Genomic DNA, 68053 nt, shown 5'->3' on the forward strand with positions numbered 1-68053 from the left:
CAAAATGAAGCCAAGGGAGCCAGTACAGCTCCCAGGTGGGTCCCAGTGACAGCTGTGCCCTGGGCTGGCACACAGCTCCCAGACAGGATGGCCAGTGTTGTGAGGACATCCCTGGGGACACAAGATGCAGCCCTGTGCTCACCATGGGTTGCTCCCAGTTAATGCCAGAAGGGCAGTGACAGACAAAAAAGCAACTGCTCGACTGCATTCACATTGGAGCAGAGGCACCCGAGGGACACAGTCACACCAGCAGCTGGATCACCACAGCACCCTCAGCACCACACGCTCCAGGAGAGCCAGGAGGCCACAGCTAGAAATAAAAGCTCTCTGCAGTGATATTTTTTTTGGTTTGGTTTGATTTGACCACGCTTGGGGAGAAGAGGAAGGCAGTACATAACCGCCCTGTGTATAAGCAGTTGCTTGATTAGCATAGTTAACGTATGTGGAATTTATTCAATGTCTGAATTCTTGCACTTTTTCCAGGGGAAAGGCAACAGGGGACTCTGCGTAATGCTGTCCATGCAGAACTGTCTCTCTCAGCTGTCCCAAGTATTTCCCTGGAAGCCCTCCCTGTGCTGCAGCAAGAAGAGAGACCCGTGAAAGCCAAGCACTAGGCTGGATAGATTTAGTGTTGCTACATTAGGACTCATTTATCTTAGCTCAAAGGTGAGCTGACCCCATCCTCAAGGACAGGAGCTTAACAAGCAAAGTAGGAAGATCTGAACCAGATCTTGACCTGGTCTCAATCATGCAGCTGCACTGAAGCAAACAAGGTTGATTTATGCCAGCAAGAAGCCAGTCTCTCAGGCTCGAATTCATGCCCAGCTCCTACTGCCACCAGCATCACTGGAGCTGCCTGTCCACACCAGGCATCGAGCATCATCCCACCAATGCCAGCTCTCTACCGGCAGCCCATTGCAGAGCCATGGCATGACACCAACAATCAGATTCCATGGGACACTCACACCAAGACATTGTACCACTGACCTCGACAGCCTGCCTCAGCAGCAGTTTTAAGAATCTCAGAGTAAAATAGAGACCCTCAGAAGGGGACGTGCTGTAGCAGACACTCCTCTGGGTTTTGTACAGCTGCCCATCACTGCAGGGTGCTATGCATCACCTAAAACCAGCCTGGTTTGAGGAGAAACCCTCAGCACCATGTGGTACATATGGGACTATCCCAATGGGCACTTACAGGCAAGTCCTCCCAGATTTACTGAAAAAATATCACTTCCCAAATGAGCCAATCTTGCATCAAACTCATGTCTCGGCCACGAAGCCAGACTCAGAAAGGTTCCTGATGAGGGACCGGAGCAGGTTACAGGGGAGCAGTCAAATTGTGCAAACCCACGGATCACGAGTGGATTTTATGCACAGGCCCCCTCATGCTGCCTTCCCAGCTGACATTGCACACACAGCCGTGGCAGCACCTTTGGATCAGTGTCCCCAGATCCTCAGCTAACACAAGGGCCCTGCACCTTGCAGCATCCCCCAACTCTGCTGTGTGACAGGAGCGATGGAGTTGTTGCAGTGACATCTCCAGCGATGCTGCGAGCTCTGGCCATGCTGATCCCGGTTTATCTCAGGACAGGGTTTCTGAGCAGGGTGGGACACAGCACAGCACAAAAGGGTGCTTTCATCAGCTCTGCTAATTTTTACCCTGGGGGGAATGTGATACCCTGACAGCCTCTCACCAGGGGACAACTTCCAATTGAGTTGGTCACTGCCCTAAAGGGGATAAGCACAGTCAGAGACACCCTGGAGACCAAAGTGGGATCCCCGACTCCATGCAGAATAAGCCATTGGACAGCTCTGCCTCCTGCCGATTCCCCACTTTGCACCACTGTCTGTACACACCAGGGCTTTTTGCCTTCCCAGGCTCGCCCCAAATATCCTCTCTTGCTCCGTGGACAGAGAAGGAGATGACACTGGCCTCATTTCCCAAGCTGCCCTTGATCTCAGCACCTTCCCCTTTCCACCACCAAGGAACCTTTCACAGCCCCAAGGAGCTGCAACATCTTCCACCCTCCTGGAAAACACCCAACTCGCTTGCAGGGCTGAAGGCACAAGTCCCCACTCCTGGACGTGCCCCCATGGATTTGGCATCAGCAGCGTGAGGGGACAAGCACTCCAAAACCCACCAATACTGAGCAAAGCCACTCCACCTTGGCCTGCTCCCTGGGTAGGAGCTGGTTGCCAAACTCGGACTTGGATCTAGCGATAGACTTTTGTGCTTTGGCTCATGGATCCTGAAAACAAGAGCTTTAATCATTACTTGCTTTTATGTGCCGAGAGCCAAAATTGTCTTGTTAAATACAGTAAGTGATCAGTGCTCGCCGTAAAGAGCATTTCAATGACTGCTTGTGTGGGTAATTATCTCAGGCTTGCCTCTCTTCCCCTCTTGAGAAAAATTACAGAATGTGGAAATTATTGCGAAGCCTCTCCGGACTTGGAGCGTTTTCTGCCGGTTACAGGCGCTTGCTCTGGGCAGCGCTTCAGCCTGTGCCAACATTTTGCTGCCTCGTTGTGCACCGTCCTGCTCACCAACGGGCACCCGTCCCTGCGCTGACTGTACTAGGATCCCATCCTCTCCAAGCAGGTCTAAATAACCCCAATACCTGTCCTAAAGGCAATAGGAGTCTCTGCTGTGCCAGCCTTGGGGTCAGTCCTCCTGCTGCCTGAGCACGACACATCAGCACACATCAGCCAAAGCCCGGAAAATGCTGATTTTATGGTGTTTTTTTCCCCACTTCTGCATCCCTGAGTGGCAGCTGTGGATCCGTGCTTGGGAACCCCGGCTGTGCCATGGCCCCAGCCAGGAACTGTTTTTTCTCCCTGTGCTTCCCTTCCAGCCCTCTCTAATATTACACTATTGAAGTCGCCTTTTAGCTTTTATTATGATTTTTTCCAAAGATAAAAGAGCGCTGTGGAAGTAGAGGGAGCCCCAGCACTAACCATGTCATTGGAGTTGACAGAGTGGGGAGCCTCAAGCTGGGAACACTGTGGCAAGGCCGGGGTGTGCAGAGGAAGAGGAGGATGGTGCTCAGCCATGCCGTCACTCAGCCCCAACTTTGAAGAAGTGACCAGGAGAGCAGACTGCAGCGACGCTGCCGGCTCCAGCAGTCAGGGGGTGTTTTTCTGGAAAAGGGGGATTTTTGCCTTTGAACAAAATGCCCTCGACCCAGTCACAGCCGGGTTTGCATCACTTCCTCCTCTGCAAATGCAGCTGCTGGCTGAAACTTTGGCAGGAGGAGAAAAACCCCGGACAGGGGACAACTGTCAGTTTGCGCTCATTTCTAGAGAAAGGTTTAGGATTACAGAGAAACACACAAAACTGCCTTTTAAACACAGGCAGCTCTGCATGCAGCATGCTCCGCAGCAGGGTTTGGCACCCACCGATTTCTGCTGAGCCTGGAAACACTGGGAAAGCCCAGCTCATGGGGGAGCAGAGGGAACAACCTCCATCTGCAAACAGCGGGCAGCTTGGGCCACGGCGAGGAAGGATGCACCCTCAACCCCCACTGCCAGAAGCTTAAACCTAATTGTGAGAGGAAAGGCACCCTATCAGCCACCCTTGCCCGCCGGAGCAGACCACCCGGCTGAAACCAGCTCCCTGCTTTATTTACAGAGCATCGCAACGTCCCTGTGAGACTGTGATTCATGGGGCACTTTCCTCCCTTTCATTACACTAATAAATCTCCCGGCAGAGCAGGGATGGCACATCACAGCATGTACCCATACCATCCTTGTAGACAGCGGGCATCTCAGCTCCCACCTCCAAGAGGATTTTGTACAGGCAATTTTCGTGGTGGTGCGTGGGATGGAGGAGGGAAAGGCTCCGGGAGGATTTGGGTGAGCAGATGAAGCTTAAAAAAGGCAGAACAAGTCCCTGAACAGTTTCAGTATAAACACCTCTGCAGTGGGCTTTCACTCTGAAGCTCATTTCTGCAAGTTTATTGCAGTCGGAGAAATGAGACAGAGCCGTTGGCTCCAGCAGACGCCTGGGTGTCCCCATCACCCCTGCCCTGTGGTACCCCGGCATCCTGTGGCTGCGGGCAGGAGGGGCCGGACAGCATGGGGGGAACGGCATGAGAATTGCAGCAGAAAGAGCCCCCCACAATACCTTCTTCCCACTGCAACTAGACCAAGATCAGAGCAGAAGCCTTTCAGAGAGGATCGTATCACCATATGTAAAACCTGCCACAAGGCAGACCTGAAGACAGACCTGGGGGCAGCACAGTCCTGCCCAGCACCAAGGTATGAAGAGCAGGAGAGACGTGCAGTGCGAATCTGAGCACCGTCAGCAGAGAAAGCAGACACGTCCCGTGGCAAGCACAGCTCTGCAGCACAGAACCAAAAGCAGCCAGGCACAAACAAGTACCCGAGGGGGAGCAAGTGTTTTCGGAGGATGCTCCCACCCTTAGCTGGCTGTGAAGCAGCTCTGCAGCACCAGCTCAGTGGCACACACACAAAGGTCACTCCAGACCAACCTGTCTCCAACTCAGATGGTTTTATGTGATAGATTTTTTTTTTTTTTTCCTAGAGGCAATACAAAAAGCATCAGCGCAGACACAGGTACAGCACAGAGCAGAAGGGTTTGCCCACTTCGATTGATACAGTATTTGCGTACCTTCACTGTGCCCACCTTGCTGGACAGGAGCTCCTGCACTTCAGGTGTAGCTTTGATGTCTTGTACATGTCCCCAAACCTCCCCACAGCCCCAAGGCTGGTTCCTGCCACCAATATCCACCCCAAAGCCAGACCTGGCACTCCCAATCCAGCATTTGCGTGCTGGATTGAGGGATCACGCTGTCCCCCTTCAGCACCCAGCAATGCCACCAGCATGCTTCCTCCACCAACTGCTCCATGTGCTGCAGAAGCTATGTTAAAGACACTTGGGTGCTGCTACAGGGTCAGAGAAACAGGCTGCTTCCCTGCCTTGCCCCTCTGTGACTGCGGAGGAGCCCCCACCTTCTCCACCCAGACATGGCCCCATTTTTCAGAAGGCATGGGGGACTGGGGACAGCAGGGTGGGGACCCGTCACTCACACACAGGGCCGACAGGAAGGGAGTCATTCCCAAGGAACATTGCTTCTAAACCACTCCAATACGGCAAGGCAATGTTAACCAGCTGGGAAAACGCTTTAAAGACCCTTAATTAAAGGCTGGCTGTTGCACAAGCCCCTTTCCCATCCCCACCAGAAGCGTTTCCCAGTTTCCCGGCCTCTCCCCTGCTGCCCTCCATCCCTCACACTTTCTTTCCCGCTGGCATCTGCCGGCAGTGTGCTGCAGCTGCCGTAGGGTGCCTCTCCAGATCAGCCCCTGCCGTCAGATGGAAGTTTCCACTCATAGCAAAAGGAAAAAAAGTGAAAAATTCTCTCCCTGGTGACTTTTGGGCATGGTTGGAGGCTGCAACTGCCTGAGTGGATGCCAGCGCTGGGGAAAAGCTGTGCCAGCCTGGTCCTGCCCAGGTACTGGGAGCATCAGCTTCATCATCTGGCTGTGGTCTGCACCACCCCTCACTAGCCGTGGTAAATCTGGAGAAATGGGCTCAACCAGACCCTCCAGCACCATCACTCATCTCTATCACGAGCCCTGGTGTAATGAGCTGCAGCATCACTCGGTGCCCTGGCCATGCCCCATCTCCTCCTGTCCACTTCGTGTGTCCGTAGCCCCCAGGGAAGGAGCAGTGATGGCAGTGCCCCATCCCACATGTCTCCCTCTACCCCACACCCATAGGAAGCAATGGGGGGTACACGATTAAGGCCTGAGGCTCGCCTCCCACCAGGGGAAAGCTTGCCAGAAAGACACCAGTTTATTCTTTCTATTGATATGAATTGATTAATTATGCAAGGCAACTTGTTGCTGTTTCTAATCAAAGAAAAAACAGAGCTCTCGCATCAGCGGACGGAAGTGCTCAGCCTGTGCGAGGGTGCACAGCCCGACGGGGCAGCTCTGTGGGACCACGCTGCCTCCAGAGAGGATCCAGCCACCTCACATAATCTCAGCTCTCGGAGCGGGAAAAGGATGCTGTTGAGTTAAACCTGCACAGGGGGAGGCTAAGACTGGCACCCCTCCTTCTTTGGAAACCACATCCATTTAAATGCGCAGGCAAGATTTAAAATCCGAACAGAGGACCAGCTTGTGTTTTCAAAATGGCTCAAAGAATACTTTTTTTTGTACCAAGAAATGCAAATAAACTTAGCGGAGCTGGTTTCCTCCTAGCAGCCACACCACTTACATATCCTTCATATCTGCTCTTGGAAGCCACAGGGTTTAGAGGCAGCAGGGCCGACCCAGGGTGGTGGCAGGGTGGGGACCAGGGCTGGGGGATTCAGCCCTCACCTGCGGCAGGACCCCCAGTTGCAGTGGGGACATGCCATGTCCTGGTTCGGACAGGCACTAATTCCAGCAGGTTGCTCACAGATAAATAATTTGGTTAATTATCTCAGTAAGTAACTACTATTTTCCTAAAAGCATCTCGCTGTCTGCTCACAGGTTTCCAGAGGGGCTGAGCACACAGGCTGTGCTCAATTCACCCCGACTCCAGTTAAACCAGTGATAACCTCACCCAACACCAGAGCACAGATAAACCAAGACAGCCCAGCTCGCTCCAGGATTAGACACCAGCACTGTGTACTCTGCTTTCTTCCTTACATTCGTGTACCCTGGAGCTGCCTACACCTGATGGTGCTTGTTTGCACCCACATGTGGGATCCAGTCCACGCTCTACATGACTTGGAAGCCACCACCGGGCACCTGGTTGCAATTACAGTGGCCTCTCCCTCGGCATGGGCATTGGGGAATATGGCATGAGTTTATGCTGTGTGTTGAGATCATGTCAAGATTGAAACTAGAGCAGAAACCAGCAGAGTTGGCAGCCCCAGATGCTGCTCAAGGGCCATGTGTGGTGCTGGGTGGCTTCGCGGGAAGGCAGGACACTGTGAGGGGGGACACACACATCCCTCCTCCAAGCTCTCCTTTGTGCCGGCCAGAAAGGGAGGCCACCACAGTGCACCCTGCGGCAAGAAGCATCAAGGCCCCAAACATCCTCAAGCATGGGACAAGGCAGAGGTTTGCAGGCAATGCTCTCTGCACTGTGGCTCGTTTCACTGGGAAGCACAACTGTGTCCTGCAGGGACAGCCCAGCCCTGCTTGCTGCCCTGAAGCCCCCATTGTGCGCTAAAGAAGCTTTAGGGGCAAGCACTCAAATGCCCAGGGAGATGCAGGGTGGCACCATGGAACAGACAAAGCTCCTCTTGGAGACCCCAAGCTCAAACACTGGAAATCTCAGGATGCACCAGCACCCACAGACGCTCCCTGGGCGCTGCTGCGCACCACCAGGCTGCCCTGTCCCCAAACTCCACACTGCCCCTACAGCCCCCACAAGAGGCACAAAGGATGCCCAACCTCCCTGACAGCCCCCCCCTTACCAGCCAGCTCTTGCTCCCAGAGCCAGGACAGCCCTCTGCACCCTCCGCAGCTGGGGCAGCTCCTACAGGGAGGCTGCAGCCCCCCACCCTCCCAGCATTTATAGCCCACAGGTGCCCCACAGTCCTGGCAGCATAAGCCCCACCTGGGAGCTGTGGCGTGGGACTGGTGGGGATGGATGGGGCCTTTTCAGGGAAAAGCGTGGCTTTCCCTGTTACAGGTTATAAAACGTTCCAAGTGCATGTCAGGATGAAAAGTGTAATTATGTATTAGCCCTGCTGCTCTGCTGCACCTCCAGAACTACACAAAGGCAGAGAAATTTTAATTTCTTTCTTTTGGAGCTGCCTTTTTTTTTTCTCCTATTTTTGTTCTTTTCCTTCTGTCCTCCTAAATTTGGTATAAAAGAAAAAGAAGTAAATAAACATTTTGGAAAGCTCTTCCTGGCTTACGCAGCAGTTGGGATGGAGGGGGAGGCCCAGGGCACAGGAACTGCAATGCTTTGGATTGCTGGATTTTCAAAACAAAAATGAGGTTAGAAATGGAAACTTTGTTTAACTGAGACCAGGATGAAAACTGCATTTCACACTTGGCAGCAAAGCTGCATCTCCATCACCCTCCTGCTCTGGCACTTCCCCCATTTAACCTGGTGCCCCAAAGGCATTTCCACAGCTCTGGCAGCGCGGGGGATGTTGCCATCATCCTCTGAGCAAGCAGACATGGCCACGCCACTGCCCAAACGCACTTGGGACCTCACTTACAAACACTTCCCCAAGGAAGTACCAGCAGCGGGCTGGGGAGTGGATAGACGTTGGGTGCTTGCCTGAATTTTCAAGGACATTGTCTCAGCACCTGCCCTGCTGGGGCAAAATATCACCTTCCAGGTTTCTGGATTTTTAGCAATCTGAGATTCCCACAAAGGGAGAAAGTCATAAAAGCAGCCATGTGGGACTATGTCCCCTCCCCACCCCACCCCAGCGGTGCGCAATAGCAGACACACAGAAGACATCAGCACAGCTCAGCATCATCTTTTTATAATTTTATTTCCAGAGGTCTTGTGCAGAAAGATACAGCACGACGCCTGGCCCTGAGCCTCTGTGGGAGTTTTCTGGGGGCATTTCTGAACGATTCCTGTCCGCACAGCACCTCCTGCGCAGGGACCACAGCGCACCGGGGTGAGCAGTCAGAGCCCCACTGCCCGGTGGTCCCCAGCAGTGCTGCTTCCTGGGCAGCATCGTGGGGCCCCCACCAGGTGAGACCCCCCCTCCCCACCCCTGCCTGAGCCCAGCAGCAGCAGCCCCAAAGTCAGGGTCCACAGGCTGATACCGACGATTACAAAAGACACTGCAAAGGAGGTTAGAGCTTAGATTTTCCTAAGCGCCCACTGCCTATTACCGGGGAAAGAGCTCCAAAATAAGCTCCACCAAAGCACCTACAATAAAGAGGCAAAGTTTCTTCAGTAGTCCTCTGCTCTTGGTGATGCGGCACAAGACCCTCTGCCAAGGTGCGAGCTGACACCTTCAGAAAATCAACCGATTTTTCTTAAATCTCCTTTTTTAATTAGGAGATGAGGCAGTGATGACAAAAGCGGTTTCCCCTCTGGATAGACAGGAGAAACACATGTTGTACTAGCACCGTGATGGGATCCGCATCCAGCCAGTGGAGGGAACCCACCCAGCCCTGGGGAACGAAACATCACGGTGGAGAACTGCTTGGTGAGCACACTGAATTTCAAGCAATCACTGCTCGAGCAACGCCCACCCTTCCCACACCCCAGCCTTTCCCTTGCACACAGACTTGCTTCTCCAGCAGAAACCCCCATGACGCTGGTGGACCCAAACCCCAGGACAGCACGAGTGGGATGTGGGCACTGTGTCCCTTGTGCCGCAGGTGACTGGGGAGCACTGGCCCAGCTGCCATCCTGAACCAACCAGCTTTGGTTGGACGCGCATCACTCCGCTGGGGCTCTGGAAAGCAACAGAAACGACCCAAAATGCTGCTGTGGTGGACATAAGCCTGAGCTTGTGCTGGGAGACTTCATCCCGGGCACCTTCCGCCTTCCTACCCAAAGCCGCTTTTATTGTCTTGATCTAATGAAGTGCAGGCTTCACCTGGACAGACCCATAAGTGGCTCCTCTCGGAGGCAATGAATACAAATACTTGACCTCATGAGCTGCGGGGCAGCAATTAGTTTAAGCAGGGGGTTTGTGTAACACTTCAAAAGTCTTAATCCGTGCGGTCAGCCCTGGCACGGTATTTGCCAGAACCTATTGAGTAGTCTTAATGAGTCTGCAAAGCAAGCTTTCAATACATTTTGGGTCGCTTCAGATGCTTTAAATGGCATAGTCTATATGGTATTGTGCGGCTTTAGAAAGGCCCGGGCTTTAAAAAAGTATGGCTCCTTTTCACAGGGCAGACAGAAACCATCTTTAGAGCCGGGACCCTAAACGTTTTGCATATCAATATGGCTGGGGCTGAATGCAGTCACTCAGCTGAGAAATAGGATCACTATCAGCGTTTCCAGGCTTTCACAGGCACTTGGGAAACTTTAAAGCCCTTCGTGGAGAATAATTTGGTCGAATGTCGTGGCTGGAAACAAAACCTAAACAAGCAGAGCGCAGTCCATCATGCGGAGCTGCCAGCCAGGCTGACAACAGGCTCCAGCCGCTCCGACATCCCACCCCAGCGGGTCGGTGGCCGGGGCACTTGCAGTCCCAGGGGGACCCCGCACTGGGCATGGGGTGCTGAGTCCCTCCCAGCAACGGCCGCATCGCTCAGAGAGCTCTGGGATTTTAACCAGCAGAAAACGAGGCCAGATTTCATCTCTTCTTACTATTCTTTTAGGATATCCCAGTTTCTTAATACCAGCCATAAAGCCCCCAGGCTCCGGCACCACAGCGGTGGCATCTGCATCCATCCCTGGCACCACTCACACATCGACACCACGATGCCCGCTCCCCGCGCAGAAACAAGCAACTGTTTGCATTGAACCCTGACAGCACGTTAAACCTGTCCCCGCACATGTCACTTGTCCCCTCAGTGACCAGGCGCACCCTGGGGCTGAATGGGGCAAACACGCTGAACCTCAGCTACAGCCCGGAGCATCGGTACAGAAAATATGCGTCACCTTCAAGGGGCTCAAAGGAGGTACCAGTGGCTGGGACACGGGAGCAGGGAGAGCTGTGTGGGGCAAGGCACTGGTGTAAAATCACCCCAGACAGGGGAAGAAAGGGACCAGCGCCTGTTGTGCATCCCAGGAGAAGCGGTACCTGCTACCTCCATCACCTCCCTACGGCAGCAGCGAGGAGGGGAGGCGATGGCACGCCTGGCAGGGCACGCCTGGTGGGACGGTCAGCTTTGGGATGCAGCAGGATGGAAGAAACCACAGCCAAAGCATATTTGCAAACAATGCAGGGCCTGAGGGCCCTTGAAAACACATAATTAGCTCATTAAAGAGACAAATACAAGTCACTAATAAGATATTAGAGGTTAATTAAATGTTTTCCCCATCTTTAATTAAGGGAAAACTAGTTAATTCAGATTAAACTAATTTCTGCAGCCTCCCATGATGGCCCTCTATGGCTGCAGATTTGAAAAATCTATTGAGATTATTGAACTGAAAGGTCAGGGTTTGGGGCTTTTGTTTGCTCAGTTTGGGTGAGTTCAGGGGAAGCGGGGATTTTCATCCTAAGGGCTAGAAATGCCCTGCTTCATCATCTGGGTTACTCAAAGAACATAAAAAGGTATGCGGTACGCAACTCCCTCTCCCTAACCCTGGACCTGGCATTTATTCAAAACTACTGCCGTTAATTGTTTTTCTTAACTAGGAAATTCCTGCAGAGTATTTTCTATCTGCAAAACTTACCCCACGCTTGGGGTCTGCTGCTCGGCCGGCCTCATCCGCCGCCCGACGGCAGCCGCTGCCTGTGCTCAGCACCGGAATTTACTTTAGCAAACACCCACTGGCTGCACATCCCAGTGGCCAACTGGTTTCCAAAGCTTTTATTGTGAATGGCAGAGCTGCCGTCCCCATGCGCGCGCACACACACACACACGCGCACACATTCACACGCTCCCACTCGCCACCGGGAATGGTCACAGTTAATATGGATTAGCAAAATTTATATGGAAGAATATTTAATCTGGTCGGGGAGGGGAGAGGGGTCATCTGTGGTTTTATTTCTTAAATATTTCTCTCTACTCCAGAACGTCCATTTCTCGCTGGAAAAGGTCTGATATAAATTAGAACAAAGGGAGGAGGTTGCTGGTGGGGTGGCCATGGGCATCTCTGGACCAAGGCAGCCATGGGCATCCCTGGACCACAGTCCTGGCACCACATGCTACTGGGCAGACCAGGTCCCCGCACGGCAGCGTGCCCTGTGGATGGCTCAGTCCCAGCCGAAGTCCTGCCCCGTCATCTGATAAAATTTCATGTTGAAGGGTCTGTAAAACTCCCGCAGGCGCTGGACCACCTGCACGTCGATTTTGGGGTGCGGCCGCCCCTTGGATTTCCCCAGGCAGCGGGGCTTGCTGCCACCCTCCGGCTTCTTCAGGCAGGGAAAGCCCTTGGTCTCATTAAAATAGAAATGTTTGTCCGTCACCACCCTCTTGAGACCCAGAAAGTCCTGGACACGGCCCATTTCCCCAGCCGGGTCACTGACGAGCCTCTCCCCGCTGACGAAGAGGAATTTGGAGAGGGGGAAGTACTGCAGCCAGTTGTCCAGGTGCTTGGCATAGATCCCGATCCTCACCGCGCTCCAGCTCGTGTCAATCAGTCCCGTGCTGACATTTTTGAAGGCCAGGGCCTGGAAGCTGGGGATGGTGGGGTTTTTGGAGAGTGTCTGCGTGTAGTCCGAGATGGCACGGGTGACAGGGTTGCGCACCACCACGATCAGCTTTGTGTCCCGAGACATGTTGTAGATGCGCCGAGGAGCCTCCTTGGTGACGAAGTAGCTGGGGGTCTTCTCCATCGTGATCTGCCCCTCCAGCGTCCGTGGCATCAGGCTCCTGGGGAGAGAAAGGGACACAGTCAGGCTCAAGGCACAGCTGCTCCAACCTGATGCCGCAATGGGCACGAGGGGGAGCAAAGCCCAAAATCCAGCCAGAAATGCCCAGAGGCTGCCTTGTCATACCTCACCGGTCACCTCCTCATCTTCAAAAGCCCTCCTAGGAGCCCCCCTGCCCGGGTCTCTCCTTTTTGCTCACCTCATCTCAGCCTCCCTTTCATCCCCCCACCAGAGTCTGTCCCCCAAGAAGGGCTCCCTGTCACTGCCCCACCAGCAGCACTGTCCAGAGAGCACTTGCAGGTTATCAAACTCACATGGCTGCCTTCCCAGCCCTGGAAATCCCTCCTACCCCCGCCTCATCCTCCCTCCAGGGAATTTCAGTGGTGGCATCTCGACATGCTTGTTTTGGGACAGGTTTTCATCCCAGCCTCTAGACCCAATACATGTCCTGGATGTGTCCACTCGCCACACAGGGCTGGGAAGAGGAAAGAGGTCAATCTCATCATGGGGGTGTGCACCCACCGGGGCTGAGCCCAAGCGGTGGCTGGGGATGGAGATGTCCACCAAGGCTCCCACCTCCCCTGCCTCCAGACAGCAAGCAGTTAAAGCCAGAAAAAGGCAGTTTCCTTTTTTTTTTAAAAAAAAAAAAGCAGAAAACCTTTCAGGGCCTAGCCATTGTGCTGTGTAAAATTCACTGCCCTGATTGTTCCCTTGTGCACTTTAATGAGGCATTAATTGCCGGAGAAATTACCCAGGCATGTCACCCTATGAGGAGAGCCAAGGGCTGCAGAATGGGTCCTCCCTGCCACCAGCACAGGCACCTGCCCCAGAGCCCCTCATGTCCCCCAGAGCCCTTCAAGTCCCCTTCTTCTTGGGGGTGGACATGTCCCCTCAGGCCATCCTGGTGAAGAGGAGACTTGGTTTCCCCAACGATGGAATCCCCTGAGCTGAGACTGTGGGGCTGGCTGGGAGGCAGCTCACAGGTCCCTGCGGGCACAGCACCAGTGTGGCTCCCCGCCATGCAATGCTGCTAGCCACGGTTTCCCTTGCTGGCAGGCAGTGCAGATGTGCCAGGAGACCATCAGCTCTTACTGCTGCATCCCAGCCACATCCCACCAGCTCACTCCCACAGCACCCCACACAGGAGCCCTCACCGATGGACCCCATGTGGATGCAGAGGACGGAGCTCACTCTTCATGGGACTCATCTGGCATTGAAACAGCTTCATTTCCTCCGTGCTGTCACAAGCCATGGTCCCCATTCCCTCCATCATGCTCAGGGTGACATGCATGCTCCCCCTCCCCAGCCACGTAAACCAGAGGAGTCTCTTGCTAAAAGCCCTGGGCTGGAAGCTAATCCTGCTCGGAGCACAGCAGTGTTCTGCTCCGGTGCCAGGGCCTCAGCCCTGCTGCCCACCCCACCTCCTTGCACTGGGTCTGTCCCAAGCAGGAGGCTGCCTTCCCGCAGGGAGGGGATGCGAGGCTTCCAGAGGTTTGCTTAATACTTTGGGAAATGACCAAACCACTTCCATAGCTCTTCTGAAATAAAAGCTACATGCCCGTGTGCACACAGAAATACATGTACAGAACAAGCGTTTCCTTTGCTCCCATCTAGGGCTTTTCTTAGCAGCTGGCAGAGCACTTAACCCAGCAGGCAAGCGCTGGTTTACAAGGGGAAACTGAGGCACCAACCAATGACACGTGTAGCAGCTGCTGTGTAGATGCCTACATCCAGCCAGCCAACAAACATTCACCATCCCAACACAAAACCACTTGTATCAATCAGCAAACACATGGGAATTTAACCCGAGCTGCTCAACACCCAGAGACATCCCAGAGTGAGCTCCAGGGATCAGGAAGCCTCTTGGAAAAAGTACCAATACCCGAGTATTGACTGTGACAAGGGATAAAACAAAGCAGAAACTGAGGCGTTTCCTTTAACTGAAAGGAGAGAAGTTGGGACTGGACAGACTCTTTCCTACAAGGACTTTCCATTTTGCCTGAACTTGGAAGAATTCTGTTTTTAAAAGTCGGTGTTCCCCCTGGGGTCTCCCCTGCACCCCTCGGGCTGCTCCACTCTGTGTCCCCTGGGGCTCGCTGGGAGGGACAGGAGCTTCCCCTGCCTGTTCCCGTACATCTCTCCTCCCTCACCCACGCAGGAGAAGGTTTTTTAACGTTGCTTGTCTGAAGCCAAGCTGACCCACACAAGGGCAGGGGGAGCTCCAAAACCCTGCTTTGGGGATCCCTGCGGGAAGGCTGGCAGAGCAGGAGGATGAGGATGGACCTTCCCACCAGGCTGCAGCTGTGTCCCACAGCAGGGCCAGCTTTTGGCAGCAGCACTTTGGGGGAGGACAGGGTGTTTCAGGGATCCCCATCCTGCTGCCTGGGGGAGCGGGGTCCCCACGGCAAGAGGGGACGGGCCACGCAACAGCCGGGACTGCTGTGGGGAAGCCAGGGCTCTGCCCAGCAGCATCTGTTCCTTATGTAATGGGAAAAGGCTTGAGGTTTTTGGGTTTTTTTCCCCTGGACGTAGGAAAGAACACTTTATTAAAAGCATTTGCAAGCAATGTTGGGCCCCGCACAACTCCCTCCCCCGAACAAGAGGCAAAAGCCACTTGTGGCTTCCCCCTCTCCCCCCCCCTTTTTTTTTTTCTGGACAGTGCCAGCATTTTTAAAGCCATTTCTTGTCCCTGGCGTCCCCACCTGGCAGCCTGATGCCCTTCAGGGGGAACTTGCATCCTGGAGGCAGCAATGGGTGCTTTCCCCAAACTTTTCAACATCTTTCCCCCTGCCTCAAATAACCACGGTCACCAGAGGGGCTGACTGCTGGGGTTCCTGCTGGGAATCCTTCCCAAACCAGGATCAGGCCCTTGCACCCCACACCCCATTCCCTCTTGCCTGGGGCCAAGCAAAAACCATATGCACATCTTGTAATGCTGCTCTTAGCGCACCTCCAACCTGCTGCACCACCACCCCCAGCCCCAAGCCGAGCCAGCAAAGCATGTTTAATTCTAATTACGTCCAGAAACCTGCCGTAGTGTTTGCCAGGCTGCTTCACGCAGCTTCTCTGGGTGACTTGTTGAGGCATTTCTGCAGCGCTTCCCTGGATGCCACCAGGATTCCTGCACAGCAAAACGGCTCCTTCCTCGTGCTGCTCACCCACCCCAAACCCTCCCTCAGCAAACATGGGCTCAAGACCTGTAACAGTTCCTCTCCTCAGTGGGCAATAAAATGTTTATTATCAAACAGCGGACACTCGGGATGACGTGATCCGGGAGCCTGGAGAGCCCACGTTAAACAGAAACACTGCTTTTCTCAGCCTGTGTTCCCCAAATTGGCACCGAGTTAACTCAAGCTCAAGAATTCATGGTTGTGCTCAGCTTTCGGAAAACCTGATGGTTTGGGTTTGCTGCAGTCACCATCACGATGTTCCCGAGGACATAAACCAGAGAGGCAACCCGTGTGCTACCTCCGGGAGCAATGACGCAGTGACCACAAAGAACGGCAGGAGTCTGGATACCCCCAGCAAAGATTTTGCTAAAACATTTTAATAAAAGCCATTTTACGCCCCTCTTCCTTTTCGTGGATGGACATCAAGGACCAGGCTGAGCCCCATTGTGCCAAGGCTATCCCTAAGGGGTCTGTGGGGCAGAGGGACACCCAGGACCCCGCTCACCACAGGCAGCCCAGGAGACCCTCACCCAGCAGTGCCAGCACCTTCCCTGCCACTCATCCTGCTGACCAAGGGCTTCTCAGCACACAGGAACAGCACCAACTTTAATTAAAGCCTACCACACCACCCTAGGCTTAATTAAAATTTAATTAAAATATCATTTTTAATAAAAGCCCACGTCAGGGCAGGGATTACAGGTACTGCTGGAGCAGCAGCAAGCAGCTCCTGTGTGATGGGGCACAAAGACCTTCCCCTGCCAGCATGGCCATGTATTTGGTCCCCTACTGGGGACAGCAATGGGGCAGTGACATCCCATGCACAACCCCCCAGGGGTGGTCCATCAGAACCATAAGATCTACCGAGGCAGACCCTCAGACAGGCTCCAACACATCAACAGCTTTGTTTCTGATGAGGTCGAAAGGAGCAAGACTCTCTGTGGGCTGGACACTGCTGGTTTGGCTTTAAACCCTTGATCCTGCACTCGGTTAATGCGGAGTCACCGACCGCTGGGGTCAGGGTGGCGATGGAGGACCTGGGTCCCAACGCCATCCCAGGACCACCTCAGGAAGGGCAGCCTCCAAGCAAATGGTGCAACACCTCCTCTTCCTCAGCAGCTCAGTCACTCCCAGCTACTTGCAAGATAATTATGCTATTTCACATTTTCATTAACTCCCTAATACTTTCCCCTATATTACCCCAGTTAATTATTGATAACCCCTGTCTCCCTCCAGATCTGGCTTAAACTGGTGAAGAGCAGACCAGGCTTCTGTTATGCTCTGCTTTAGTGCAAGCATTAGAAACTTTAATTAAATTTACAGTTAATTCTTATTGACCTTAAGAAAACGCCTCGGGAATGCTAAGCTTTGCCTCCAAGTAGGCAACACTGCAACGAGGGAGCACCTCCGCTGCCTTGGAGAGAATTTGTATTTCAAGAGGAGACCTTGTGCCCAGGAGGGGAAATAAAACTCTTTTAACTTTCCATTAAGCTGATAAATTAGACAGTAAAACAACTGGCATTTGAGAGGCATCAGAAATGGGATTTCCTATGTAGAAGTATTTGCCATGTGAAGCTATTAAAGCTTAAAAAAAACACAAAAATCATGGAGAGAGATGGAAACCACCACCATCTACTTCAGAGCCTCCTGGGAGCCGTTTTGCTCATCGTTTCACCAAGTTTTCCTTTCCCCCCACCCCGGTCACCCATCCCCATCCTCCTCTCACCCTCCGAGCCATGGTACCCATTCGCTGGGGGGGCTGTGGGATGGCTGCTGTACCACCCCGTACTCCACACTGTGCAGCCAGCCACGACCCGGGGCTGCCGATACCAGTCACCGAGGGGCTGAGCCAACAAACTCACGTCTGTAACATCCCCTAATTGCTCTCGGCCGAGCTGTATTTCCAAGGGCTGCTAGACCTCTCCGGGATGTTCCCTCTATTAGAGTCAATGGGAAATTGCAGATTAGGGCTGTGCTCCCAGGGGCCCTCGTTTAGATTAATTACCTCCTCTGTTGAGGTAGCAAGGTGCAATAACTTACAGCCCTGATAAAAATGCAGAAGGCTGTATTAAATACAGATTAACAGCCATAGCAGGCAGGTAATCAAAGCAGACTTCAAAAAACTGGGCTGACATAACTTTCCAGGGTTAATTGGTTCATGATTCCCTGACTCCGGGATGATTTTGTTGCAGATGAAGGAGAACTCCTCCCAGTACCCAGCTGAGAGCATGAAGTAATGGATGCGCCCGTCGGAGGACAACCTCGCTGATAAATAAGTCTCCAGCCCGAGAGCATCCTTGTGTTAGCACCCACGCTGGCTGCTCACTCGGCGGGGCAGGCTCTACCCACAATTCATTCCCCCCCCCCAAAAAATGCCAGGCAGTATCTTTAGCACGGACATGAGTCCAACCTGTGCCAGGAACGTCAAGGGGGGCCCTGAAACCACAGATAAAATGCAGACGTGGGTGATGGGTACAGTCTGGATCAGGGCTTGCAGGTTCTATGTTATCACCAAAGAGAAAAAGGGGGGAAAAAGCCCCTCTCTATTATTAAAAAAAAAAAACCAAACCCAAAACAAACAAAAAACAGCACTGACAAAAAAAGCCCTCGACAAAAGCAAGTGAAAGGCGAGGGGATTTCTGCTGGAGGGGATATGGTTGAGAGCTTTCTGCAGGGCCAAAGAAAGTGACTCTTTCAAAGCAATAAGATGGGCGATGGGATGACGCGGGGGACAAAACCGGCCGGGACAACCCAGCTTAGCGCCGGTGACGGCTCCGCTCACCCGTCCCAGCCCAGCCTTGTCTGGGCAGGGGGCACCCAGTGGGGTCCGGCTGCGGTTCCAGGGTACCTCCTCTCTCAAAGGCAGGGTGACAGGCTGCCCGGGACCGGGCTCAATGGGGGACAGAACCTTTTTTGTGTAAATGTAAAACAGTTTGGAACCAGGAGAGGGGGACAAGGCTTGGGACAGATTTATCCTCTCCCAGCAGACACCCGGTACCACCCGGATCTGCATATGAATCGCCCCAACAGGCTTATCTCACCCGGCAGGACAAGGCTGCCTTTGTGGCTGCACAGCAGCTATGAAGTTGTTAAACTGGAACCAGTTATGCCGACTTTTAAGATACCAGCCTTTTCCTTCAAGGCAGCTAAAACAGCAGCACCTTTGCTGGGAATCAAGGCGCAAGAAAGCAGCGAGAGGGACAGATCCAGCCTCGTGTTCCTGCTCCCAGCTCTGCCAAGGAGACCCTGGCTGCCGGGGGGCATGCTGGACCCCCAATATTCCCAAAGTGGGGTGGGGGGCATGCGTGGGCAGCCATGCTCACTCCCCACTCCAACCCCCTCCATCACCTCCTCTTCCTGGAGGAAGCACCAGGGCATCTGTTGAACCTCAGTGCAAGGCATGGAAGGCTGAACTCGCCATCAAGCCGCCCGGGAGCAAATTAGGCCATGTTCCTTTTTATTCCTAATTACTGTGATCTTCCCCCTCTCCTTCCCCGCTGCCCCTTTGGAGGAGGCAGCAGGTCCTGCCAGTGCCTCCCCAGCAGACAGAGCCCCCCAGGCGCTTTCCATCCCAGGCCTGCCCCCATTATTTTTGATTCTTTCACCGATTCAAAAACGTGCAAATGAGGCCATGGCTTCCCAATCAGGCCTGGCCAGGAGCTAATTGGCTTTAAGCAGGGAAACCTGAATATGCTAATGATGGCAGTAACGAGCCTGTGATGCGCCTGGAAGGGGAGCCAAGCCCTCGGCTCAACGATCCGCTGACTCTGAGACACGTCAATTAACAACAAGGAAGATAATTTATTAATGCTCCTTTGCACCCCTCTGCCCTTTGCTCCTAATTACAGTTTGATACATGAAACATCGCGGAGGTTTGCCCAGGCTTGCTCCCAGCTGGAGCATCCCTGCACAGCCCCGAGTGTATCCTCCTGCCCCCGAGCAGCATCTCGCCCGGCCAACAGCCCAGGACTACGACTGGAGGGTCTCCAGCCAACCCAAAGGACCTCAAAGCTCTCCCACCACCAGACCATAGTTGATGGGATCCCTGGGCTGGGATTCAGATGGGCCAGGCTGCAGAAGAAGCTCAGGGGAGATGGGAGATGCGATGGGCTGGGTGGTGCCACCAGCCAGGGCTGCTCCCCATGTGCTCCGAGCCCCCACAGACCCTTCCTGAGGGGCCCCCTCGCCGGCTGCAGAACCTGGCTGCTTTGTCCTGGGAAGGGCAAGGGCTGCAAAGCAGAAGGGAGGCAGAAATGGGGTCTGTTGGGGGGCTCCAGGAAGGGCCAGGAGCCAGGGATTTTTGAGTTTGGCTTCCCGACCTATTTAGCATCAAGATCCGGGGGATGTGGAACACTGAAAGGGGAGAAGCCCATTAGCATTTCTAATGGAGTGGCTGCTTTCACAAGTCACCCGACACCCAGTTATTAACCACGATAAGAAGCGGGGGCCGTTAAGGAAACCACGGCTGCTTTGTCCATCTATCCAAACCTCTGTGCACCCCAAGTCCCAAGCCTGGCAGGAAGGTGAGAAAAAGGCCATTCCCCCACCAACACCGGGGGGCAGTTGCAGCCCCCTGCTCCCACTCCTGCTCCCACGCAGACCCAGACCCGCTCCCCTCCGCCACCCAGCATTTGCATCCCCATCGTGCTCATGTTTATGGCTGGGGGTTGCAATTATGGGCAGTCAAGGCCCTGAAGGTTTTTTCTTTGCATGGTTATTCCAGCAGGGTCATTAAGGCCAAAGGGCTCCCGGTGAATGCACATAACGGCATATGATTATGAAAAGCAGACACCAGAATTAATAAGGGCGCAGCTCCTTCCCTGCTCAGGAGCAGCAGTGCTGGAGGAAGAGGCTGTTTGGCCTCTGTTACCGTCCAGGGGATTCGGAGACAGTCCCTCCTCACCCTTCTCTTCTGTAGAGCTATGATCACCCCAAAAATGCAGAGCAGCTGAAGTCCCCACTGATGTTTGCCAAGGACCCAGCAGAGCCAGCACCACTCAGGTCTCCCCCGTGCTCTTGCCCAAGGCAGCGCCCCTTGGCCAAGGCACAAAGCCACGGCCTCCCTGGGACTCCTGTTTGCTGTTGGAGTCATTGTCCACGGCTGCAGCAGTGACCATTGGGCACCCCACAGTCCATGGGGACATCTGCTACCTCCAGAGTTCACCAGGAGACAGAACAACAGCAGGACGGTGCCGCCTGCAGCCCTCAACTGCAGGAGGGGGACCTGAAGCAAAACCAAACTCCTGTTCCCAGGAGCAATATTTCACTTGCGACAAGCAAAGGTGTATTTTGAACAACCATCACTGAAAAAGCAGCTGAACCCACTGCTTGGGTTAAAACAGGTAAACAGAAAAGCTACATGAATCCCCAAAAACCCTATGGAAAGCATGGGCTGACGCATTCCCGGCTTTGGCGGGATGCTGGATTTGGGCTGTGTAAGGCGAGGGCAGGGCTGCAGTGGGCTCGCACGGCCCTCTCCATCCCTCTGGAATGAAGTGCGTCTGCACAGCAGCAATTAGAAATCCTCTTCTCGCTGCTCACTCCCTGGTGTCCCTTTGATTCCCGAGTCCCAGCGGCCCCGGGGGCGCAGGGACAGCCTGTGGCAGGTGTCTTGCCTGTGACCCGGGTCAATCGAGGGCTCTGATCTCCAAATGACCCTTCCCAGCAGTGAATATGTACCCGCGCTCAAACAGCTTGCAGATGAAGGAGCAACAGACTGGAGATGATTTATTCAGGAATTAAAGGTTCAGTACCCCTTTTAAAGGCTGCGCCTCAGCACTGTCAGCCTTCATTGCACACAATTAAAGGGGTTAGCTGCCCCGGCCCGCCACCGCCCTCCTCCCTTCCAGGGGAATGAAATCAAACAAAACCAACCCCCACACAAACCCCCACCAAGCCCCGGTCTGGTCCCTCCAGCGTATGGTTGGGGACACTGCAGGAGGACTTGCAAATTTGGAGCATGAGTGGCCCCGGGAAGCTGCTCCGGCTCCATTCTCTGCCAGGGACCAGCTCGGCTCTGCCTGGGATGCTCTGCAGATGCTCAGGTTTTGTCCCCAATCGCAGGAGGAGATGGTCGGGGTCTCTGCTGGGCTGGTGGCAGAGGTAGCCCCGGTGCTACCCGTGCAAAGCCTGTTGCTGCAGCTGGGGCTTGGTGAGATGCTCCTGGGGCCCTGGACCAGGGAGGGAGGCAGAGGCTACCCAGGAACAAACCTCCTCTCCTCTTTATGCCTCTGGAGCAAGACTCGACCCCCCTCCGCCAGCTCAGCACCAGCATAATTCAAATACAGCCTCGAATTTCCCTCTCGCACCTGAGAGGGGAGATAAGGATAACATTTAGCATCATCTGGATTATTTTTGTCCCCTCCAAGTTGCGAGGACTGATGGGGCGGTTTGGCTGCGGGGGGGGGAGCATCGCTCACGGGCGCGAGCAGCAGGAATTCAATGAAAAGCTTCCTTCCTCTTAGAAAAGAAAAGGAAGAAATCCGCTGGCAGCAGCGGCTGTTGATAATCTCTTTCCAAGGCAGTAAATTTTCCTGCAGCTATCCCGGCAAGTAATCCGGCAGATTATTACACCTTTCAGCGGAATCAGCCTTTTAAATACACTCTCCCTTCACCATGCATCTTGTGTTTTATGACCTGACTTGCTGTCTGAGCACACAGGGAAACAAAAATTACACTCTTCTGCAACCAGAGTAGAGGCACCGGTGACAAATTTTATACCTCTGGTAACTGGGATCCTTGGGCGCTCCAATAAATAAGGAAAATTTCCTCTTAAAGCTGCATGAGGCTGCCAGGCTGGGGGCTCTGCGTCACGACAGCCTGGGGAGGAGAAAGGACCCCCCCAGCCCGCTGCTCTGGGAGAGCACCCCACTAACCCAGGCAATTGCAACGCCGTGCTGAGAAGGCACACGCCGCTTGGATGGGCATAACACGATTAACGCATACTTATATACTTCCGATGGCCAGCTATTTTTTACGGACCAGTTGTCCCCAGTCTGAGCACTCCAGGCAGGCAGCACGCTTCTGGCAGGCCATTCCGAGGCAAAATTTATTGCTGTTTAAAAAAATAGAAAAAAAATCCCCAAGACCGCTATAAGTATGTCTAAGGTCTTTGTTTTCAATTACAAATAAAAAATACACATATTGGTTTTCACTAAATTATCCTCTTGCAGCAATGGGCTGATCGTTCCCAGTTTCCCACCTAGATGGAAAGACATAAAAAGCCCACAAAATCTCATTTTTTGCAGGTTTAAAGTTACATGGCCAGCAGAAATGGGAATTCTTCCGCTTCCCGATGACCTCGTGCTTTCTCATTTGTCTCTTAGAAACTGCTTTTTGACTAGAGCTCTTTTCCTTTTGCCCGCTTGGGAATCGGCAAGTGCTGCTTTTGGGAGGGGATGGAAAAAAAAGAGTTATCTATAATTTTGCAGTTGCCTGCAGGGCCGTGGGCACCAGCCATGCCATGGAGCTGCAAAACTCAAATTTGAGGCAAAATCCTCCAATATTTTGAGCGCATCCATCCCTTTGCTGCCATGTGGTTCCACGTCCTGGGGGACAGTGGCTGCAAGCGCTCCCAGCCCACAAGCAGTGGTGGCCTGAGCCACAACCTTTCAGCTAATTAGCTCAGACTAATTAGCCCAGGCACGGTGCTGGTGGCAGGACCTGCACTGCCCTCCGCGATGATGGGGTCCCCGGGATCCCTCCTTGCCTCCATCACGGGGTGCAGGCGAGGGGTGTCCCCAGCAGCCAGGGCAGCCCTAGGGATGGGATGTGGGCTGGAGCCCCACATCAGACACCCCAGTCCCAGCCCCGTCGCAGGTGCAGGAGCAGCGGGAGCCCACGCAAGGGAGGAAGAAAGGAGGAATCCACACATGTCTGCCAGAGCGAGACCTTCCCGCTGGCCGGCGAATTGACAGCTGCTTTGATTTGATTAGCAGATGCTGATGAGGCATCGAGACAAGTCCCCAGAGCCATGAATAATTTCAGTGTATTTGTGTTTATTTGATCTCAGTATGGGGCTGGCCCCGCCACCTCGCCCAGCCCCAGCCTGGACCCGCTCAGAGCGATGGGGAAGGAGCTGCTGGGCTCTCCAGATGGCCTCTCTGAGGCCACCACCGGCAGGGCTGGCTGTCCCCCTCCAGTGTGTGCTCCAAGGAGGAGAGAGCCCTTTGCCACACTCTTCTCCTTCCTCCATCCACACCTCCTGCACAGCCATCCCACCAGGCTGAGGGGTGAGGAAGGAACCCCCCAGCGGCTTTTGGGGATGAGAAGAGATCCCCCCAACCTCACAACTTTTAACATAACTCACCCCAACATTTTCAAGTCTTTTTTACCTTTCCTCCTCTTTTAAATAGACAAAAATGAGAACTTTGCACTTTCTGGTTGCTGGACTAGAGCTGGCATCAGAAGCCATGTGCCAGGGCCACCGGCTCCTGCTGGCATCACCAAGGGCCAGATGCTTGTTAGAAAGTAATTAATGCATTTCAAAGTAACAAACTGGCCATAAACCCCCATGGTCTGACACAGATAAACCAGATGTTACCTCTGAACCAGTGTACCCAAGCACTGCACCAGGTATCGGGTCTCCCCCATTAATGATGGGGGTCGGGTGGAAAGGAGAGCTATCCTGGACTCCAAACTGGACAGTCAGTGGAAGATGCCACCAGCAGAAGGGATGAAGAAAAACTCCCTCCCTGGGGGTGCCCCTGGGATGCTCAGCTCCTCTGCCCCAGCAGCAGAGCTGCACGATGGTACACGGACCCAGCCAGGGCTGAAGAGAGGGGGTCTGAGCCCAGAGCGAGAGCTGAGGGTCCTCTTGTGGCTCCTCTCAGGGTGGCTTTGGGAGAAGATGACCCAGGATCACACTCAGCGGGCGCAGCCCTTGCCATGATGCTGCTGGGGATCTTCCTGCGTCTCCCTGGCTGAGGACCCTGGATCCTACTCCAGTAGGTAAATCAAGCAGTAAAATCTAGGTTCACAGTCCCCATTTTAAATCAAGTAAATCCAACACAAGCAATTTTAATGTAATTCTGCTGCCCACAGCACTTTTCACATCCAGTTTAAAATTGCATTGGTTGGGTCTGATGACTTAGAAATCAAAGATGCTCCAAGTGAGGCGAGAGCCCGACCCCTGCCATCAGAGTAACGCCTCTCCCATCACCGTGTGCCAATTGACCATGTGGCGAGTCCACCAACTACATCTCATGAAGGCTTCTGCAAAAAAAGCTTTCCCAGTCTGGCTCTCCCCTGCTGAACAAGCACCGACTCCTGCACGAAGCCTCAGCTTTAAACTAACCACGAGTCATTCTGAAACGCTTCCAAAACTGTCTCATTTCTACCTAAGAAAACATAAATCAGTCCTCGCTCGTGAACTGGAGCCAGGTCTGAGGTCTGCAACGAACCCGTGGGGATCCATCAGCACAGTTTCCAGTGACAGTTTTAAGCTCACTTGGCCGGATCCACAAAGCTATTTGGGAACCTAACGCTCACCGAAATCACCGGTGACTGCGCACCTCAATCCCCCTGCAAATGGGATCCCCCCCTGCTCCTCCGAAGGGGGAGAACCGAGCTGGTGCCTTGCCCTACCCCGGCTCCCCCCACCCTCCATCCCAGCCTGCCACCACCTTGGCTTGCCAGGAGCATCCCCCCACACTGCCCCTGCCTGGGGGGGACCCTATGCCCCATAGCACCAAAACCCTCCAGCGCTGGACACCGTCTCCAGCAGCTGCCGCTGGCACCAGGGTTTGAGGAGGAGGGTGCCCTGGGCTGCCCGCAGCAAGGGGGGACAAGATGGGGGACAGGAGGGTGACGGGAGCCAGCAGCACCAGTCCTGCCCTCGCTGTGTGGCGCTGGACCAGCCCAGCTCTGCTCCAAGCAAGCAGCAGCTTCCACAAACAGCCCAAAGTGATGCATGAGCTGTAGGTTTTGGCCTGAGGGAGGATAAGCACCATATTGGTGCAATTACCTGAGTTTAGACAAACCTCGGCGGGTGCCTGGGCCGGGTTCAATAGCTGGCAGATGAGCAGCATCATCTGCAGCATCAGCTCTTGGCTGGCGCGCGGGGACCCTCCGTGGGGCTGCCGGGGGGCTTGGGGCAGGGAGCAGATGTCCTGCAGGCGTGCGGCCCCTGGAGCTGTTGCAGGTGTGGGGCAGCAGAAATGTGTTGAGGCAGCAGTGCCACGATGGCAGACCCCCCCAGTCCCCAGCCTCGGCCAGGCTGGGGGCAGGATGTGACCGTTCCCATCTCCCCAGCACCGCTGTGACGCCTTTGACAGCTCGAGCGGGCCGTCGCTGGGCTGCTGCTTGCCCAGCCCTGGCAGGAGGCACGGCTCCATGCTGCCTGATGGCCCAGAGCAGGCAGCAGCTCCACGGAGCAGCAGGTTACCCCCAGGTTAACCCATCCAAAGGTGATGGTTACTCCTAACTCCTCAAGACAGCTGCCTGCAAGAAGGTAGGGATGGAGCCAGGGCTGCCCAGCCCTTCTCCTCGCCACCTTCCCCGGCCAAGCAGGCAAAGGAGCCATAACTGCATCTGAAAGGGGAGAGGATTCGCCCTGCAGCTGGAGAACAAAGCCCAGAGGGTGCCTAAGAGCCTCCAGCCAAGACCAAACCATCCCCTTGTCTCCCCCTTTCCCAGAGTAGAGGTCATGACAGCATCCATCAGCCCAAAACCCTGTGTTCCCCCAGTTTCTGCAACGGTGCTGCCGTTTGTAGCCTCCCCCCCTGGCTTTGGGGGTTGACAGTGGAAACTTCAACCTAAAACCCCCTTGTCATGGTCACCATCTCTGCACCCGGCTGATCCCCACTGAAGTAGCTCCCAGCTCTCCTCAAAGCACGTGCTGGATGTCCTACAGCTCACGACGGCTCCAAGCTGGAGGAATTCCTCTGCCCTCCCTGCCTCCGTCAATGACAAAAAAACAGAAATATGGTTTGTTTGGTGTTTGTCTCGGGTCGAATGCCGTCATGCTGCTCTTGTTGGGATGGAAAATGCATCCAGTTTTCCACAGAAACAAAAAAGATTCCCCATCTGTGTCAAATTTGTAATACAGCCTGGGGGAAGATGGGAAACAAATTTAGCTCTTTTTTTTTTTTTGCTATCAGAAAAAGCCCTGTTTCCTGGTGAAGAGCAGAGCCAAGCTTCACCCCAGAGCACGGCAGTGATGTGAGCCACCACCGCTCATGCAGCCTGAGCTGCTCTGTGCCATCCTGTCCCGCGGCATCTGCCAAAACACCAGTAAGAGCTGGGCAAAGGGAATTGGGAGAGGAGTCCCGACACGCAGCTCACGGCCCTGGGGCGGCTGCCAAATGGTTCTTCTCCCTGACAACCTGCTCAGCCACCTCCGTGCGTGTGCAGGACTTTTCTCCCCAATCTGCAGCCCATCACATGGGAGCTAATAACTGTTTCCTCTGCAGATAAGGGAGAAGCCTCAGAAATCCAGCCAAGCCCGGACGACAAGGCTTGGGGATGCTGGGGATGCTGCTGGGCGCCCAGCGGGGCAGCAGCCTGTCCCCTCCCTTCCCCTCGAGCTGCGGTTCAGCTGGTCCCCAGGCGAAGGAAATCCCCCGCTGAGGAGGGAGACGTGGGTGGATTACGCACTTTGCTGCAAAAAATAATTAAAAAAGGAAAAAAAGCTGTTTCTCCAGCTCTAGAGAAAAGGGGCTGTGGAGGCATCGGGAAGGCTCAGAGGATCCAGGGGTTTCTCCAGCCCCATGCCCAGGCTGAGCCGTTGGAAGCTCCCAGCTCCCCATCATCCACGCTGGATGAGCCCCAGGTGCCCAGGCAGAAATGGAGGGGCTCCACCCACAGGTCTCTCGCTCCAGCATCAGTGCTCCCTTCCTCCCTCCCTCCAGTAGGAACAACTGGGAATTCTCTAAGAAAACATTTCTTCACTGGAAAAGCATTGGTTTGCGGCAAACAGAGCTGTTTGTGGGAAAGGACTGGATTTTGATTATTTTTAGCCTGGCTTCCTAAGGAAATGTGGCTTAAGCAATCACACGGTCTGTCTGCCTGTCCGCCCAGCTGTCTGCCCGTCTTCCCCCAGCCACGTCCGATCCCACCGGCCGATTCCAGCCAGATTTGATGGAGGACAAGGATCAAAAATAGGAAGTTTGCACATTTCCATGAAAAGCTGCGGCCGAGCGGTGGCTGGGCCCCTGACCGCTGTCCTTGGCTCAGGGCAAGACAACTCTAACACAGCCCAAAATGCAGCAGCCCTGTCCACACCAGCTTTGCTGGGCTTCAGGCTCTCCAGGTCCCGCTCAGTACCAGGTTATTTGGGTGGCCAGGGTCATGAAGGAAGGAGAAATATGCTCCTTGCAACTCAAAGTCATTTGCAGAAGTTGGAAAGACTCTTAATAATCTTCTCATTAAGAAGCTCCCCAGGCAGAAGCACCTTTGGTAGGTGTCCCTGCCCACCACACTGGGCAGAGCAGGAAACTCCTCCCTGGAGCCAGGGACCAGACTCTGCCAGGTCTTGAGCATCAGTTAGTAACAGCAGCCAGGCCAGAAGTCCTAAGGGTCACAGTCCTGACCCCAGGGTAACGCCAGCCTGCTGCTGGCTTGTCCCGAAACTGCCTTTTTCATAAGGAAAAAAATGAGCAAATATCCCAGCACGCCCCAACCTCACGATGATAGTGTGTCTCGCTGCCACAGCATCCCTTCCTGATGGGGGAGAGACCCTCGGATCAGGCAAAACACCCCCTCCACAGTGGCAGGGCAGCACAGGAAGGACTCGGCCAGCTCTGGCAAAGCGGGACCGAGAAGCCACTGCAAAGAAAAGGCATTGCTGCAAAGCCCCAGGCTCGGGGCTTTGGAAAGAGGGAAGAGGAATTCAAAGGCTACATTATTTGCTCTAAGTTATTACGTGTCATTGTATATATTTGAGACAGTCTTAAGCCCTCAGAAGCTGGTGGCCAGCAGAGCAGGGGAGGTTGAAGCATAGAGGCTGGCAGAAGCAAAAAGCTGCTTTTCATTTTGCCCTTGTGGAGGAGGGGAGTAAATCTTGCACCGCCTTTTCCATTGATGCAGTGATGATAATATGTACTTAATTTAACCTGTGCTGTTTCCAGTCATCAACTTTTATCCGCTTCCAGGAAGCAATAGGTTGATTTTCATTCCTATGTTTGAAAATTGGGAAGTCAACCACCAGCCAAGGTGGTCTTCCCCCAAGACCTGTGCCACCATGCTGACACCTCCATGACTCGCAGCTGAGCCCCCCAAATGCTGCCCAGCCCTCAGCAGCAGAACAAGGGGCACCCAGACCTCCAGTCCCCCATCCCCAATGAGTTACCCCTCTCCTGGCTCACAGCAAACAGAGCAATGCCTCCATCAGTGACCATGGTCCAAACCAGGGCTGTTCTCCCAGACCTGCTGAGATGCCCCTGCCATCCCACCGGTGTTTGCCGAGGTGGTAGGACCACATGAGTTTCTGCTCCGTAGGGATGCTCTGGGCTCCATTGAGCTGCCCTGTAAAGCCGGACGGGACCCTGCCTCGCTTTTACAAGAGTGGTGGCTCCTCAGGAGCCTGAGACCACCACGTCTTCACCGAGACCACCAAGGCAGGGCAGGAGGAAATGCTTGTCTGCCCTCAAGCCGCATTTCACGGTGGGAGCAGGAGCCTCAGGCTGTAAACACCGGCAGCTCCCAGCCGCTGCTCCTCCAAAAGCAACCGGTCCCCAAGTGCTGCTGCCCCTCATCCCTGGGGACTGATTTAGGGTAAGATGCACAGGCAGCCCCACAGTGTCACAGCAGCCAACCCCCTGATGTGGGCTCTCTCACATCTCATAACGTGGGTGAGCTCATACCGAGGCTGCCTGTGTGGATTCTCTGGTGTCTAATAACACGGCTGTGCTCCAGGTGCAGCCCTTCCTGGGAGGGCATCTTCCCAGGACAAGACTGGAGGGGCAAGGGCACTAGTGAGGTGCCCCATTCATGTTACCCCCTGCCCTCAGCTGTTTACTCACAGCCTGTAGGTTTTGTCCCTAAATCTATCAGCAGTGAAGCATTTCCATAAGCTCCAGAGGGTCTCCTGCCTCCGAGCCTGGCAGAGCGGGGAGGGAGCAAGTGATTCTGCAGCGGCAGAGACCAAGGCTGTCTGGGACAGACACTGTCTCCTCTGGGCTGCAGCCAGACACACAGAAACTCCTGGGAGAGGCGAGATCCCAGCTCATTCTTTTAATCCAGCTCATTTTTTGAACCTGCTCATTTTTCCTTTGAGGCACCAGCAGCAGACAGGCTGGCAGCCACCTCAACCACCTCCATTAAGGACCTGCGGACCAATTGCTACAGTACAAAACTCTCTTGGTCCAAAGGGAGTCAGACCTGGCTGCGATATGTGGAAGGACCACAGGCACCTGGCACTCTGGAGACGTTAAAAAGCAAGAACCATGTTCCCATGGGCTCCTCACTACCCCAGAGCACAGGAACATCTAGACACTTGCTTACCCAGTTACATAGCACTGGGTATGGTTTGGCGTACCTGGCTGAGAAAGAAAGCAGTAATGCCACCCAGCCAGGAGTCTGAATCTATTCCTCATCTCCTACAGTGTCACTGTTTTGGTATCCTTAACTAGACACTTCAATATCTGGGTGATGATGGATGGGTGGAGGGACGATGGATGGGAGCGTGCAGCTAGATGGACAGATCGATCCCTGCATTCCTGGCAGCTGCTCCCAATAACCCAGCTCGAGATGGGGAGCAGACGGGGGCTTTGCGAGGGCTGGGGTCCACAATGGAGGTCAGGATGGCAAGTTTGGGCTGCAGAGCCTGAGGACACATGGAGCCAAACCCCCACCAGAGCATGTAACCAGTAAGACAGGCTGGATTTATCAACTGGTAACATCAAGGCTTTCAGCGACTGATGGTCCTGCTGTGAAAGAACTTCACGAAGCATCACTGATAAGGAAAAGCATGGGGGAGACCACAGCCATGGACACAGTAAGCACAGCAGCGCAATTTGGGCTGTTTTCTGCTAACATCCAGCCTAAGAAACCATCAGTGGCAGTCATGGAAACCCCGTCCTACACAACTGATGGGGACAGTGAGCACCAGGTACAGAAAATGAACCCACCAGCAGCCCAGCTCTCCTGCCACCATCCCCATCCTGTCAACCAGCAACTGCAGCCCAAGAACCAGTCCACGACAAAGCCCAGCGCTGCTGGTGCCCGAGCCGAGCACAACATTATCCCGCAGCACAGCTACACCCACACCGTCACACACACCAAACAGCATCTCTGCTAAAAAATAGCCATGAGCAGGGCAAGTGCCAGACCCCCAACATTACAGCAGCCAGGAAGAAGGCAATGATCCCACTGCTCCGGCAGGATCACCCGCTTAGCAGGGACCTGGGGAGCATGAATTCCTGGTAGCCATGCCGGCAAAAAGCGAGCAGGGCTCTCGCATGATCTTCGTGGCCCTGGGAGGCATGGGGGAAGCCCCCCAGCCCATAGACACGGAGGCTGCTGCAGGACCACAATTTTCTCTTTCTTCCCCTTTTTGAATTCAGCAGAGGAAAAAGCCAGGGCCATTTGGAGCATGTTAAGCGGTGGGAGGCCAAGAGGCGTTCCTCTCAAGGCACGTTCAGCCGACGGCCAGCACGCCTGGGAACTCCCGCTGCTCTGTAAAAGCAGGGAGGACACTGGGAGCTTGTTTGCTGCTGGCCTCACGCAGGGTGGGATGTTACAAGCTGACGGGAGCATTTCCCAGAGCCTCCTCACCTGCTGACTCAGCCTCTGGGGTGCCACCACAGCCCCCCCAACCCATGGGACATCTTTCTCCAGCATCCTTGTCCTCATCTCCGCAGCTGGTGATGTGGAAAAGGTACCCGCCAGGCTGAGACCTCTCCCCACTCCCTCCTGGGTGGGCTCTACACCCCCTCGGGTGGCTGAAGCCAAAGAGGAAGGGGAAATCAGGGAGCAGTGCCACTCTGCAATGCGGCCCCGAAGCTGGCACCAAGCTTCCAGGGAGCATCGGCACAGACCGTACAGCTGGAGGGGCTCGCTCTTCCATATCATGGCCACGGACCACAGCTTGGGAAGCACCAGTTTAAAAGCCTCCAAGGATGCAGGGGATGTTTCGAGGAGGGTGCTGGAGGATCCAGCCAGAAATTCCACCAGGAAATCCCACCAGGGGCCTGGGCAGAGCCGGGCTCTGGGGGTGAGTGGCAGCAGGAGCTGCCCCACTGTGGGGAGCCACAAGGTCCCCAAGGTCAGATCACACTTCCATCAGGTCCTCTCACTCCAAAAAAGCCACGCACAGAGGCACACTGAAACCATGAATGATGACAATGCTGGGCTCCCGCTGGCCGGCTTTATGAGCACACTGCACTGATGCATCCTGCTGAACGCCCATGAGCTGCAGGGTCGCGGCTCCATCTGCATGGTCCCACCAGCCCATGGACCCACAGACCACCAGGACGCTGCAGTAGCGATAAGCCCACAGCACACCAGTGGCCGGTGTTATGATGGGACCTGTCCACAGGCAGAAGAACTGGGGCCACCTCTCCTTCAGCTCCAGTTTCCCACCCAACCGCGTAAGGAGGAAATGCGGAGTACATGGCAGATTAACCCCAGGCTGTCAATGCCAAATTAACCCCCGGCTGTCAGCAGCATTTGCAGGGACACCAGGGGCACTTGGGTCTTCTCTGCTGCAGTCAGGGTAGAGCGACCCAGTGGGAAATGTCTTTTAAGCCACGGTTGATCTCTGTGGAAAGGCACAGGGGGCACAAGCAGAGCCAAGTGACAGCAGGTCACCCGGCTGGGACACCCAGGGATGGCTGCAATAGGAAAAATAAAAGTAAAATAAAGTGGAGGGTGGAGGGAGAGAGTGGGGTGTGATGGCACCGAGATGTGGCTGCTTGCACCCTCCCTGCCCCTTGCCCACCCAGGTGCCCCGCAGGCCACGGGGATATCTGGGATGCCGATGGCGATGCTGCATTTACTCATGCCACTCGCTACACTCATCCGTTCCACTCCTCGACACCACAACTCAAACTTTGTTAGCAGATAAAACAGATCTCTTTTTAATCTGCAAGCAGAGGCAGGGCGGTTGCCCGGCTTAAGTCCACCGAGCTTGTTTTCATCATCACTAAAGTCAAAAACATGCAGAAAAAGCACACCACGTAACCAAATGCCCTGAGAGCAGGGCAGAGCCACTGCCTGCCGACTACAAGCCACCCATGAGGACAAGCCCACAGGGAGGGCACTCGAGCAGCATTGCCCAAGCTGGCGGCTGTGGGTTCAGCACAAGGAATGGGTTCAGCATGGACTGCACAGGTCTATAGCGCACACACACACACACACAAAATAAATAATTAAAAAAAATCATAAAAGAGCGATACACTGGCCGAAGTCAGGGAAGGACCACACGTGCGTCACCCCATGCCAAGAGAGGATAAAGCTCCCATTTTCTCCGCAGCGTCCGACTGGATCGCAGCCTCCCCCAGTCACACGTCTCAATGGTGAGAGCGGCACCCGCTGCGAGGCTCCCCAGCCCTCCCATGGCAGCATGGCCCTAATTCATGCGGGTTTGTGCCTGACTGGCAGGCAGTGCCCGGCCCCGGATGGGACCTCCTGCCGGCCGTGGCACAGCCCGCAGGTTTCCCATCCCAGTCCCAGAGACTGGTCCAGGAAAGCCTCGGGATCAGAGGGGCCGGTGCAGAGATGGGCACGGCGAGGGGGGGGGACGGGGATGGACAGGATGGGGCATTAATGCTGCTTTGTGCTCTGTTTTCCAGGGCGGGGGAAATGAACGGAGCCCATCGCAGAGCCCCACCGCCCCTGCAGGCACCGGACATCCCTCTGTTCGCTTTCGATTGAATCAGCCCCTCGGATGGATTGACGGACTGATGGACAGACAGCAAGGTGGCCCAGAAAACACTGGCTGGTTCCACTTCAGAGAGAAGCGACCACAGGGGTGGTCTGTCCTGGGATCTGGGGATCCTGCTGTGCCCCGGCAAAGGACGCTGTGCCTGCTCAGAGCCCTTCTCTCGGAGGTTGTCTGCCCCTGCGCCCCCCACCAGAGTGGGTTTTCTGCCAACAGAGGGGAGGATGCGGATCCCGGGGAGAGTGACACCCCACCAGAGTCCCACCAGAGCCCCCAGGCAGGTGCCAGGCACAGGACATACACTGGCCTCCGCTGGGGACAGGACCCAGCAGGCACAAGGATAACACCGTACTAGATCCCACTGTGCCAGCGGGTACCTGCCAAGGATGTGGACACAAGCTGGCAGCCAGGATGAATTCTGCTTTAGGATGGAATTTAATGTTGGGGGGAAAAAAGATAGTTCTGAAAAGTCACCTTCCAGTAAATTGATTTTTTCCCTGCACGGCAATAGCTTTAAAGTAAAAAACACAAAAAAACAAAACAAAAAAACTTCTTTAGGCATTTCAGAATAGTTTTTCCTAGTTATTGTGAAAATTTAGATCAGAAAACGTGTTGGGTAAAATATTCAATTCCCCACAGCCTGGAGAGCCTCATCAAAAATCCATTTGAAGTATTACTCTCAAATCCCTCATGGCAATGGGATATTTTAAGGTCAGTTAAACTTATTATTCACTCAAGATTTTCTTTCAGGTCCCTGCATATTTCAAACAGATTTTCCCCCATCTCTAGCCCAACTGTGTTACAAAAAGCCCTTTCCCCTTTTTTTTTTTCTGAAAAGAAAAAAAAAAAAGTTGTCAAAAGAAAAGATACTAATCAGAAACAGCTTCTGAAGTCTTAAAACCCACTACAGTTTGTACTTGACGCTATCTCCAGATCCCTAAATCCCTTGACTTTTAAAACACTGAATGGAGCTGTGCTTGGAAAAGAAGAATTAGCTCAAATTTGTTTTTCTTATTTGCAATTCAGTTTCCTTGAAACAGGGTATATTCACGGGGAGTGTTTTTTTTTTCTCCCTTCCATTGTGCAAGGAAAGAAAGCAACTTCTGAAAGTACAACCTGCATTATTTTTGGATTATTTACAATTTCCAATGGAATATAACTGCAATTTCTGTCCTTTTCCCTCCAAGGACACTTTTTATTTTTTTTTAAATAAAGATCACCCAAAGAATAAATTTTTTTCATTTCTGAAGTGTTTTCACCTTGGGGAGGAGCACAACAGCCCTTCCAGCAGCACACGAAAACCAAGAGGGGTCAGCTGCCAAATCAATGGTACCTACACAGGCGTCAGCAGGATCTGTCCCTGAAGAAACCACACGACAACCCCGAAAGCAATTTGTTGGGAGCAAAACAACAAATATTTTAGAGAAAATATAACAATATATATTTTTACAACCATCTACAGAAAAACTTCACAGCTGATTACAAGGTTCTGAAGTAGCAAAAAGATCAGCCTTTCCCCTAAAACACAAATGTCTGTTTTCTGCTCAAAACCTCCCCGGTTTTGAAACATCAACACTGACCAAATCCAGGATTTCACTTGGAAGATCATCGCTTTCTTTGTATTTAAAAAAAAATGCAAACTCTTGCTTTGAAGAAAATTAAACTTTTGACCACAAGAAATAAAAGCTTGAATTCCCCACTGACCTGCAAAGGGCTTGTATTTGTGTTTTCCCAAAAAGAGAAGCTTTTCTGGAGAGGAGATGAATCACTGACACAAAAGCACCTCCTCTAATTACCAGGGACCCTCAGAAAGGTGTGATTTGGGGTCCTTTGCAAAGCCAGAGGCACGTCTGCACAATCCCAGTCTCCCACATCTGGGAAGCTGGCTGCTGGTCACAGCAGAGCACAACTCCTCGGCGCTGCAAACCTCTCTTCTCCTGTCCTGGCCAGCAGTATTGCATGGTCAGCATCTTCCATCTTATTTTGGCACTTCCAGGTCTTCTTAGAAACTTGGGGAGAAAATCAGTTACTAACCTCACAAGAGATTGAACACCGGGATGGACTAGAGCGCACAGGTTCCTGCCTGCTACAGCCTGGCTCCTGTCCTTACACCACCGCCCTGATAATGCCCCAAGCCTGCTGGAACACCACCCTGTCCACCTCCTGCACTGATTCAGTCCACCCCGCTCACCACCTCCTAGCGTCCCTGTAATGAAAATGGGAAATTTGGCCATAGAGATGCAGTACAGAGAAGATCAGGACATCTGAAGGAAGGTCCTCCCAGTTTCTCGGAGTCCTTTCCAGCTTCCAGGGAGGACAACGCAGCAATGGATAATCACCAGAAAACTATCCTGAGGACCCATCCCTAGGACCAGTTCAGGCACCTTTGTCTTCATCCCCAAAGCCCTTCAAACGCATCCTCCCTCCTCGCTTGCCCCACCACCAGGAGCAGGGTGGCACCTTGTAGGACCTGGTTTCCAAATTCTCTCCCAGGAAGGACAACTGCTGCAACACAAACAGTCTGAGCTCAACTTCTCTGCTGAGGTATACAGTCAGGTAGGAGCCAGAGGAGAGCTGGTACAAATGAGACCTCTGCCCGAATTCAGTGGCTGGAACAGCGTGTGCTTGCTTACCCCAGGGACCTACTCGTGCTCTGCTCCGGGGAGTTGACAGTGATTTTGCTGGCGTTTAGCAAAGATAATTCTGTTTTCAAACTGGCTCAGCCAGGTCAGGGTGAACTAGACTAAGAGACCAGCCTCTCCCCCAAGTTCTGCCGGGCTCTTCAAACCCTATGACATATATGGGACTGGGACAGCCACACAGGCACTTCCAAAGCCCCACCTCCCTGGGACAGAGGGGTCATCCTTACAAATCATTGGCTGCTTCCTGAGAGGTGCTCAACATTTATACCCCAGATAATAATTTCACAAATATCTGAAGGTCACAAACAACATTAAGAGCTCTACCCAAAGCCAAGAGTAATGCAGCCAACACAGGAGGCAAATTGAGCAGAGAGGAGATTGCAAGTGCCCATAATCTTGCTCCAGAGAGCAAAGAGTTTAGAAATTATTAAACAGTTCTTAGTGTTTCCAGCCATCTGGCCTGCATTTCTCCATTTATTCAATCAGACATATGTTGCTTTTATCCCCGCCACTGCCAGCTCTCCCCTGTTCTCTGAAAACATGTGCATCCTCCACTCTCTGCTCATTTTCAGCTCAGCACAAAGCAGAGGCTGTGAGTTCGGCACAGTGCAGATTTCCAACAAGTGAACATGCCTGTTATAGCCACTTCCACCAACAGATTTCTCCCACTTGTACCTAAAAATCAGTGTTTGCCCAAAACAAGGCAGCTCTGGCAGACTGGGACGTAATTACGAGTTGGGACCCCCACTGCTGCAAACCAGCATCACTCCATTGAAGCCAACAGCATCCTATGATTCATGCCTGCCAGGGTCTGGAAGGAGAGATCTCCTCTAGTTATGCAGGCGTGGAGGACCAGCATCCACAAAGAGCGTGTCTCTCTGGGGATATCACAGCACATGTATGCCAAAGCAAGGAGGCAGATTCCACGCAGGCTCTGCTCTACACTAACACATGCAATTAACACTTCCAGGCCACCCCTGTCGTCAAGGTGTAGCACCACAAACCATCTTCTCCGATCAGCCCACTCTTTGCACCTTTCACTTCCAGCTATGATTTCTTCCCTCTAATAAGCAGAGCATCCGAGCAGGGGGATGAGAAGCCAGAACTGCAAATAACGGATAGAAAGGGAGAAAGAGGAATGCCGCACTGCTCCAGCAATGCAGGCGCTCACCACCCAAGCCAACAGCATCACCCCACACTTCTACAGTCTTCAGAGGGCAAGAGAATGAGATCCAGCAGTCTGTCCAAGGATGGCCAATGCTGGCCTACCAGTGTTGGACATGGGAAGAGACCTACGACCCACGGAGGCTGTTTCAGAGCTGCAATTATCACTAGCAAGAATATAAAGTTGTTGGTTGGGATCAGGCTTAGCTTCCACCAAGCATGAAAACTCCAGCCCTGTTTTTTTTTGCCACCTGGAGATGGCTGCTTTCCCACAATGTGACTCTCATCCCCCTCCAGCCCGCAGCAAAGCATGTCTTCATCTTCACATCAGCTTTGGCTCCATGTTCCTCTTCCATGAGGCTCCTCCAAAGACCGTCCTTGAAGCGGGAACAGTCTCTTCGAGTCTGCAACAGGGCAAGGAGTGAATTACGTTTAATTACACACTGTCCAGGGTCTTAAGTATCAGGCCAAGTGTTACCAGATGTGCAGGGATCTCTGTCAAAGAAATCCGTAGGCTTGAATGCCTGTCTGGATATTTAATATGTTGGTATCTGGGGTGTGAGGGTCAGAGCCGGGGTTTTCGATGCAAACATTACAAATCTTTTTTACTCTTACCATCACCTTTTAATAATGCCATAAATCATCAGGCACTTCTCAGGTGACCACAAAATTGCCCATTTGTGCATCTGAGCAAGCTTATCTGGACTCTTACTCTTTGTTGCCAGCAAAGGAGACCTGCTGAGAGCAAACTCCAGGGTTTTGCGTGCCCCATCTCCCCTTCAACGAGTCATCTCTTGGCATATGTGCTTCAGATGCACTGTGGCAGCGCAAGAAAAAGAAAAGTAACTGATACAGGAAGATTAAAAAAAGGTTGGATCGGTCTGTTCCTAATGCGAGCCTTGCTGCTCACAGTCCTTTGATTGCAGCAGAAATAAAAGATGGAAATTCACTGGAGGCAAAGGAATTAATTAAAAGGAGAATAAAGGAGCATCAGTCTGTTGGAGTCCTGGCATCAATTCTGAGACTAGTTTTGAAGTGGCAACAGTTTTACTCACTCTTTAAAGTTGTTCTTCTATGTCCTGCACGGTGACTCAGGGAGCTGACGTGCAGCATATGCAGTGTCTGACACTAACAGCCGACCAGGGACAAGGAAACTCAGACAACACAGGACCTACCTGCCCAGTGCCTTGACGTCCTTCCATCTTCTTCTGCTTCAAGGGTCTTCCTCCAGACCCTGGAGGAAAGGAGATTTCTGCAGAAATCAGGTCTCTTCAGGACGTCACACCACCATCCTATGCTGAACTGCTCCAAACTGCTTTCTTCTGATCCACTGAGATCTTCAAAGCACAGTGGAGCCACCATCCTTCACTGGGCTGCCAGCACTCATTTTGGGCTTGTAGACTTGTCTCTGGATGGTTTCATAACTCTTCAAGAAACAACTGCCAAAGTTTTGTTGTAGGTGAGAAGAACGCTAACCACCTTCAGCCAAACTACAACTCAAATTGGGATTGTCTTCAAATACAGCTTTGCACATACAAACGGACCGCGGTTCTCTATAGCTTGCTTCTGGTTCCTGAGCCCTCAGTTTTCTTGTCTTCAAGACATATTTGCTTCAAGCAAGAACTGAGACTCTCCCCACTCCACTGACTCCAGGAGCTACGGCTCCAAGAAAAACCCCACCAAATCTCTTGAGATTCATAACAAAATCAACAGAGTTCCCAACCCTGCCCTCCACCCAGATTCTGCTTTAAAAATTTATGTTTGGCTGCCATGCAAAGAGCAGGATCTGTCACTGGGAGCATCCCAGCTGAGCTCAGGAGGGTTTCACAGGCAGATTTCTTTCCAAAGGGCACTGGTTGCCCCTCCTCTTCATCCACAAACTTGGCTCCAACTTCACCCGAAGAGAAGCAAGGGGTTTGGGGACTGTTTTCAGGTCAGAGCTGGGTACAGCGCGCAAACACAGCCTATTGTGCAATTCATCAGCCTATGACGTCACGCAGCCAGAAACCCACTAACAACAAGGTGTACGTTAACACTTACAGGCAACTGCTTGGGCTGTGATGGAAACGCTGACATGAGGCTCCCACAGCTGGACACAGCTGGAGTGAGGTGGTCACCAAACCTTGGCAGGACCAGTATATAATTTAAGCCCAAATTTGCCTTTTTTTTGCCTAGAAAAAAACCACATTTAGAAGAGGTCTTTTGCCATCAGAGCGATTAATGTTAAAAAGGAATTGCTCATTCAAGGGTCCTGTTCAGCAATTCAAGTTTTATGAATCTTTTACACAGCAAAGACCTTATTGTGACAGAGACCTAAGTCCTGTGAATACAGCAGGCCCTCACATGCTTCCCAATACACTTTGAAGCAGAGAAATATTAATTTTTAATATACACAACAAGATCAGAACACGGTTATCCCTTGTTGTCTGCCTTGTAACAAGATCAGGATCAAACCGAGCGCACTCTCAGGGAGGACACGGTGGCTGGGTTACACCAGCACCGTGTGTCCTCCCCATCTGCACAGCAGGTGATTAGCCAGAACGCCACGTTCGCAGCCTGTGCCCGGGCTAATTACGGTGACCTGCTGGGACTCGTGCGGGCTGTACCGGGCTCAGCAACCCCATCTCCTCCCCGAGGCTGATGGGCTCTGATGCCACCTCCGCTCCCCTGAGGGATGCGGCTGAAGCACCAGAGATGAACTCAATGCCCAGCATGGGGCAATGCCCATCCTGCCATGATGCCCCGAGGTCCAGGGCAGATCTGGGTGATCAAGGCAGCAATTGTCCCTGGTTGTCTCCTAAACCAGCCCAGGCACCCTGCAGAGACAGGGACCTGCAGCAGAGCCAGGGGGTGGGGGGAGCTGAGGACACCCTTCATCACTGCCTGGAAGAAAGCAAGGGACCTGGCACAGGAACCCAGGGAGCCATGATCACAGAGCCAGGGGACAGGAGTGACCCAGAGCTGTCTGCACCATGTGCCGCTGCAGAAGGTTTGGCCCCATTCCCTCACATGATCCCTTCCCTGAACCAGTGCACTGGGATGCTCCCACCATCGCACTCAGACCTTCATCTCCAATGTGTGTGCTGATCCGGCAGCAGCACATGCCCCCACTTCAGGGCAGCATCAAGCCCTTGGGGATGCCTTTCTCCCTTCTCTTTCCGGCAGCAGCCCAGCCCCTTCCCGACAGATCCTTTGTGAAGGAGAGGCACCAGCAGCAGCTTCGCACCGCCCGGGTGGCAGCAGAGCGGATGCAGGTTGTCACGCTTGGGTCTCTGACACCGCAGGGGGATGTTCAACTCCCTCCCTCCCCCCAAAATGGGCTTTTCATGGAGACAAATGATCCCTTCCCTCAACAAAACCTAAATTCTCAGCCGAAAGTACTTGGCAGCAGCCCCTTGAAATTTTTCTCATGGCTTGTGTGGCTTAGGAACATGACTTTCTGAAATATAAAAGCAGCCAGAGGGAGAAGCTGATGCTCTTGTTGAAGAATAACACCCCCCCAACCCAGCTACGTGCCCCGCTGGGCTGTCACTCGCAGGGATGGAGCTGGCAGGTCCCATCCAGCCAGGTCCAAGCAGCAGGGAAAAGCTCTGCTGAAGCATCAGTAACCCACCCAGCCCCAAAGCATCACTGCCACGATGATGCTGCGTCGGCCAGGGACCAGAGGGGTGGCCAGCGGCCCCTCTCACTCCCCAGCATCTATTGACAACTGGCAGTGATGAGGGGCTGCGCTGACGAGCACCTGATCAATGGCACTTATCGAGCCTCGTCCGTGCTCCCGGTAATTGGAGGATTTCTTTGGCTTCCACTCTTATTGATGTTTCCTCCCTGGCAGGGTGTCCGTGGGGGTGCATTGTCACTTGGAATACAGGGGAGCTGAGCGGCACAGGCAGGGATCAGGAACAACAGCATGGCATGCAGTGCGAGGCATCTGGTGGGAAAGGGCAGGGGAAACCTTCGAGGCACAATCAGCACCCATAGGCAGCCTCGAGGAAGGAAAAAGAAATAATAATAAAATAATCACACGTAGGAGTGCCGAGGTGGCAGAGGCATTTCAGGATCCTGCTCCATCAGTGTGGAGAGGCAGCTCTGCCTTTGGCATGAGCAGAGACAGGGAGGTAGGACTCTGCTGCTGAGTCCCCTCCTCACTGTGCCGTGGTTTGCTTTGGGGGCTTGATTTCACCTGCAGCAAGAAGCAAGCATCCCCGGGCTCACAAGGAGCCATCCTGCCCCCAGCTGGGTGTGGGGAACAGAGTGGAGCTGGCAGGAGCCAGCCCTGCCCACAGCCCAGGCCCCCCCCAGGACGGGGATTTGGGAATGCTGGGGGCTCCAGAGCAGCTGGGAAGTTGGGCAGTGAAGGAGGGCTCCGCCAGCCCCCGCCGAGCAGCACCACGCAGCGCTGGGCAGGAGGCAGAAGTGTGATGTGGCCTCCAGGGATGGGACCTGTCACTTTTCTTGTCCCTTCCTATCAATCACCAGTGGGTTGGGTTTTTTTTGTTTTGGTTTGTTTTTTTTTTTAATATTTTGCACAATACTGTGCTCACTGAAAGCAGCTGCTAATTCACCGGCGGAGGTAGCCCAAAGGGTGCAGGAGGGAGCAGGTGAGGAGACGGTCAATTCTTCATTCCGACTGTAGAAATACCTCTTGTGCACCCACGGGTAGGTGTCACACAGACACAGCCACGCACACAGGCGCTGTTTAGGGACTAAGTAATAAATCAATAGCAAAGTGGTCAGCCTTTCCCTCAGCAAGGACGCTTAACAAGGTCACATCCTTATTCTCTCCAGACTAATGAGTGGAGATTACTAATAAGACCTCAGTGACAAGTGACTATATTAATGTAATTCTCTCCTGCTTGTAATCAATTTTGTGTGTTAAAATGCACAGCAGTCTTGGCCGCCTGGGATGGTTGCGTGGTCCCCAGTGCTGCAGAGCCACTGGCTGGGCTGGGAGAGAGGAATTTTATTCCCCTCATGTCCCCACAGGGCCATGGGGTTTCCTCGGCAGAGCACACTCAGTCCTAAATCACTAAATCACTCCCAGGAGGAACCCAGCAGCACAAAGTGCTCCTGTTCCCCTCAGCTGCCCAAAACATCTCTGTGCTGGTGCTTTAATAGCCCAAACAGCAAAAGTTTTCTGCAGCTGCTTATGAGAAGCTAATTTCAGCCATTTCACCCCATATTTCAGTCTGAAACGGAGCACTCTGCACACTGCAGGTCAGGGTGGTTTGTGCCACCAGCAGACCCAAACCCAGCAGCACGTGCTGGAACAGGGATGCTCCTTTTGGTCTGTGGCTCTACATCACCTCGGACGTGGAAAGCCTGGATCTCTGTGGGCAGAGTCATCCCTGCTCTCTGCAAACACCCGCAGAACACGGGGTCGAACACTGACAGCCCCGTGCCCTGGGATCACCCACGGGTTCAAATTCGTTTAGCCAGGCATGCTGCCTCTGCGCCCCAGTTGCTGCCCCAGTGGCCTGACTGACTGCAATATTCCCCATTTGCATTTCAAACGACTCTTCAGATCAAGAGTGACTCACTTAAGAGATGCATGAATAATTTTGAAGACGTTTAGACTCCTGTGATCTGCGAGCTGTCTCTGCGCAGAGGGAGGAGGAGGCGAAATCAAATGAGCTGCTGTGGATTTTCCACCCAGGACCACCAGCACGAGAGGTGAGCGTGTAAAACCCGAGCAGCCGCGCACACACCGTGCCTGAAGCACCGACACGTCGCGATCTTAGACCCTGCCAAGGGGAAAGCCCCCCCAGTTGCACAGCCCAGGTGAGACTTAGGACACACGCTGTATTACCAGACATGTGGTGCCCAGGAGTTTAGGCAGAGCCCCAGTAGTTACTGGGGCGGTGCAGGATCGGACCTGCACTTCCCCAGACCCTCAGCACATCCGTGCGAGGCTCCAATTTATTTCTTGTGTGCACATCGTTTCTTTATTACAGAGCAGAGCTGGCCCACCCCACTCAGAGGGACTAATTCGGAAAAGCCCAGGGTGAGACAGTGCTAGAGAGATCCGAGTCAGATCCTGCAAACCCTGACTCATGAGAGAGCAATGCATGGTGACCCCCAGCCGTACAGCCTCCTGCAAGGAAAAACTCATCCTAAACCATCACCCCGGTGGTGCCCGTGCCAGAGCAGACCTGCCCAGCCTGGGCCTCCCACCTCTCTGGCTCCCAGCCACAGACCAGACTTTCAACCAAGAGCTTTTCAAGGACCTGAAGAAAGCCGTCCAGAACATCCCTCTGCTCCTCACTTTCATAAATTTCTAAACAAACGCACCAGAAAAATGTGGTGGGAGCCACAGAGGGAGATCCGAGAGCTTCGCTGGCTCCTCTGCCGACCACCCCCAGGTGGATGAGCAGAGGATTTTTCAGCCCACTGGAGCAGGGCAAGGAGGGCACGGCTGGCAGAGACGGCTGGCATAGCTCTCTGTACCTTGGAGCACCTCAGTCCCCCCCCAGTGCACGGCTTGGTCCTCACTGGTGAGCTGAGGTGTAGCATGAGAGCAAGGGAGGAGGACAGCAGCAGGGACACCTCGCGGGACCCAGCTGTGGGGGAGAACAGACCACCCCAAGAGATCCAGGCTGGTGGCCAGGCGTTGCCAGCCTGCCCAAGCCCCTTCAGCCATCCCAAGAGCTGGGCTGCAGGGAAGGAGCTTCCAGGCTCCCGTCTCACCCAGCTCCCAGAGCCCCCCCAACTCCTGCTCCAGGTCCTGCAGGACACGAGAGCATCCCTCCGACGCCGGCCGGCTCCCTAAGCAGGCGGATTTCCAAAGCCCTTTGAAAAGCCATTTAGAGCTAAGTCCTGGTATTAAACCTGGCCTTTCATTAGTCAGGTTTTCAATCTCTGCCCGAGCCTGTTTCAGCAAAAAGTTTTCTAAAAGGTCAGGAAGAAGCTTTTAAGCATATTTGCCAATTAACTATTGTAACCCCCTCCTTGACTCGATGCGAGCTGCCCACTTCCGTCTCAAGGGATTGTAATTACTGTTTTATAAATAAGCTTTGAACTCTCTTAAGTAATAGTCTCTTCTTGCATAAAAGCACCCTCTAAATCAACTGGCCTTTTCCACCTTCTGTCACTGCATCTAAAAATAATCTAGGAAAAGAAGCCCATAATACTTTTAAGAAGAAACTCCATCTTAACTCCGTGATGACTATTTCTCCAGCCCCTCAATAATTCAACTAACAGAAACCCTGCAGCTTTCACTGCTGTTTGTGAACTTTTCATGATATTTGACATCTTTTCAGAAGTTCTCTGGAGTCACACGGAGGTGATAAAAAACCTGTCCATGTTTATATGTTTAAATTTCAGCCCCTGAGGTTACAAAAGAGCAACCAGGGGAGCACAAGAAAAGAAGGCATGAATGAAGAAGTATTTTCCAAAGGTACTGATTTGCATATTACTGATTTTTTTTTTTTTTTTTTTTTTTTAAAACCAGCCCCATGATTTCTAGGTGCCCAGCTTTATATATTTATTTGATCAGTCTGGGATAGCAACACTGGCAGACTCGAAATCCTTTAGAAACTCAGGTTACTTCTGCACACCCCACTGCACAGCCTGTATATAAAACCACCATTTATTTAAAAGAGACAGCGGCAGAGAAAGCATTCCTCAGACGGGAAGACCATGACTTGTTCCACTCTGCAAGTCACAGCTTTTATCCGAAAAATCACAGCCAACACTAACAAGCAGCTTTAATCACTTTAGCCTGACACTATCTATGTAACAACACATGGAATAACCCAACTCAATTTTGCCTCACAGCTGAGCCAGGCTAAAACTCCGACTCGCAAACCTGCTTGTATCAGCAAGAAGCACTTCATCGGCTTCGGCGGGCTTTGGATCGGGAACAAAACTCGGGAGCTGCCACATGAAATCAAGGGAATAACATCAGCGTGAAAGTGGGGGGCAGGAGGGCCAAGTCATGCTCCTTGCCCCATCGCCGACTCGGCGCTGGTGGGAAAGAAGCCCCTAAACAAGGCAGGCACAGCCCCTCTCGCCTGCCCTCCCTAATATCTGCCTAGGATCCCTTTAAACGGTTTCAAATGTTAATTCCTCATCATGACAGCAAAAGCTATTTTTAATCCCACGTGAAAGCAGTTTGCAGAAGACCAAACTTTGCACGTATTACAGATTGCTTCCCAAGGCCAGGCAGTGCTGTGTGTTAAGGAGCAGTAAAATGGGGGCACACCGTGGCGGGGAGACCTGGCTGGCTGGCACAGACATGCACAGCGCTTACACCCTGTCCTAAGTGTAGAGCTGAGACTAAAACCTTCAATAAACAGCAAATGATACAAAAGGGACACAGAACCCCTCTACACGTGGACACATTTTTAATATCCAACAGCAAATCCAAAGTATCTTGCATTAAGTAAAAGCATCAAAATATCTTCTTCATATTTACAAAATCACAGCTTTTTCTCTGGTTTCCTGCATTTCTTCTTCACATTTTAGGAGTTATTTTCCAAACATGGGGGTGAGGATAGGGGAAGCTGACACAGAAAGGCCTCATTTTTGTAATAAAAGTTTGAAAAAAGAAAGAAGAGATCACAAAGTAATAAACCCAAGAACCCTGCTGCAGGACTGAGTTTCTGCAAATGTACCAAGAAAAACAAGGGCCACTCTCAGCCACAGAGCCCTGAAACAGGAGTCCATCAGGAGAACAGATTAGCTGGTGTCAATGAATAAAGATAATGTCCCGGAGCAGCTCTCAGTGCATCGCCATCTGACTCCTCACAAGATCCTTTTGTTTCTTCCCACCTATGTATTTCTTAAATGTGACTGTGAAAAGCTCTCCCTGGAAGGGGATACAAGCTCCGTGCCAAAATGCAGCCTGGTGACTCCAGAAGAGTAGCTGAAACGTGGGATTTTATTCAACAGCTCGTGCTATAGAGTGTCTTGATCTGTCTGTGCAATCACAACACACACAAAAAACCCCCTCAAGGCATCTACTTAGCTCTACTTTTCAACTGCCAATAACACTCACAGCAAAAGTCAAAAGAGCAGCACTGGAGCCGCGTCCTTTCCCTGCCGCTCAAAGACTTCGGGGTTGCAAGGTTCGGAGATAACAAAGTCTGGCTCAAGAAATCCTGGATGCCTTTCAAGAACATTATTAGCTCCCATGAATGGATTTGAAGGAGGGGAAAAAAAAAAAAAAAAGAAAAAAGAAAAAAAAAACCCCCACATCGTATGTAGCAGCGCTCTGCTCTACATCCCCTGGGCACACACACACGCTCCTGAGGCTGGGACACCCCCAGCACCACTTAATGCCTGCACAGAAGCACAGGGTAATGCATGACAAACCCCATGAAAAGTTCCTCCCCCCATACGTAAGCCTGGATGCCCTGCATCTGATCAAAAGGGGAAATGACAATAAAAAAGCTAAATTCAGGCTCCAAGAGATTCAGGGCTCTGGGACGGCTCGGTGGCACTGGAGGATGCTCAGTGGCGATGTTCACTTGCCGTGTGCCACTGCAGCCGGCTGTGGGGCTCCAGCCAGGCCACTCACCAGGAGGCATTTGCCAACTGTGACTACATCCCATAGTATTTTTTACTACTTCTGCCCCAAACTGTAAGAACATAAGGAATTGTCTATAATTCCTATGAAATCCAATGTGCACCGTCATCCAGGGCTCCCCAATGTCTGCTTTCCTGCAGCGTGTGACACTCAGGGATGTGAAGGGTCATTGGGAGCCTTGGCCCGGCCCCGTTTCTGTGTAACTCTTTCTTTGGCTATTGGAAAAAAGCAGGAAGAGGAGACGGAGAAGAGGGACTCGGATCATAGATCATACAAGGAAATACAAGAGAGAGAAAAACTGTCGTATTGAGCTGATGTTGCTGCAAAGTTTTGGTGGATGGAGACAAGGAAACTGTTCTTTGGATAAGCTGCATCATGCTGAGTGCTCTCAACAAGAATTCCCCCAAACTCCCTTTTATGCAAACCAGCATCTGCCAAGACCATTCCCTGCACTGCCTTTGTGCCCCAAACCCGCCATTACCCACCGCTTCTCCTGTCCCGTTCCCCACAGCACCAGCACCGATGAGGCTGCGCCGAACTACGGTGCGAGGCAGACGGAGTGGTCCAAACCTCTGAACAACATCAGGTGGCTGCGTGGGAAACGAGCCCGGCTCTGGCAACCAAAAAGGGCGCAATCCCTTGCAAAGATCTCATCTACGTCCCCAAAACACGGCCAGCAGAGCAGGGCAGAGCAGCGTCCGCTGGAGATGCCACCGGACCACACAGCCCACAGCCCCGCTTGCGCAGGCATCATATGAAACACAAACACCCCAAGCACCCCAAACGCCGCCTATGACCCCGACGCCGCTCCCTTTGCATGGGGAAGGCCCTGGGCTGAAAGCGAGCGCTGCTCTGCAGACACAGAGGGGTTTACACCCCTTACGCCTCATAGTGACCTGGCCCACAACTGCAGCTTTTCCTCAATTCACACAAGCAAGGGCAGGATTCGGCCCCCGCCGTCACGCTGAGCATCTCTTCAAGTATTTGCGATGAAGTATCTAAATATCACCGACAAACATCTCTGATTCAATTAAGTTTTTACTTTTGCCTTCACCTACGCGCCCATAAAGCAGACAGACAGACAGACAGCAAGGTCCCCAGGCTCCCAAACAGGACACTCGCACTCCCCAAGCTGCTGTGTGAGCAGAGGAGTAGACACGCCAACATCACTTCTTCTTTTTATTTAGGTTTACTTTAAGCAGTCCTGAGTGCCAAAAAAATTAAAGTAGTGTTTTGCTTTAGGATAAAATGTCACGTCATGCTTGGATTATCCATTAGGTAATTTATGTTGCAGTCTAGAAAAGGTGTTTAATCTTCTTATAATTAGCTAAACCTATAGCAACTCAAGGAATTTCATAGGAGATGCTTGCTGCTTGTGCAGAACGTTTTCTTTTCACTAGCAAAAAGCACAACTCCAAAAAAGGGACTTTGGGCTATTTCAAATTTAAATAAAATAAAACACTCTAGTAAGAACAAATGGTTTCTGTCAGTAACTTACGTTATAACGTAAACTACTCAGCACCAAACAAGCAGATTCTCCTGCCACAGCAGTGAAATCGGGAGGTGAAACAGGACTGAACTACCAAGAAAGAACAAAATAATTCAGTGGCGATATTTCCAAGGGAATTTGTATTTTTTTTTCCACATTTACTTAAGACAAGCAACGACCTACAGGTGCCTTCAGGCCAAATAGCTTGGCATGAGAAGCAGTTGGTGTAATTTTGGTTTCCTAGCAAGTTCAAATATTTTAAAAATGTTTACACCACTTTGAGATATTCATTGGAAAAACCTGAACTTCTGTCCAACTTCTATTTTCCTCCACTCCAAACACACCCCAGCTTTAAACATTTAGCTCTGTCTGGCTTTCCCGGGAAAAAAAAAAAAAAAACCAACCTCAGTATAGCAAGGTCTTCTAAGAAGACAAAACAAGAGAGGCAAAGGGAAGAGGAAACTAAGGAAAATAGTTGTGCGTGTGATTGAAAACACACTTACTCTATGCAGAGTTAAAGCAAAACATCTACCGATTTTTTTTTTCCCCTCACTAGAAAGGATGCAACTTCTTCCCAGCACAGCGTACGCTTCCCTGCCATGCATCTGGCCGCGCCGAAAACCTTCCCCGCTCCATTTCTCCAAATTTACCATAACCATATGCAGAATCATCTTAAAACATCTCGCTGGTATCGGGCCAGGCTCCCTGCAAGCGCTTACAGCACTAAAAACTCGCTACACAGCAATCCAAAACTAAGATTTATTTATTCTTCTCTCGCTGTGGTCCATCCTGGAAACGTCTCACCGGACTCCAGTGAGCGATATGAAAGCGTTCGATCTTCCACATTTTAATTATGTGCTCATGGTCATCAAACTCCCATTCCGCCAAGTGAGATCTATCTTGTAAGCCTCACCCAAAAAGATTAGTTATCATCATTATTGTTTCTAGAGCAGCGTAGATACAAATGGAACCGAGAAATGAGCTAATAAATCACGGCAATATTAATACCGTCATAAAAAAATATAAGTGCGCTACTTACTGTGTTTGAAGGTGTGCTAAGTCAATAACTTTACAGTCCAGATGTGGTCTTACAGAGCTGAAACTCTGCGGTTAAAATTACCACTAAAATTACACTTCCCATTAAACACGCTGATTTTCACAGGTCATTATTTTGGCGGGGATTGCTGAATTGCAAGCTCCCCCCAAAACATCGAGAAACATTAAGAGCACATAAGAAACAAAGTATTCCGGAGGGGTTTGGGGGTGGTGGTGGGAGGGAGTGGGAAATAGGATGGAGAAGCAGGAAGGACAGGGAGAGCTACTCCTTTTATTATTTTCAGATGTTTCCCCGAGAACACCGCAGCGCTTTTATAAATCTACACATTTGGACTCTCTTCAAAATAACGGACCAGATTCTTTCCCGGCTTTGAAGGGACTTAGCGCCCCGGCTCCGTTTGGCCCGGCCGCTCCGGGGTTGGCCGGGAGACGGGGGTTTAATAGACACCACATGCACAGTAGCTGCTCTTCCCGAGGCTTCACCGCCTGGAGAGTCCCACTCCCCTCCAAAGCCTCAAAACTAAACAACTCCCTTGAATCGAGAAGGCTCTGCCCTTTGACACAAACCTCCCGAGGAATTCAGGGGGATCCTGTTTTCCCCTTTTTTTCCCGCGTCGCTTAACACCGTTTTTAACGGGCTGCCAGGATCGAGCCCGCTCCTGCGAGCCGAGCTCCTCGCCCCCTTTATTTTTATAAGCCGCTCGAATAAAATAACGCCTAAAGCAACCCGGCGGGGACACGGCGGGAGAGCTGAGAATAAAGCGTTAAAGGTGAAAAACGCAAAGCCTGAATAATTTTTTTTTAAAAAAGGCAAATTTCTGCTGCCGGCCGTCCCGCTCCCGGCCACCTGGGATGGGGGACATGGGGACACACACGGGGACCGGCTCCTTTCGCATCCCCGAGTGGGACTCGCATCCTTCCCCGCCCCGTTCATTCGCCCCTCTCTCATCTCAGCCCCTCGAACCCCCTTTATCTCTAGGGACCAGCCTGTTGCAGAGCAACCCCATCACTGCACAGGAGACAATTAAAGGCGGCTCGGCGCTTAATTAGCGATTGCCGGGGCCAGCGCACCGCTTCCCCCCCCACCACTCCATTACCTGTACCAGCGCAGCCCCTTCTCGTAACACCTGTCGAAGAAGTGGGGTTCGGCGCCCACCGCTCGCACCCCGGGGTGCGCCCGTAGGAACTCCAGCAGCGCCCGCGTCCCGCCCTTCTTCACGCCCACGATGATGGCCTGCGGGAACCGCCGGCTGCCGCCCCCCGCCGCCCCCGGCCCCGCAGCCTCCGCCGCCCCCGGCCCCGCGCCGTCGGGGAGCGCGGCGGGCGGCGGCAGCAGGAGGGCGGGGGGCAGCGGCTCGCAGGGCCCCGGCAGGCAGTAGAAGAAGTAGGTGAAGAAGAGGATCATGGTGAGGAGCAGCGAGGCGCGGCGGCCCCCGACGGGTCCCAGCAGCCGCCCGCTACATCCCATCGGGGGCCGCTCCCGGCCCCGCCGGGCAGCGCATCCCGCACCGCCCGCCGCGCCCCCCCCCACCCCCCCACCCCGGCCGCCCCTACTCCGCGCTCCCCTCCGCGCCTCTCCGCGCACACCCGGGCCCGGCCCGACCCCTCCCCTCCCGCGCCGCCCCCCACGCCCACCCGCGGGGCGGGGGAGGGCAGCGACACACGCGTGGGGGGGGGGGGGGGGCGGCGGCAACGCCCCGAGGGGGAGGGAGGGGAGACACGCGTGGGGCACTGCCGGGATCCCCCTGGGGGAGCGGGACACCCCTCAACCCCCATGGGCAGCCCCCCTGTGGGTGCCAGCCCGACCCGGGGCACCCCCGGCCACCTCCCGCCCGCTCCGGAGAGGGGCGGCGGAGGGAAACGCTCCCGGCCTCGGTGCGCTGGGAAAGGATGAGTTTTCCCATGATTTTCCATCCGATTTTCTTCTCCCCCCTTCCTCCCCGCCCCGTTTTTATAATTTCTGGGGTGTTTTCAGCCGCTCGCATCACGCACAGGGGAGGCGGCGGCTCCGCAGCGGTGCGGGATCCCAGGCAGGCGCCGGGCTGGAAATAAGGAGCCATCGCCGCGGTGGTAGCACAGTGCCACGCAATTAGCACTCAGAGAGGCAGCGCTAATTAGGCTGCTCCCGCTGCAGGCATGAAAACACAACCCCCGTGTGCGTGTATTTATTGTCCGGGGTGGGAAGGACGGTCCTGGGTTTCTACCCAGGACCCTGCACCTTCCAAAATAAGCCCAAAAGCAGCAATTTAGGTGTTGTGACTACACATGCATGTGTGTAATAGATGGTGGGGTGGGATGAGGCAGTTTTCCTCCTGGGGAAACCCCATTCCCAAGGACGTAAAGCAACGTGCATCTTGGGTGCTAAATAAGTCCTGTCCAGTGTCACAGCATTGGTGACACATGGGAGCTGGACCCTGTGGCAAGTGGCTGTGCAGGCATCGTTCCCTGGTGCCACCGGCCAGGCCTGGGCTTTGTGTGTGGCAATGGCACCGTCCCAGCTTGCTCCTGCCCTCCTGACAGTGTGTGCTGTCACCAAATGCAAAACAGCCAAGACCCAAAGCCAGGGTGTCCGTGCCTGGGGGCTCCCACGGGGCCATCACACCTGGGACCTGCTGTGGCTTCATCGAAATGCTCCTGGGCTCCACCCTGCCCCACACCTCAAAACACTGAGGCTGATTTCCCATCTTGTACTAAAACCTTCCCTTTTTTGTACCTGAACCCAGCAGTGTCTCAATTAACCTATTAATATAATTATCTCTTTTTATAATTAGATCCCCAGGGTTTTCCAAGAGCTGGAGCATGGTGAGGAGGGGGACATCTGTGGCCTGAGACCAGAGGGGGTGCAGAGCTGCGCAAACACAGCCTCATCAGGAGGCAGCGATGCTCCTGCACAGCTGGGTGGTGCCACAGCTGCACCGTTGCATGGTTGTATGATGGCACGGCTGCAAGGCGGCACGGTTGCATGATGGCACAGTTGGAAGAATGCCCAGTTGCATGACAGCACAGCTGGATGACAGCCAGGCTGCAGGGTGGCAGGGGTGCAGCGCGGCACAACTGCAGGGTGACATGGCTGCAGGGTGGAAGAGTAGCAGGGTGGCAGGTTGGCAGGGCTGCAAGGTGACATGGCTGCGGGATGGCAGGGCTGCAGGATCACAGAATCATGGAATTGTCTATGTTGGAAGGGACCTGGTGACACATCTGCAGGGTGGCAGAGCTGCAGGATGTCAGGCTGGCAGGGCTGCAGGGTGGAAAAGTTGCAGGTTGGCAGGGCTGCAGGGTGACAGGGATGCAGGATGTCAGGACCGCAGGGTGATAGTGGCAGGTTGGCAGGACTGCAGGGTGGCAGGGCTGCAGGGTGGCAGGGTGGCAGGGCTGCAGGGTGGCAAGGCTGCAGGATGTCAGGGTGGCAGGGCTGCAGGGTGGAAAAGTTGCGGGTTGGCAGGGCTGCAGGGTGACAGGGATGCAGGATGTCAGGACCGCAGGGTGACACAGCTGCAGGGTGACAGGGCTGCAGGGCTGCAGCAGGACGGGGCTTTGTGCCCTCTCGTGGCTGGTGCTCGGAGGCTGCGCTGGGGCTGCCTGGCCCGTCCTGCACAGTAGCTTTTCAACGAGAGGAAATAGCTGCACGAGTGTGACTGGAGATCCCTTCCAATTCGCAACGCGAAGGTTCCCCAGGGAAAAACGAGGAGGAAAGATTATGACGAGGAAGTGAATCTGTTATCAGGAGCAGTCTGATAAATAAAAACCCATCCAAGATCTGCCGCGCGGCACTTGCCAGCTCTTGTTGGATTTACGTAAGCGATTAGAAATAGGAACTGTTTCACTCCGGGCCAGAGCGGGTGGGAACTGCTCCAGCTCCCTGTTTGGGTTGGGGGGGGGCTGTTGTTGTTGGAAAATGCCAATTTGTCAAAATGGAAACATTTGGCAAGAATATACCCGTTTTGACAAACTTATGTCTAAACACAGCCAGGGAGGCTCTGGAAAGGCAGGCAGGGGAGCGCAGCAGAGCACAGCCACCCTCCTCATCCTCAGCACCGGGGAATCCCTTGGGGGTTGTACAGGGCTGGGGCTGCCCATGGCGAGCTGGTGCGGCGGTGCCTTTTGGCGCTGCCAGCTCCCCCCGTGTGCTGTGGGCGCTGCCGTGGCTCAGCACTTGCCACTGCTCAGGCACGGTCAGAGAAGCAGCATCTTTTTCTTCCTCACCCTCAAAATTGGGGAAAAAGGCTTAAAACGTGACCTTGGGGCTCACTGCTGAGGCCAGGCGTCTGGCAGCGAGGAGGGGAAGCATCGAGCTCTGTGGGTGCTTGGCCTGTGCCCGAGGCTTCCCCAGCCCCAGCGGGTGGCCCTGCAGGAGGGTCCCCAGCTTCAGCTGAGACCCCACCGGACAAGGACTGACTCCTTGCCTTGCCGGCAGCTCAGGCAATTAAGGACAAGCACTCAGGTGCAATTCTTTAAACAAAATTAGGACATTTTGTTGGGGAAAAAAAGAAAAAGAGGAGTTCTGAAATGAGCAGCTCTGATGTTCCCCATACTCAGTGCCCTTGGCAGGCAGCAGCCATCCTCACGTCTCTGTGGTTATCCAAGAAGGGATGCAGGACGTGAACCTTGTCCAGCAGGGCTGGTGCCTCTCTGATTCCCTGTCCACATCATCTGCTGCATGTCTTCTCCCTTCGTTAGTACATCTTTGTCTGCAGCTCTGATAACACAACCTATGGGAGAACGCAGCTTTACAAGAGTTTGGATGAGAGTTTGGCTGGATGGGGCTTTGAGCGACCTGGTCTAGTGGGAGGTGTCCCTGCCCACAGCCGCGGGGTTGGAACTCAATGATCTTTAGGGTCCCTTCCAACCCAAACCATTCTGTGATTCTCTGCACCTTTGGGTGGCACCTGCGGCCACAAGGGAGGCTGGCAGCAGTGGCCCCACAGGCACCCCTGGGGCACAGCCGGTCCCCAGGGCCGCTCACGGCACGCAGGAGCCACCAGGCTGCTCTGGCAGAGGCAGATGAAAGTGTTTGGGGCTGTCACCGGTGTTATGGATGGGCTGCGAGCGCTGGCGGGGAGCGGCGAGCAGACACTGCGGATGTGGAGGAAGCCTCCATGTTTCCGACCTCTGATTGATGAGATGCAAGTGCCGGCCGTTTCACTTACTATATCACCGATGTCTCAGCCCTCCGACTGGGATGAGGGTGCTTTGAAGACCAGAGACGGTTGTCTCCACTGAAGGACAAGAAGGGTCATTTTTTTCCCCCTGGGATCCCAGCAGGAGCGAGCAGGTCTTTGGGAAGCCCCATGACCTGGCTGATGGCTCAGCAGCTCCCCAGGGTACTGGGGGTCTCCAGCAGCCCAGGGGCAGCCGGGGCACCGTGGCCATGTGGAGGAAGATGCTCTGTGGACCGTGGCCAAAGTCACACGCGATGGCTGCCAAGGGGAAGAGGTGAGACAAATCCAAGCTGACCAGGAGCTCCCACGGCAGTGAGGCCCAGCACTGATGGGTGAGCAGCAAAAGGGGAAAACAAAACAGCAGAGAGGCCTGAAGCTGGCCAGTGTCAGTGCCGCCGGGCTCGCAGAAGGCACCAGGGAGTCACAAGTGGTGGCCCAGCCTGCAGGATGCTCAGTGACAGCGATGCTCCATCCAGCAAAGACCCACCACCAGGTTTGCAGTTTGCCTCAGGGCCACCTTTTGTTGGTGAGAGGCCAGCCCGGCTGGGTGCGGGGGTCCCTGTGCTGCTGGGGGCCACCTGCTGTGTGCTCCCAAGGGCTGGGGATGGCCACAGGTTTCCTCCTGCCCTACCCAGCTTGGCTTGGTCAGCGGTGACATGAGCTCTCCCTCCAAACTGCCTGGGTGCTGCTGCTGCGGCATCCGAGGGGGTGAGCAGGGACCCTCAGGTGGGATGGGGACATGTGGGGAAGCACCACTCTGGGGGATGCGTCCTGGTCCTGTGGAGCCTGGCCCCTGCATCCCCTCCTCTCTGGCATAGGGCAGGCAGCCGGGGCTCCCCGGCTGGCAATGGGGGGTGCAGCTTCCCAGCCGGGCTGCAGATGTCCCCTGCCACTCTAGGGGCTGCAGGGTCAGGGTCTGGAGCCTGCCTTGGCAGATCTTGTGGCAGAGCATCACTTGGAAACAACTGGCAAACATCTCAAAGGGTCATGTGTCTGCACAGTGGCAAGAGCCCGATGCCAGACATGGTTGCCCACATGCGTGTGGTTTGAACTGGGGTTTTTTTTGAGGAGGACTCCCTCCAGGCAGGCGCACTGCCCTCTTTTCTCCGAACGCAGGGCTGTACCTGCCAGTCTTCCTCGGGGTGGCTGAGCCCTGAAGGAAGGAGGCACCAGGACAGAGCAGGCTCCCAGGGCAGCCATCCCTGAAACTCCCTGTGCCCCATCCCGGGGCTCACCCGGAGTGGAGGGGTTCGCCAGCCCCACCACAAGCTTAAATCCTGGTCCCAGAGTGGGTGAGGTTTGTGCCTGACCCGGGACAGCCAAGTGACAAGCCCCACCAAGGGCCAAACAGAGCAACATCAGTGTGACACCACATGAGCTCAATGCTCTCCTCGTCTGTCCTCTCCCCCACCCCAAAACCGGTGGGTCTGAGCAGGATGGGACCCCGGATAACCGCCCAGCCACCCCAGCACCGTGACCCAGCCTCTCCGCCAGAAACCTCCCCTCTGCCCGCCACAGAAGGCAGGCAGGAGCCGCAGCATGGGTGCTCTGGGATTTCCTAAAGTTTGTTATTACAAAGAAAGAAAGAAAAGGGCTCAAGGGATCAGCGGGCATGAAAAATGCTTTAGAAACACGGGAGATCATTTAACAGGTCACCTCCGCAGTGGAGTTTGCCAAGCTGATAAAGGCAAGCAAACTTATTAAGGCGCGCACAGCTTGATTCGAAACGGCTGCTCCCAAACAGCCAATTACTCCAGGCCGTTCAAATCCAATTAGGAAGGCTGTTTCCCTGATTACGGTGGTGTGTTTTACAAATACAGCACAACTCCTTGGGTTCAAAGAGCAATCCATAAAAAGGAGCTCGGTAAGAGGCAAGCCAGCGCCTGCAGCCAGGGGAGACGAACCTCATCCCTGTCCCTGGGGATGCAGGTGTCCCTGTCCCCAGGGATGTGGGTACCACAGGGGATGGGGATGGGATACCTGAGCCCCAGGCACAGTGATCCTTGCTAGAAGAGCAGCCCTGTGAATGTCCCTAAAGCAGCACAGCCCCCAGCCAAGGAGAAAGGATCTCTGAGCTGCTGTCCTCACCAGGAGCTAGGGCTTGGGATCACCCAGAAGCAGGATGCCACCAGGGTCTGTGTCAATGCCGCCCCTCTGTAGTCCCCTCCAGGGTCTCAGCAAAGGCCACCTTTGTCAGTCAGCTCCGCTGACCTGTGACATTCGCAAGCCTTTCCCCAGAGACCTGGAAAGTTTTGAAGTTTACCCACTGTTGAAAAAAAACCAGTCATCCTCAATGTAATGTTGCAGGGGGATATGCCCTGATCCTGCCAGTGGGGAGAGGCAGGTTTTAGAGGGAGAAACCCAGATGAGACCACCAGGGCTTTGCCCAAGCTTACCAGGGCCAGCAGAGCACAAGGAGGAAAAATGAATCCTGTCTCTCGAATTGGGATCACAGGCGCTGCGGTGCAACAGAGCTGATCCCCCCCAGACCCAGCAGGGTTCCCATCACCTGGGGCAAAAGAAACACCAACAAACTCATCACCGTGCTCAGGCAGAGGATGAAAAATTAACCCACAAACTCCGTCCTTGGTCCCAGAGGCTGAGCCGGGCTTGGGGGGCAGGAAGGGCCAGTCAGGGGCCGAGTAGCATCTCCAGCACCTCCATGGCCGTCCAAATCCCGACCGCAACCGCTTCAACGGGTTTGCTTCAAAATCTGGCGTGTGGCCACCTCTGGGGTGTAGCACAGCCCCTGTTATTAAAATGTGTGACAGCAGCTCAAGATGGAAAGTGAAGTTGTACATTCTCCATCTGAAACTCCGGGAGGAATTTCAAGCAGGGGAATGCAATTTCCAGCCTGGAGGAGAGCCAGCAGCACCAGGGCGAGATTTTTCTTAATATGGTTTTGCAAAACTTGAACACAGAAAATTGCCTGTAGCTATAGCAATACCAGCGAGCTGGAGACAGCCCCGCTCAGGGAGGAGGTGAGGCATTTGCACAACAAAAACACCCACCAGCTCCAACAAGCCTGATGTCCCCTGCCGCTGCTGGGACGATCAGCCACCTTAGTTCCCCCCTCCATCCCGATCTCCACTGGGATTTGGGGGCTGAGCCAGGCAGAGGCTGTGTGGACCAGGGCAAAGCCACTCTCCTGCCCGTCTTGGGAAGGGAGCACCATCCCAGGAGCGAGGGTTTCGGCAGGGGAAGCAATGCCTGCAGCATCTGATGTTGGCAGCCGCCTTGCAAAACTCCCCACGGGACGGCAGGACAGGGCTGCACAGCACGATGCGCCTTCCCGCAGCGCTGCAGGCCACCGAACAGCCACACCGCTTTTCACAGAAAGCAAAAGCTGGTGCTGGCAGCGCCAAGGGGAGGACATGGCTTTTCCCAGGCTCTCAGCACTTGCAGGTCCCCACTCCCTCCATCAGCACAGGAGGGACATGCATTTGACAGCTCCACCTTATTCTCCTAACAGCGTTTTGGGGCAGTGGTGGGGTCCCAGCCACAGGACCCCTGGCCACCCCCTGCCTCCTCGCCAGCCCGAGAAGCACTGCCTGCACATGGCAGCGCAGACACGACTGGCTTCCGGCCAGCTGGAGTTACAAAAGGAGCCTTCCCCCTACTCCTGCTTTTGATTTAAATAATCCCAATAAGGGGATAAAGCAGCCAAAACCCACTGATTTTTTTAACGCTTCAATTTAAAAAATAATATACATGAAATGTGCGATTTTTATTAGAGCAGGCAGAGCTGCAGCGTATCAGACAGCTCTTTGCTAACCAAACCTCTGTCCCCGGGACACCAGCTATTAACTCTGCCATCCAGAGCTCTCAGACATCCTCTGCACAGCATCCCAGCTCTGCCCTGGCCCTGCTTTCCTTCTCATTTCCCATGCAAACACAAACTCGGGGCTGGCTGCAATTATTCCTTTATTGGTGCCCTCCTGGGCGAAGACGCAAGAGCGACAACGGTTTCACATCATCCTGGGAGTGAAAAATTACAGGGATGGGGAGGAAGACAAAAGCAAAGGTGTTTTTTGTTGTCGTTTAATTTGCTGTTACCCAGCATCTGCTCACACAGGTCTGTGGAGGCAGAGGGATTTCTTTACCCTGGTTACATGTATGGGGCAACAAGGCCATTTCCAGCTGTGAAAGTCTCCTTTTGAAGAAGGCAGGTGATGCCATACAGCAGGACAGTGAAATATCATTGTTTCTTGGGCAGGGAGGGAGCAAGATCTCAGATCCCACCATCAGCCCCTCGGTATCAGCCTCTCCAACATCCCTCGCATCCCCTGCAGTTATTTCTGCATCCGCTACATCAATCTGCACAACGAGGGGTTGACTGACCGACCAGCCAGGGGTACTTGATAACTGCTTACCTGCTCTTTACAGGCTTAGTAACTCGGTGGAACCACAATTATATGTTCATTGCTGATCTCATTTAGAGTTAATTACATGCCAAATAGACATATCTCTAATGTGCTTGGAAGCATCCCAATAAAGGCTCCGAGCAGCCCATCAATATGTATGTGAACACGGGTATTCATTCTGCCGGTTGTTTTACCACCCAGTGCTCATTTGCAGGTCTAAATCAATACCATCATCCCATTTGGGTCAGAGGAGTGGGAGATGTGGCATCAGTTCAGCTCTGAGGGAGGAGGCGAACACAGGGGAACCTCTCCTGGCCACAGCGGGTGAGACACGACCCACAGCAGCGCCAGGGTCAGCCCCAAACCCATCAGCTCTGGTAGCAACATGGCTAGTTTGGCAGATAAAATAGCATGTCACACTGAAGTTCCTCGTTTCTTTTTTAAAATACACCTACAACAGGCTAATATTAGGGTTGCCGCATGGTTTAATCCCCCTTTTTTAGCCGAAAAATGAAGCTGACTCCATTTGTGTCATGCCCCCATTGCACTTCCCCCTTGCTGCTGGGCTGGGGGCTGCCAGCTGCGCCAAAGGCACTGGGACAGCACTGGTGTGGGACTGGGGAGCCCGGAAGGTGCTCCAGCATGCTGCAAAATGATGGTGGCAAGAGAGGGATGCCAGCCCTGAGCCCTCTCTCTCTGGCTCCGTGGTCCTAAGCCCACCGGAGAGAGCCGGGAGGGCTGGAGCCCAGCCGAGCTCTCCCGGGCTCTGGGCAGGCAGGGCCAGCTCCGTGCTGTAAAAGACAGCCACAGCTTGTCACCTTGGAGGGCAGAGCTGGAGAACTGTATCCTAAACGCTGGCAAAAATCAGCCAGTAAGCACACAGAGCTGTTCCCAATCAAGCAGAGGGCCGGCACAGCTGGGGTGCATCCTCACCACTCGCTCGAGTCACAGCCGGCGAGCTCCGCGCCGCCGTGCCCAATCTCTGCGGGAACCAGCTTTTTTCAAGCAAATTGGTTTATAAGTTTCCTCTTTTTTTTTTTTTCTGAAAAAAAACCAAACCCAAACCCATTTGGGGATGGGGGGTGTGTGTTTTGCTTGTTTGCCTTTATAAAAAAATAATGTCACCAGGCACAGATGGCCACATTTACGAGTCTACGGAGCTCTGGCATGCCCACTGCTAATTCCTTGCACAGGTGGGGGGTAGCTTTCATTTGGCTCTGGTTCAGCCAAATATTCAGTGGCCAAAGGGAGAGGAAGGTGTGGGATGGAGAATTGGAACATCTGGAGCAGAGCCGAGCAATAACGAAACGCAAAGCGAAGTTTTAAAGAAAATGTCTTAAGTGGATGGACGGGAAAAGCAGAGTTCAAAAGGCTCCCCGCTGCCGGTGAGGTGGGAGGCAGGCTCCCAAGTGTCCTTCTGTCAGGCATTTGGTTGAGTTTTGGAAACAGGAAAAAAAAAAAAAAAAAAGTGTGGTGTTGAAGGAGGAGGCAAAACCACTGGATTAAACCTTGGCCAGCCGCACCCCCAGCAAAACCTACTCCTCCGCTGCGGGCAACACAGATTACAGAGCTTAATGCGATAAAACCTGAATTTCAGAAGTTTTTCAGTAGCAGCAGAGGGATCAGGCTGTGATTTTGGGTCAGAATCCTGACTTTTATCCTGCACAAGTTGGGAATGGTCCCTCTCCTTGGGCCAGCCCAAAGCTCTCCCTGCATCCCACAGTTGATGCCGGTTGGTCCCTGGCACAGGGCAGCGGCTGCAGGTGCCCCGGGCATCACACAGGCTCCATTTCCCAAGCAGCCCCACCAACATTATTTGAGTCATATATAGGGGTAATACATTTTCTTTGTCTGTTTTCATTGTCTATTCCAGACTTCATTCTGCAAAACCCCTACGACAGCAAAATACTGCACCATTAAGAACAGCTAATGAACAGATAATGAATCGGGTGATGAACATAACGAGCTAATACGCTCATTCCCCCAAATAGTGGCATGCATCACATGCACTCATGAATCACAGCTGCTGAAATCAAAGCCCAAGCAGCCGACAGGTCACACCAGAGCCATGCGTGCTGAGCACATCACGGCCCTGCTTTCCGGGTGAAAAACACCCGCTTTCCGTCAAGAGCTTGGGTCTCACCCGGGAGCGAGGAGAGGAGAGTGGAACGGAGCTGCAGGGAGCATCGCTGCCTGCCAGGAGTTGCCGCCGGCGTGAAGGCAGGGTCCGGCCCCCGGCTGCCATGCCTCTCCCAGCAGGCGAGGGCTGGTCCCGCTCATCTCTCATCATCTGCAATGCACATGCTGAAGCAATCAGCAGGGAAAGGCTGGAAAGCCTCCAAAATGGGAGAGGGCGCAGGGTACACTCACCTTCCCGCAGCCCCGGGGCTGCAATACCTCCCGCACCAATAAACTGCAGGTGCTGGGGGATTGCAAGCACTTGCCCACGCACTTCAATAGGATTCGGATCCTGCCTCCGCAGTCCCTTCCCAGCTCACACACAGCAGGAAAAAAAGCCCCATTTAGAGACAAAAGCCTCCTGGTGGTGAGGATCCCCTTTCCCAGGGACAGTAGGCATCTGGTTCCTATAGCGCAGGCACCCACATGTGCTGCGTGACCCCGCGGGCCCCATTCCCTCCCCAAAAAGGCAGGTCAGCGCTCACTGGCTCTGCGGGAAGGAGCTGGGGCTTTGTCTGGAGCCAGGCCGACGACAGGAGCTTTCAGGCAAATCACCCAGGCTCTGCCGTGTCTGGGAGAGATGGAGTCAGGACTGAAGCTGCGGGTAACCTGAGGCTGGTCAGCCCGAGAACTCCGCTGGGGGAGCACCAGGGAGAGACACCCCCGGGGTTCTTGGACCAGCATCACTCCACATGGGCTCATGGTACCCACCAGCATCCCGTGCCTCAAATCTTGATCCAAATATTTGGCTGCTTGTGCTCCGGGACTCTGTCACTCCCCACACCACAGTCCTAAGGACACCCATGGGGGTCAGCTGCAGAAGCCCCCATCCCCAGCCCTGCCTCATTCTCCCAGGACCTTTTTCCTCCACATCCCAACAGCACCAGCCCCTGCCCCCATGTGAACTTCATGGATAAGCCCTCCGAGCCCCATGGAGAAAGATAGAGCCAACAGCCCTCACCATAGGGAGTGCAGGAGCATCCCCACCAGCTCACGGGGCTGCAGCACCCTCCCCACAGCCACTGACACATGGTGATGTATGTCCCCACCTTGGATCTCCCCCATCACCTGACCCAACTTCTGAGCACAGAGAAAACCAACAAGAAAACCCATAAATCTATAAAGCTGGGAACAGGTTTTAGGATTGCACCTTGGGGGTGAAACCCAGCCAGACGCCTGTCCGTACCGCACATCCCTCCTGCACTGGGGATCGACTCCCCACTGCAGTACCAGGAGGGGACTGGAGGAACCTGGCATAGAGGACCAGCACATTCTCCAGGCACCTCCTCCTGCTGGGGGTCTCACACAGCCACAGCCAGGCTTTTGCATCCCAGGCTGCCAGGATGAGGCCGAAGAGCGAGACAGACAACAAGCCAAGGGCAGCTGGGGGAGCTCAGACATAGGGGCTGGCCACACACAGCCCCCTGAACAGGGACATGTCTGGGACGAGCCTGCTGGCTCTGCCCTGGCCACTACTTCCAGGACATCCCTCTCCCTTGTGTCAACCCCACCTTTAATTCTCGCAGCTATCGGAGCTCCTCGGAGCATCCCCTGCCTCCCCAAAAGAGCCAGGGCTGCCCAATGGTGTGCCAGGGGACACTTCAGTGCTGGGAGCCCCGACGGTGCTCACCCACCCCATGCAGCACCAGACAAGGGGCCAGGACTTGGGGCTGGCCCCCCCAGCCCTTCTCCCGCTGCCCCCCACAGCAGGACCAGCCCACAGGACCCGCCATCCCAGGGCTTATGTGAACGCCCCGTGGTCATTTTTAACCTCAGATCTTTGGCATTATTAATAACGTACATGTGGGTCTCGCTTCCCCTATGGGATAACATCTGGGGGATATTCATCACGGCCACCGCGGGCTGCAGCCCCCCGCTCTCCCCGCAGAGCGGGATGGGTCACATCTGAGCACCGAGCCGCTTGATGTGGAGTCATTAGCATGCTCAGACTTCCAGCCCAATTACTTGACAGATGAAATCAAGATCCGTTGGCCTTATTGTTTGCATCTGGAGCGCTGCATCCGCGCACACTCCTCCTGCCTCCTCCTCCTCCCCCCCCCCCCCCCCAGCCCGGTCCTGGCTGCACCAGCGCTGGCTTCATCTGGATGTTGTTTACCGTGGCTTGGCGTATGGGAACGTATCAAACACACCATAATAAAATTAGTCCTACACAACAGCAATTTTCCACAGCACCTTCAGAGGGGAAAAGACGCACCATTTCCCAACCCTTCTTTCTGTGCCGGGTGGTTTTCCTCCCATGAGCAGCTCTCGCAGGAGAAGGTTTGCTCTCCTGGTGAGCACGGAGCAAAGCCCAGGTGGATCACACCACAACCTGTTTGCAGTTCCAGTTTCGCAGCCAAGCTGCTGCCGTTCTACCGACCGATTTTACACAAAGGAACAATTATGCTTCGTTTCTACCCATTAACATGTTCAACAGCGTTGAGCTTGCTTAAGGAGGGAAAAAAAATAAAAAAAAAAAAAGAAGTTGCATCAGAAATATTTGAGGTGCTGAAGTCAGCACGCAGGTGTTGGGAATGACACAGTGCCCGGCAGCATGCCAGCGCCAGCCCGAGCAGAAAGCCCCTAATCCTGGCAGTTACAGCCCATAAACACGGGTGTGGGGATGGGGCTCACACCCCAGCACACCCTGGGCAGCACATGGGTTTGGCTTTGTCCCGAAGCTTCTCTGGGAGCTGTTAATTAGGGGAGAGGAGGTTAATTCTTGCCACGTGTCTCCCATGGCGCTTTGTTCCTCTCGAGGAGCTGGTGCTTCACCAGGGTCTCTGCTCCGCTGCAGGATGGGAATGTGGCATCTCTCCAGAGGAAGCTCTCAGTCCTCCTGGACCATTGCTGGGGAAGCAGTGAGGGTCGGCCATGGGCAGAGATGGCCCTGGCTGCTGCAGGGACATCATCCCCACTTGTCATCGTCCCCAGGGCAGAGGTGCTGGTGTCCCTGTGGTGGCTCAGCCAGCATGCAGGTGGGTGCCCGTCCAGCCCCATGGCCAGCACAGAGCCATAGAGGGGACGAGGGGCTGCCTTGGAGGCAGACACCAAGCAGCAGAAAGAATTCGGGTTTCTTTTTTCCCCTGTAACCCATCTGTCCTTAATTTCTTTGGGGGTTTCACTCCAAATTCTTCAGATTCTATGGCAAATGCTTTGCAGTCCTCGGCTCAGCTCGCCTCAGCGGCTGCCCAGCTCAGGGCTGCCTGCAACCAGAGCAGAGGGAAGGGAAAATGCCAACCCTGCAAATTCACCAACAAATAACCCGTGTCCAATCATCAGCATCATCAGCGGCAACACAGAGATGGTGGGAGCCTTTACTGGGGACTGTTCCAGCCCATCCCTCCGTGCAGCAGCAGGGGACGACAGATTTTGTGGCCGGGGACACCAGACCGTGCACCAGCCCCGCTTCCAGCCCACGTCCGTCCATCGCTATGTGCTGTGCTCTACACACAGAGCAGGATCCTGAGATCTGGTCCTTTTTTGCCGGTGCCTGGACCAAGTTGTGCCGGTCCTGCCTGGGCATCCCTTCCCTTCCTGCAGACCACAGCCCCAGGAGGCACAAGTCTGTCTTGCCAGAGCTCTGCTGGGAGGTGTTTCCATTTGCTCTTATCCCTTGTAGCAACAAATTACTTGTTTTCCCCTAATTTTGCAATTACAAGAGGGTAGCTCTGGGCTACAAGCAAATGCAAATATCTCGGGCTGGGGAGCAAAACCGTGTCTCACATGCACCCATCCCCACACGGAGCAGCAGCGCTGTATGACGTACATCACAGTCGCCGCTAATTAACCGCTAATTTTACAGACTTCTTTATGGTTTGCAGTCATTTAACCTTTCCCATGGATTGGAGCCCTGCAGCCAGAGATCTCCCAGTGGGCACCAGGATGGCTCTGCAGCAGCTCCCTGGGGAGAGCGGGGCAGCAGTGCCGGCAGTGGAGCAGGACACACGGCGCCAGCCGCAGCCCCGTCCCCAGGATGCTGGGGACAACTCGGGAAGAATCAGGAGGCACTTCCAGCCTGGCTGAGGCTGAACTCGGAGTGGTCACAGCCCCCCTTGGGTGCTCCCACCTCCCCAGGATGCCAGCATCCGAAATATCTTCCCCATGCTGTCATATGAAGCAGAAGTTCAGATCCTGCATGATACTGGGTAAAAATGATCCTGCTCCAACAGGAGCACAAGTCCACATATAAGTTCAATTTAGGCCCAGTTTTGGAGATTTAAGCAGTGCCTTGGCTTGACATGGGCTGTCTGCGAGAGCACGTTTCCTCCCCAGAGCCTACATCCAAGCCATGGGTTTGATAAGTATCAGGATACCGCGCTGGCCTCAAATGGAGAAATTAAACGAATACCTTGCATATTTTGGCAATTCACGCACGTGAGCAGCTGTAATTGAAGACACGATCTGTCTCGCCCTTCAGCATGTATTGGCAAATTACAGCCTTTCGTTACTTCCCTGAGTTTAATCTGCATCAAAGCAGAGGGGTTCGCCTCGCGTTCGTCCCTCGTAGGGAGCCCGGCTCCCAACGAATCTCTTAGAAACGAGAAACACCCATGGGTTATCTTTGCCCATAGTGCAAACCCCTGTGCTGAGAAAGCCCGGACCCAGCCGGGTGTCTCGGCATGTCTGTGCCGCCTGGTCCTCAGCTCAGCTGGGATGTGCTGCCCCGGGGAGCCTGGCTATGCAGGAATATGCAGCCACAGGGCTTTTCTTTTCCCCCAACAAATACTGTACCTCCAGGGTAACCTGGAACAAGGCAGACAGCAAAAAAAACCCCAAACTCAGCAAACCATAGCCCCATCCTGTCCGCACAGCGCAGGAGCCCCAGTAATGTCCCAGCTTTGCGAGGAGTCTTCTTCGCCCCAGGGAGCCCAAGGGCTTGGGGACACCTCCTGTGGGCAGGCTGGTCTGCACCAACCACCGTGGTCCAGAGGAAAATTCCCTTACAAAGAGCCTGAGGGACCACAGCAGCCACCCTCCTGTAGGAAATCCAGCTGAGAGCTGCAGCCCCCCTCTTCTAATGCCTCCAGCTCCCCTGGGAGCCCATCACCATCCACATGGGTCCCACCAGGGATGGACACAAGCTCCGGTAATAAAGTTTCCCAGCAAAGACCTGCTTGGGCTCACAGCCCTCTGGAAGACTCATGCACCCACAAAACAGGGTGTTCATTAGGGGTTGTGGGTATATTCAGGGCAGGGTGTGCAGGGTCCCTGCTGAGCAGCACCCCCCATGATCCACCACCCAGACTGGGGGCTCTGCACTGCAGCTCCCACCCTACAGCCAACATTTCACCCTGGTGTTTATTAGCGTTTATGCGACATCTATTGTTCAGTTTTTTAAATACACAATAAAGTGCACGAGATGAGGATGCAGCTCAGGGTTGACGTTCAAGTCAGCTCCCACGGTTTTCCTTTAAATTCAGCTGAGCCCCTTGCAGGGCTCTGGAGGGTTTTGGGGTTGCATCCACTCACCAAATGGGGCTGTTGAGAGGAGGGTTTGCTCCTGTTGATTGCTCCAGCAATCTCTGCCTGGAGGGTTTTAGTGTTGCAGCATTAACAGAGACCCCAAAGCAGCCTCTGTCCCGAACTGCAGCTCATTCCATTACAGGAAAGGGCAGGACTGTCTGCTCCCTCCTTTAAGCCCTGCTCTGGGTGATGCCTGAGCCAGGTGGAATAACTCAGCCACATCAGTGTCCCCAGACCCAGCCCATCAGCTGTGCAGGCAGGATCAGACCCACAGTGCCCCATTTCTGATCCCCCAGGTACCAGACAACCCAGGAGGTTCAAAAGCTCTTTGAGCACCCAACCCGTGATCCCTCGGTGCCTGTTCTCATCCAAGCACCATTGGAGCCCAAGTGGCACAGACAGGCAGTCTCCACTGGTGTCCCCTGCATCCCACCAGAACGGCTGTGCCCGGTTGTCGCCATGCCTCTGCTGCATCTGGGCTGGACAGGAAAAACAGTCAATCTCCAGTATTGCATCTTAGGAGCCATCAGTTAAATGAGCTCTTTTAATTAAGTGCAATCTAAGTTATGCGGTAATGTCAGGAGAGATGATAGAAAACACTCCCCTTGGCCTCGCCAGCAGAGAAGGATGTATTTCATGAGCTTCATTAGCCCGTGACCCGTGACGGACCTCCCCCCACGTGCCTGCCCGTGCACGCTTGTGCACACACTGCACCCATGAACCCTGTTCACTTCAAGACAGACTTTCCAGGAGAAGCGCAAGCCACCCAATTTCTGTCCTGCCGTCCGGGATGGGTGAATGGAAAGCACCGCAGTCAGGATTAGGTCATCTGGACAGATGGATGGACACGGGACGTGGCAGCACTTCCCGCCTGCCCTGAGCGTTTCCTGGGCATCACATCCCCGTCAGAGCCTTGAAGTTTCGCCCGCCAGAGCCAGCGGCTTAAATTAATCTGAGATTAACTAGTTTGAGCTCTTACTTTGAATTTTACGCCTGTGAGATTTTTTTTTAAAGCGCAGAGAAGTTAATTTCCAGCAGAGCTGTCGTGCTGCTGGCAGGCACAGCCACGGCCATAAAATACCAGCCCCAACTCAAGACGTCAGAGGGGAACAAAGATAGACTGTGATGCAGAAAAGATGCACGCGTTTGAAATAATCTCCGAAGAATGCAGCACAGCCCTGAAGACACATGTCTCCAGTGTCTCTCCCGAGCTGATCTTTTCCTCTTTAAATAGACTGCGCCACTTATTCCCGCACAGTGGCTTCCCACTCTTCATTTTGCATCTAATAACAATGCAGTTCAAAACCATCATCTCCTCCCGGTCCCTCCAGGAAGCCCCTCGCCAGGTTCCGCTCACCGAGCGTGCGGGCTCCTCGGAGATGGCCTCCATGCCACCGCTGCGGAGCACCCGGAGTGAGAGCCCGCAGCCCCGGAGGAAATGTGGGTTTTGCAGAAATTCTTGGCAGTCCTCCCACAGCTTCTCTACTCCTGAAATTAAAGGATTGAGCTGCAGCAACCCCTCGATCTAAATTAAAACGAGCTATATTTACTGTTCATGCTAATTAAATTATATTAACTCGGAGC

The 68053-nt window shown here is 53.8% G+C and overlaps 1 protein-coding gene across 1 annotated transcript; it reads right to left on the reverse strand.

Moving 5' to 3' along the window:
• Nucleotides 1-11816: 11816 nt before the first annotated feature.
• Nucleotides 11817-50770, reverse strand: HS3ST6 (heparan sulfate-glucosamine 3-sulfotransferase 6). Its single transcript, XM_074158432.1, has 2 exons — nucleotides 50400-50770; nucleotides 11817-12435 (listed from the first exon to the last, which is right to left on the reverse strand). The coding sequence occupies exons 1-2, from the start codon at nucleotides 50768-50770 to the stop codon at nucleotides 11817-11819; spliced, it is 990 nt and encodes a 329-aa protein (XP_074014533.1).
• Between the last annotated feature and the right edge of the window lie 17283 nt (nucleotides 50771-68053).

The sequence above is a fragment of the Numenius arquata genome, chromosome 14, assembly GCF_964106895.1.
Source record: "Numenius arquata chromosome 14, bNumArq3.hap1.1, whole genome shotgun sequence".
In the NCBI taxonomy this organism is placed as follows: Eukaryota; Metazoa; Chordata; class Aves; order Charadriiformes; family Scolopacidae; genus Numenius; species Numenius arquata.

Bases quoted from the DNA above. Each gene is read 5' to 3' on its own strand.
- HS3ST6 (XM_074158432.1), bottom strand. From the start codon at position 50,770: ATGGGATGTAGCGGGCGGCTGCTGGGACCCGTCGGGGGCCGCCGCGCC. The intron at 12,436-50,399 runs GTAATGGAGTGG...TTCTCTCCCCAG, and splicing joins AAGGGGCTGCGCTGGTACAG to GAGCCTGATGCCACGGACGC.